Below are 70,015 nucleotides of genomic sequence, written 5' to 3'. Positions count from 1 at the left end.
TCAATATTTATTGGTTAGTGCATATTTATTTGCCAAGGAATTTTATTCACTAACCAAAGTGCACATGCATCTCCTATATTCACCTCCTCAATGTAGTGAATAAATCGAAGGTCATGCTTGTGATTATACGTCAATTATACTATATTTAGTAGATATCAAATGCTTTTAATATCTTACAAATGAAATTCCTCAAGTCTCACTTTATTCCAATGTGCTGTTTTACCACGTTATGTATTTTATTATCGGACATTTGTACTTCATGATAGGCTTAACTGTACCTAATTTTCAGAAATATGTACGCTCGTTAGTTATTTCAATATTTATTGGTTAGTGCATATTTATTTGCCAAGGAATTTTATTCACTAACCAAAGTGCACATGCATCTCCTATATTCACATCCTCAATGTAGTGAATAAATCGAAGGTCATGCTTGTGATTATACGTCAATTATACTATATTTAGTAGATACCAAATGCTTTTAATATCTTACAAATGAAATTTCTCAAGTCCCACATTATTCCAATGTGCTTGTTTTACCACGTTTTGTACTTTATTATCGGTCATTCGTACTTCATGTTAGGCTTGGCTGTACCTAAATTTCAGAAATATGTACTCACGTTAGTTATTTCAATATTTATTGGTTAGTGCATATTTATTTGCCAAGAAATTTTATTCACTAACCAAAGTGCACATGCATCTCCTATATTCACATCCTCAATGTAGTGAATAAATCGAAGGCCATGCTTGTGATTATACGTCATTTATACTATATTTAGTAGATACCAAATGCTTTTAATATCTTAGACATGAAATTCCTCAAGTCTCACTTTATTCCATTGTGCTTGTTTTACCACGTTATGTACTTTATTATCGGATATTTGTACTTCATGGTAGGCTTGGCTGTACCTAATTTTTTGAAATATGTACTCTCGTTAGTTATTTCAATATTTAAGCGCAAATTTAATTGTTCTTTATTTTCTGGTACAAAATTCCGCAGAAGCGGCCATCTTCACTTTTAAAATCCCTAACTCCACCTTTACGCCCCCAATATCCTCAAAAGCGTGATCTACTCTTGCCAAGCTCACGGTCCGGCCAGTGCTCAAGAATTATTCCGGAATCCAAATTTGACAATTGCAATACTTCACTCTCTCCGATCGAAGCCATCGTGTGAAAACTCTACACAAAAGTCTCCGAATTGCCTCTGCTTTTGCCCGAGTGTACTACATCGAAGTAGGTACTAGGCTATCCCTCTTAGGTTGCTTGAATTGTTATTGAGTAATTGTGAAGGAAAATATAGTTAGCCTTACGTACACAAGGTGTTTGATAAATTGTGTAAGAGAGTGTGAAGGGGCTGAGTTGTTGAAATATTTATTGTGCACTTGTTGCTTGTGATTAGTGGGTTATTTTGTGATAATTGGTTGAATTGAGTGTAAGGATGCCACCAAAAACAAAAGGAAAAGGATCGGCCTCGTCGTCTTTGGGACAACCATCTTTTGATAAAAATAGGTTTTGGAATGCTGCCGCGACGGCAAATTTTGTTGAATTGTCGCTCAAAAGTATGCATAAGGAGCGGGGAATGGATATGAGGGACTTAAACGCTAAAACTTTGATTGAAGCACGGCAACGTAATTGGCAAGCATTCGTCAAACAACCTTCCGAGGATGTCATGTCTATTGTTCGGGAGTTCTATGCCAATCTAATGGTGAAACATGATGAATACAAAGTGAAAGTGCGAGGGAAAATGGTGGCGTTTGATGATCAAACTATCAACGTCATGTATCAAATGTCGAACGTTGCATTTGACGATTATCAGCTTTTCACTGAGAATGAGTTTCCAGCCGCTGCCGTGCTACAGACACTTTGTATTGAGGGTGCCAAATGGAAATTGAATAAGAAAGGTGTCCTTATTACATTGTACTCCAGATTTATTAACCGGGAAGCCAATAATTGGCATGAGTTTGTCGCCGCACGCATGTTGCCATCGGGTTTGAAATTACGGTGGAAAGGGCTAGTTTGGTGTACTGCATAGTCACAGGAAGTACCGTTAATGCGGGTAAAGTGCTTCAGCAATCCATTTACGCTGCTAGTAAAAAATCTCATCTTAGCAGCTTAGTCCATGTTTCATTGATTACGGATCTTTGTCGTTATGCTGGAGTGACTTGGGATGCCATTGAGCAACTTCATCCTAATCGTGCTCCTATTGTTCTTGTCGGGCCATTGAAAAAGGATAAACATAAGCAGACACAGCAGGCAGATATTGCACAGCCCCCACCACAGCCGTCTGAGCCTGCCCCTCCACTGATTCATCCGTCAACAGCACTTCCTTCACATGCTGCTCAAGGGAGTGACTATTCTGGCCGCTTCGATGCTTTGGAAAGGCAAATGCATAAGAAATGGAAGAGAATGCGAGAGCACATGGCATATGTGCATGATTTTAATGCGGTACTCGCTCAGAATTTCCCTCCTACCAATGTGCCATATCCACCGCCACCACCATGGTCTTCAAATGACGAGTCTGACGATGATGGTACCGAGTCCTAATGCTTGGTACCGAGAGGTACATGTCCCTTGTTCTGTTTACTGATTTAAATCATTCGGGACAATTATTTGGTTTAAGTTTGGGGGGTGATTTAGATTTTATGAAAGTGAGTATGTTTGAGTTGAGTTCAGTTCGTGTGGAGTTTTAAGTTTGTATTTTTGTTTTGTTTGTCGAGTGAAGTTGTTGTTAGTTGTAAATACAAAGTCATGGAAAGAAATGGAATGAACGAACAATGATGAAATATATTTTTATGAATTACATGAGTACCGACTATTTGACAAATTGTGAACTGGAAAAGATAAAACAACTGAAAAGATGAACAAGGAACGCATATGCGATAAAAGAAAGTGCGTAAATGGCAGAGAATTGAAGATACAAATTACCGCATATGCATTAAAATATGGTGCAGAAGCAGAAACAGGCAGAGAATTGAAGAAGCTAGGGGCGCATATGCATGAGAAATCTGTGCAGAAGCGGCAAAGGGCAGAGATCTTGGTAAACAAGGAACGCATATGCGGTAAAAGAAAGTGCAGATGCGGTAAATGGCAGAGAATTGAAGATACAAATGACCGCATATGCATGAAAATATGGTGCATAAGCGGAAGCAGGCAGAGAATTGAAGAAGCTAGGGGCGCATCTGCGGGAAAAACACACGCATCTGCGTTAGGTTGCAGAGAATAAAACGAATGAATCACCGCATATGCGGCTTGTTTTAGAGAATCTGCTGAACCTGGAGTTCGCATCTTAAATTATGAATACTGGGGTCTAAACTCATAAACATGAGTTTTTTTTTGTTTAGTTCGCATCTTCAATTAAGTTTTTGCTTATAGCGGCTGATGTAACAAGTCAGGATACTTCTAAAATGTATTTATTATTTAGCTAGTTATGTACCTTATTATGATATAATTGTACTGAAATTACTCAATTTTGTACTTTGATTAACTTGTCAATTGTCGTTACATAACTCTATCGTGTAACTACATAAATGTCACAAATGTACGACATAAATAGGAAAATGACTTGGAATTACCATTTCAAAAAAGAACTTCGCATCAAAACATAATCATTAACCACAATTACAAGGATTTGTCTTTCAAAATGTGTGTAAGTTTTCAACCAACAAAATTATCCAAACTTAATCACCACCAACATAACAAACAAGTTAAATGGTTTTCAACAATCCTTTCTTATCGGATAAAATGGTAGCTGCAACACGAGCTCGATAAGCATTCATATTCACATCCCTTTGATACGCCCAGATTTCCTCTGTGTCTTTAGCCAAGCATTCGGTCCACATAAGTGCATAGACACCACACTCAAGTGTTGGACCTTGATCGCGACACTTTTCTGTCATCACTTCCTCATTGGCTAAGACAAAACCAGATTGGAACCGCATGTATCCAGAAAAAAATGATACCTATCAAAATTTAAAAGTTACAAGATTTTATTCTTAATATTATATTTAAACATTAAAATAGGGTCGTACTAATGCTCACAAAAACATTTGTGGTGCCAGATGCGTATGGATCATGCAAGGAATTCCATATACTGAACACACCTTCTGCAATTTTATACACAAGCAGAAACCAATGTCACCTATCATTCAATGGAAAAATGATGTACTTGCATCTTGTAAATAGCTCCTCGTTTAAGTGCTTCAATCTTTCCCTAGTCGCAGATGTCAAGCTTGCAATAAAATCTCCGTAATCACCGCTCCGCAACTTACGTCTACTCTCATATTCTTTCAGTCTATTAAAAATTTCTCTCTGCAGAACAAAGATTGCAAAAATATCATACTTCTTATTTAGTCAAAAAAGACAATAAAACGTACATAATCGGGGTGCAAAGACGAACCTGAACCGTTGTGTCCACACAATATATTTCAGATCCATATTCCTTACTTTTTGCTTGCATAATTCGCATATAAACATTTATGATTTCGAAATCAACGGGTTGTCCAAAGACAAAGTGGCAAAATTTTCGACCATCTAACATAATACTTTCGTCTTTCCAAATTACGACACTACATAAAAAACAAAAAGTTAATGTTTTCTGAATCTATAAATTCAACAATAGTTATGAAAAAAAATCATTAAATATAAGCGTACTCCAATTCCTCCATCGAAAGATATTGTGTCAAAATTTGTTTCTCTTCATCACTTGCTTCCTCATGTCCACAGTAATCGGTCCTACCTTTGAATTCATGTAGATCATATTTCATTGGACTCTTAGCATTCTCATCAACATCTACAATGTACTTTTTCTTCAAACGAATACACTATGAACCACAATAGAAAAGAACAAAAAATTGTCAGTGTGTGGAAATACATAAAACCAAAATATAAAGGATGAAGAGAATTTCAAACCCGTTTTGTACCCTTTTTCTTAGGTCTTGGCGATGAACTGGGCGGCGTCACAAAGATCGAAGCTTTCCTTTTCTTCTTGCGGTCAACCCTTGTTCTTACTGTATCCACGATTGACGATTGAAAGCTGGTCATGATCTCTGCTTTACTGGTACCAACACAACTCACACTTTTCCTTTCCTCAACTGTTCCATCATTTTTATCAAATCCCACATCATTCTTAATTTCGTTTATAACATTTTGCACCACCAAATTAAGATCACTGTAATTGTCATGGCCATTAGACGATCCAATCTCAGATGAATGTCCAACAGCTTCAATCATTTCTTTCTCATTTTTTTCAATATTCTCTTCATCCTCGTTTCTGAAAATATGCACATTACCTTGACTGTTCTCTATATTATCATCCTCAACATTTCTCTCAAAATTCTCATCTCTCTTCATATTCTCATTCTCCTCATTTGTCTCAGTATTCTCATGCCCATCATTTCTCTCAATAGGATCATCTTCTTTGGTCACAAATCCAACCTCATTTTTGCTCTGCAATTTAAATTCTGCTCCAACATCCATCATTTCTTTTTCAATCACAATCTTTGTCTTCCTACGACGCCTAACACTACCACATCCTAATTCAAAACACATTCGATTATTACTCACAACAACTTTTTTCTCACAACTTCTGATCTTACTACATCGGTAGTACCGTCAGCCACTTTCAACACCTATGGTTGAGTAAACTATTAATTAATGGTTTGAACTTTTCAGTCAATTATCCATATTCCAAAAAAAGTATTTGGCAAAAGGTCAAACTACTTACGTCCAATTTCTTCTCCTCGGGAAAAGGATATATCGGCAAGACCTGTAAAATTATAAAATCACAAAAAATGTTGTCAGTGAAACCATGAAATTGAATGAGCAATTCAATTCATTATATCAAACAATTACCTTCGTTGAATCTATGGATTTCAGCAATAATTCAGCTTTTTCCTTGTTCAATGGGATTTTGCTGTCCATCCACCGAAACAAGCGAGGGAACATTTCTAAACTACATCGTACACCTAGAGAAGGCATTCTCTCGTACACCCAAGCCTAAACCAAATTAAATAATAGTCAATTAATCGATAAAACAATACAATAATAACTAAAGTAACAAAATACGCACCATTAATCCAACAGTGCATCCATCGAAATAAGTTTTACTTCCAGTTTTGCGTATTTCTCTCTGAATAAATCGAAACGCGGCATCTCCCCAAGCATATTCAAAGAATGTGGTAAGATTGTCCAGGTAAGGAAATATAAAACTCGGGGTAAAATAATTTCCGGTGGAAAATATTATGGAGTTGAAGATGAACAAAATGTAAAGCCGAACAAAATCATCAACTTCTAAGTCATCATCACTGCCTGCAAGAGAAATAAGTTTTTTATATATTGTCGCTCGCTTTGCTTTTCCAACTTGACCTCCAAATTGACGAGCCACAAATATAGAATCCATTCTTAGATCCAAGTCTATAGGCTGCCCAATATGATGCAATCCAAGAATAATAGAAAACTCTTCTGGAGCAAAGGGAATCATAATACCATCACCCACAGTCAAAGAACATGATTCAATCTGAAATCTATTCAATATGAAATCAACTCTACGACTACTAACAGCGAGTTCGGGAATGTCAACCCAATTAGCAAAAGGAGTCTCATTTATCCTAATCCATTGTTTTTGTCCTAGAATTGGTTTTAGTTCTGTCATCGCATCTTTAAAACAAGTGGGTGAGCATCGACTACAGTACAGTTTCGTACTTCCCTTGTTTTATCCTTCATCAACAACGTTCTCTTCCACTGTCGTTCCTGAACTCATATATATATATATATATATACAAAATTATCAATAAACCATAATATGATCAAGAACTGCGATAAAAAAAATTTTGCCATATAAATCACAAACAAACAAAAAATAACTTACATATAAATCACAAACACACAAAATATAGATATGATCATCACATTTTCATTACCAAATGTAAAACCATTTAATTAAGTGATAAAAATCTCTATTTCAATCCTTGTTACATTGATTTTAAAATCCATCTTATAATTATATAAGCATTTCGAATACTCAATTCAATCTAAATAAATAAATATACAAGTTTCATTTCAATACACCGATGTCTAAAGTTAACATTCAAAATTAGGTAACCGACGTAGAGAATTTAAGATACTACCCGCCATAATTCTTCCTAACAGGAAACAGGGGTGTGGTTTTTGCCCCACATAAAAATATTTTCTCCACTATAACATAATTTTTATATTTCATCAGGAAGAATAAACACTCAGTTTAATATTAAAACAAATTAACTGTAACCGGATGAACAAGAAAAAAACCCTATAATTCAAATGATCTGTAAGCGAATGAACAACAAAAAACCAAGAATTTAGGGATTAAGATTTAGCATATGAAAAAAAAAAAAAGTAATATCAACAACAACCAATAATAACAAAATAGAATAGAAAAGAATTACTGAAATGGATTCCAAAAAACATTACGTTGTGAAGCTCTTTTCGATTTCAAATCTGGAGGATCAATGCTCGACTTCTTCTGCTTTGCCCTTTTTATGTTCTTCGACTTCTTGGGTTTAGGCAACTTTTTCATCATCTTCCACGCCAAATTTGTTGACTAAATCTCGGATGCGCAGAAGACCATACGCAGATTAGGCCCGGTGAAGAAGAAAGGGAGAAAGGATGGATCGACTTCTTCTGCTTTGCCCTTTTATCTTTTGTTATTATTTAACATATATAAAATATATTTTTTTTAAAAAAGGTAAATGGGTAATTTCGGGGAAAATGGGGAGCTGAAACAAAACATGAACATGGGTCAGGTACTGAAAATAGAAATCTACTGGCATGGGGACTGGAAAGCAAAATACCTTTGTGTTTGGGGATTTACCCCTAATTTACCGTTACTATATTCACTATCATTTCTTATTTATTTTTTATTACATTACGTTACTTATCTATATATTATTTATCCTATCATCCAAACCAAACTGAGTTTTAATAGTTAATACCTTGTCATAGTTTTAATTTTTAATATTTTTGGATTAAAATGATTTTATGATATTATGATATGTTAAAAACTATATATCATTATAATTTTTCTTGTTTTATTAATTATTACTTGAATATAAGTTCATAGCTTTAACTTTTGATAATATTTTTTGTCCTAAATATTATTAATTTAAAGTTGAAAAATAAATTTAATGATTTGTTATTTTTTTAAAAAAAATTACTGAATAAATCCATAATTTTATATATTTTGGCGGGTTTAACATGTCTATCCCATATTAGACCCGTCGCATTCACGAGGCGAGGCGAAATTTTAGCCAAACCCGTCCCGCTATCATCCCTAAACTACACTAGGGCAATGTCTTCTTTTCCGGAAACACTACATCCTTCAAATTATTTACTATGATGATATAAATTTTGTTAAAATATGTTCTTATCATTGTTTTTTCTCAAAAAATAATTATATAATTATATTATAAATGTATCCATATAAAAATCACGATTCGATTGATCTATCCAAGAATATAATTATTTACACTCTGACAATCTTCCTTCCCATATAAAAAGATATCTTGCCTCAACAATCTTTATCTCAATAATTGTCTCATTGCAATTGATGAGAATCGAAATCATTATCTTGACTCTAATATTGATTATAAGACAAATGGTTGTTTTTTTACCAAAAAATTATAGTCGGTGGTAACGTATCTTTTAAACCATATAGCATATTAAACGTCACATTTTGATTGATCTATCCAACAAGAATTGTTATTGCATCTCAAGAATAATGTAACTAAATATATCTATGTTGGAATGGTTCATGTGATAATTATTAAGATTTATTTATGTGCAACTATACCTTATCTACTGATCATAGATTTGTAGAGATTTAGATGGTTATCACATTTTGAACAGCAAAATATCACATCATGATAAGCCACAGTCAATTCAAACTGACTCAATAATGGTTACAAGTTGTTTACAAATAGAGACATTTAGGGTCCTTAAACACACACCAAAAATTTAATCACACCAGTGAGGTTTGGAGTGTTTAGGAGACTCTAGACATAGGAATAACGTTGAATTGCTGCTCAAGGCATTCAAATGCATTCTTCGAAAGGTTCAATGACTGATGGTATCCTGATCTATTATTTTTTGCATTCAGATTCATGCAATTTTGTCATGCATGATATTTAATTTCTTACAGTTTGTATCCGAGCGATTTTACCTCCGCCTTGATATTAAATATTATTTTTATGCAATTTTTGGAGTTGTTCAAAAATATTTGCAAAAAAAAAACCCATAATTTGTTATTTTAAGCTATTTTCGAAAATCACCCAAACCAGCCGCTATACAGATGTCATATCCGGTGATTGAGATCACCGACCGACAGCCGATGTCAGGGCGACTATTACACGCCACTGGTCGGAGAGTAATGTCGTAAAACAGGCTGGTGTCATGCTTTAAGTCTGCACATATTTCAATCCCTATTTCGCATAATAAGCTTCGATCTCCAGCCATTCAGAAGACGATGGGTTACGACGAAGGGGCGGTGGTGGTCGACAGTCTATGGGCTGCAATCGACAACCACCAATTTGGCCGGAAGAGGTTGCGGCGCTAGGGTTTTGGGTTTGGCCTAAGGTTCAATTTTGAAAATGGGGTTAAATTCGTGTGCTAGAGGCGCAATAAGATCATGATCCAAATCTTCCAGCAAATTTTAGTTCAAGAAGAACATTTCTGAACATTTTCAAAAAAATCCATTCCAAGTAGCGATATTCTACTCCTAATTTCTCTCTTTTGAACGTATTTCACTTCGATCATAGTTGTTCAAAGTATTTTATAATTTAAATATGTGCCAGCCAATCGTCCTCTTGATAGTCGGAAAAATTGTTTTTGACGACCGAAACAAGTTGGATCACCATGTTGATTTTTAAAAATTTGGTACTTAATCCATCGTGAATATCAAAATATGTTCAACGTAAAAGTGTTAGAAAATCACAAAACACACCATTGGATCACCATGTTGATTTTTAAAATTTTGGTACTTATCCATCGTGAATATCAAAAGACGTTCAACGTAAAAGTGTTAGAAAATCACAAAACACACCATTCTAGAAAATTTAAGTCATGTGTGGCCACCGTAGCGGCCACACGTGGTGGCCATAAAAGGATTTTTAATATTTCTAATCAAATTCTGACAAGATTTAGTCATATATTGTGATTGTGTGTTTCTTTCTTGTATTTTAAGTGTTATAAAATTTTAAAGTTTTTACCAAAACCACTTGGTACAAATTGTGTATAAACATGTTTTTTAAAATGCTCCAACACCCACTCTCGATCCTAAATAGTGTAAAATTACTCATATAATGAGATTTTTTTTGGCTTGGGCTCATCGATTGGGATGATATGATCGGGTGATTGGTTTAGAATGGGGGTTGAATAAATAATCACATGCAATAAAATCTTCAAACAATCTTTGTAAGTCGATTATCAATTGGCTAATCAGATAAACTGTACGGAAGATAGCCTGGCTGATAGATATAGCACGAAAAAAATAAACTAACTCATAAGTGAAATATATAAAGGCTGACTGAAATGTAAATAACATAAGATTGTTTATGGATGTTTGGAGATTTGAATAACTACTATGTCACTCATTCTTTCATTCGGGACGGATTTTCACTAGAAGACTTTGGAGATTACAACACATAGAAAAATATCAATTTAGTTAGGACTTAAACACAACCTAAACTAAAACTCCAAGTTCTCGTCTTTACAACATGATCAGTTTTTTTACAACAAATTATTGGCACAAAATTGATCCTCAATTAACTGAATAAACTTTGAAGTTATTGTGTTTAATTGCTTTTATCAGTTAGTATCTTGAATACTTGAATATTTAAGAGTCCACAAAGATATGAGTGGAATTCAAAGCAGGTGCGTGACTGATTTTCCTTTTATATGTCGCTATCTTGAAGTAACAATCATCTAAATTAAAAATAAACCAGTTCTAAAAATAATATCCTTTAAATTTGTATTTGTCCAGGTCACTTGTCCTTCCTGACAATGGTACAATAAGTAGTTGTTGCGGATTCCTCAGAGTTGGTCAGGTATGGAAAACTCTATTCAAATACAGATGTGAATCTGATGTAGATCGATATCCTTAAAATAGTCCAGTTAAGTTCATCCAACTCCGTTCAGTTGTCCAGTCATGGTCTAAGTTTTTCCAGTTAGGTAGCAATCTAGTAGACTTAGTCACTTAGTTCAGCTGAGTAAATGTCTGTTTGAGTTTATCTTATTTTGCCTTAATATTATTAATACATCAAAACTTAATTGATCCAACGTAAGATGTAATGGTAAGTTATTGAGGTGAGAATTATTACTCAATTATAGCCCCTTTGCCATTTGTCTTATAATTTACATTAAACTTTCATAAATTACCGACGTATTCCTTTATATTGCATCATATTGTGTATATTGCATTTTATTGATCATATTATTGTATTTGATTTCTGAAATATAATTGGTTTGTAGCTGATTATCGATTGGTTAGCTATTGAACGAATGATTAAATGAATGAATGGCTGGATGATGGAAGCCCTGGACCATGATTTCAAGTCCACTAGAAAACGCGGTAACAGGACCTCTTTTGTCTAAGATGATGTCCTCTTTTGCTAATTCAATATTTCATTTTCCATGATTTAGGTGCTATACGAGGTCCTGTTACCCTGTATCTTGAATTTACAATAACGAAAAAATAAGCTGGATAGTGTATAACGAGTCAAATAGTAAGATATCAATGCAATATTTCAATATGAGATGACATGTATCAATGATAACGTGGTTTCGGCCCGAAGAGTGAGTCAAATGAATAACGGTTTTAAACTTGTGTAAATGGTTCATCTAAACCACGTAACTTCGTTCCAAAAACGTGAGTTCACAATGGCTTGTAAATGATCAATTGTGTGAATTCTACTTGAGTACATGGGAAAAGTGTTGCACCATTTTTTTTTTGTCAAAATTGCCCTTATATGGTATATATATTAATTTTTTTTATTTATTTAAACATTTCAAATTGCAGTTTAGTCTCTTGGTAATTTTTGTAACCACGATATTACTCCTCTTTAAATATAAATCAAATTGATTAAAAAAAATTATACAAGTATGCAACACGTACGTCGATACACTCATAATTAATAAAAGTCGTCAAAGATTATACACGCTTTTACTATTATAATCAAGATATAATAATTATTTTATAAGTCAGAGGCCATTACGCATATCCAATGAGTTAAGTTATACGTTTTTTGAAACTAGTAAGTACGACGTGCGTTGCACGTGTTATACGATCTAAAAAGATAAAATTTATAAAAAGTTAAGGAAAATTAAATATTTATAAAGATTTATTTGGAAAAGTAAAATTTTCATTGTCCATTGAAGCTTGAATAAAAAACATGGTGTTCATTCTAAATGCTCGATATTAAAAAGCATTATTAATTCTTCTGCCTCTTAATTTTAACGTTTTGGTTATGAATATCTTGTTTTTTGGTTTGAGTTCTTCATTCTTCTATTAAATCACCAATCTTCTCATTATCTTTAATCTTTGTGATAACTTTTCAGGAGATGACTGACTTTGATTCTCTTCATGAGGTTTTGTCGTTTTGTTTGCGCTTGTTCATCTCTTATCACCAATTTGTATTTTATTGATGATATGAGTATTTCGTTTCTTATTATCTGTAACATTTCTCTTTAATTGTTCTGATTTCTCGAAATCATCCCCAATTATATATAGTGCCGCATTCTTATATGAGAAGGAATTGTCAAATTTGAAAAGAAACTTGTGATATTATTTTTTTGGGTGATAAAATATGTTTTTTTGGCTCTAGTGTACATGGTTGCTACAATATAAAATACATAATTATTTGAAATACTAAAAGATAAATATAAAAATAATAGAATGTATATTTTAAATTAACTTACAAATGTGTGTGTCGATGTATTCCTCAATAGAACAACCAATAAATGGCACTGCAACGTCTCTTCAAACAATGTCATTTAGTTTGGACGTTTCACTTTGATCTTGGACGATTAATATTTTTATTCGGTACTTGAAAAATCAATTGTGAGAATGTATACATATATTAAATTTGTTTGATTAAGAATCTATATATAGTTTAGCATGAGTGAGTACCTTACGACACCTTTTATATTGATCTTAACACAATTTTTGTAATTAAATCCACCAGAAGTTTTGATAACATATTTGTAACAATTACTGCAAGTCTTGTACCACGACAATGTTTTATTTTCAGTTTAATTTATTTTTTCTTTGATTTAATTATACTTGTCCTATATAAGGTTATCTTATCATTGTGAACAGGTCGAATTATTTTAATTAAATATAAGAAATTTAATTAATTTTAATTACTTTTGTAGATTTTAAAAATTCACGGAAATTCAATAAAAACTTTTGTATTCTCTATAAAAGTCTAGTAATATTCAAAATAGACTTTCCTATAGTTTTAAAAAGTCAATTGGTATTCGACATTGACTTTTAAAAATTTTACAAAAGTCTACATACCGGTAGTATTCAAAATTTCAATAAACTTGTAACAAATTCATTGAATTCATTAACATAAAACATTAAAGCATAAAATAAAACTATGAATTATCAATACTTTTCTTTGATCCAACCAAAAAATTGGGATGAATTTTTAAAACTCATAATTCACGTACAAATTTTCTCTTTCTCTCTCCTACTTCTCCTCTCTATCTCATTATTCTCTCCTATCTTCAAAATGTATTATTATATTAGAACTATTTAATTATCGGTTTTATCTTTAAAATTTTTTCGTTTTTTGACCGAACAAGGTACGAATACTTTCTTAAGTCACTAATTTACAACAGTTTGAAATCAAAACCAAATTAAAATTATGAATCTTTTTAATAAAATTATTACGCAAATCATAAAATTTTTTTGGCCCATAGAATTGAAAGATGTTAAAATTTTCAATAAGTAAAATCTAAATTTTTGTTGTTAACTCTTTGAATCAATTTATTTTTTTTTTTGTATTTTCAATTATTAAGTAAACTAACATATTTTTATTCAAAAATTATATTTACACAATTGTAAATAATATTTTTACATATTTTTTGACATGAAGATATATATTATAAATTCAAACATAAGGTTCCTGATTTAATAAAATGACATATTTTTTTAAAAAAAATTAATTCTATACGAAGAAACCAACATATACATGCATATACATATATGTAAGGATTAAAATGATTTAAATTTTAAATAAGTAAAATCTATGTATATTAATAAATAAGAAAAGTTATTTCAAACTGATATACATGTTAAATAATTATTAGTTCAAATAGATCAATGAAAAATAATAAGGTATAACAAACTTAGAAATACATATCGCAATTAGACAATTCAATTATATATGAAAGATGCGGCGTAATATTTAAAATCATGGGTACTAATATAGACAATTATATTATATATATTGAAGTTTTTTTTAAAAAAAAAGGAAAAAAAAATTAATAATTTCATCGCATCAAATCTTACAATGACCCCGTTTGGTTTCAAAAGCCAGACCAAAAAAGCACTTTTTTAAGTATTTTTCAGTTAACAAGTTGTTTGGTTGACCAAAAAAGTGCTTAAATAAGCACTTTTTAAAGTCAAAATTAGAGCTTTTTTAAAAGCAAAAAATTGTAGCTTTTAAAAGCACTTATTTTAAAAAAATCACTACAAAATCCAAACGGACTCAATGTTACATCGACAACAAAAGAGGGATGGGGAAAAACTCTCCCTTCACAATCAGGCATAGAACGCGTCGTCCTTGAAAGGTTATGAGCTAGGCAATTAATAAAACAATTATCCTGACACACGATACACCCCATGATTAAAAAAAAATGCATTCTTATAATATCGACTACCGAAATAAGTGAATGAAGATATATTATTACACAACCAGATACTTTGACGGAACAAAAGAACAGGGACACCACATATTTGAACAAATCTTGAAAAATTGTTGGAGTAACCGATAAGTCCAACGTCCTAATTAATTTTGCCAGAAGCCCAACAAAGCGACAACACGATGAGATCGATATATGCAAGTACATGTAAGCGATCCAAGTCCACCTCGTTGATTGTCAAGAAAAAATAATTAATCAACAATATAAAAATGATATAATTAATTCATATACATATTTCACATTTGAAATCAATTTTAAAGTCCCTAACTTTTTAATTTACTTTCATATTGTTATCATCCATGTTTTTGGTTAAAAATTTCACAAAGTAGTTGTCCTTTAACTCATTTTTAATTTTTTTATTTAACTATATAAATTTTATGTTTTACTTGAACGATGTAAATTTAAAAAATATATTATTATTATTATTATTATCTATCGTGTTATTTAAAATTTTTACTGTTCACCACTAAGTGTTTTTTAATTAATTATAAAAATATTATAACATTAATCATTATAGTATTAACTAATTTTACATAAATATTATTTTATGAATTTTCATATGAATATTGCAAAAATTATATTACACCATATTTTGTTGAATATAAGTTGATAATAAATTTAGAGGAAAACAATTAAGAGGCGCTTACCTTCTTTAATGTTCATAAGGACAAAATGAGCATGACACAATTAAACTCTCACTATCTTTAATATTGCCAAAAGGATAAAGTTGATATTACACAATTAAACTCACACTTTTTATAATAATAATAATAATAATAATAATAATAATAATAATAATAATAATAATAATAATAATAATAGATTAGATTATTATGCGACCAATATTCTAAATTCATTTACACAACTCGTGGCACATTAATTTTAACAAAATTAAAGAAAACTAGAAGTTATGTCACCAATGAAATCCATGAAACAAAACGAAGCTTACAAATATTTATGTATTTCAATCCATTAGTCAAATCAACAAAACATTTCACGCGTTAATAATTATACTAAATTATTATGATAACAACTAACAAGATCTATAATTTGGTACAAAAATAAATCAATGCACCACTCGGTTTCAAATATGATTAGGCATAACTCTGTTCTATACATGTCCCTAAGTCGTCTCTTGTTCATTTGGGGCCACACGTACACAGCACAACCAGTGGTTTATTATAATGCCAGAATAGTGGTGTGTTTTAAGGTACTAGATGGAAAAATAGATTTGAACGATGATATGATATGAAACGTGTCGTTCATGTATATCAGATTTATCACAACTATCGTTATATTACATAGTGAACCTTACAATTACGTTTGGATGGGAGAATTTGGTTTGAAGAGATGTAATTTGAGAGCGATATTTGAATAATCTTATTATAGTAGATATTTTTTAATCAACGATTTTTCAATTAATTAATGAAGTTTGTAATGAGTTTACGATTAAATTCTAACTTAATTATCTTCAAAACTTATAAATTATTAGGCAAATTAGTTCTTATAAGACATTCTCTTTTTTTTTTAATCCATTATATGTTTTCTTATTTACCAAAATGACACTCATTTTGTGCAATTTGTTGTTTTTTTAATTTACAAAAATGTCACACACATTTGTAAACTTGATATATTTATTGCGCTTTTGTGACTATTTGTTTACTAAAACACTATTTTAATTTTGCATTTTTTTCCTTTTTTTTTTGGTTAAAAAATGGACTATATAAATATAAAACACATACATCGGAATACTAGTGTATATGAAATCACATCCATTTTTTTTGGTGCATTTCAATTAATTACAGTTAAGTTGTTCATCCAACAATTTATTTGAAATCAGTTATTTCGAATCCCTTGATCCAACATAGATATAAATCCGTTAAAATTTTAACTAAATTTAAATGAGATACTATCCTCAAAACATTGTTTCAAGAGTGTTAGAATCGAAATACGTGCGTAAAGGGATGTGAATACACACTTAAAAATATTTTAGAGCTACAATAATTCGTTCTTGAAATGTTCAAAACTGAATTGAGTACCGATGAATTAAATCGAGTTTGGTTTTCAAACCAAGCAAAAAACACTCAAAATAATCCTTCGTAGAAACCGATTAAACATTTCGAAATCGTTTGAAAAGAATGCAAGTTGAAATGATAAAAAAGAGTTTGGTTGAAGCATTTTATCAAACACTTTGTAATAGCCCGATTTTATTTTACAAGAAGGAATAAATAACCAAGCTAAGTATAGTTACACTTTATATAAAAGTTATCGTGCACAAAAACACAAATTAATGGATTCATATGTATAATACAAATAAATACAGATGTTTGGATATACACTTAAGTATTAAATACTAGTACTTCGATACATAAGTTACGTTCTTATATAGGTTTTTTTTTTTTACAAAAACAAAAAAAAATTGTAAAAATAAAAATTGGAGAAAATGTTGAGTTTTCGTAAACAAATAGTCACCAAAACAAAATAGATACATCAATCTACCAAGGTGCATGATGTCATTTTAGTTTTAAAAATAAAACACAAATGATACCAAATGAATGTAATTTTGATAAATAAGAAAACATATAACATTTTAAAAAAGACGAGGTCATATAAAATGATTGATTTACCTAATAATTTTGGTTTTGTTGTGAATTAAATTAAGATATAAATTCACCAATTAATTGAAAAGCAGATAATAATGGTCTCTACTATAGTAATATATGTAATTTAAATGTATATAAATTGTTATCTATTTAATATTTATTATAGATTCGACCTTTCGAAACGATTTTAGATTATTTTCGGATGGAAATATTTAATTTATTGAATTAATTGATCTAATGTAAACTGTAGTATGTATATCAGTTTCGAATCTGAATAATTAAATTAAATTTATTCAAATACTCAAAATATTATTTATTTTAAATAAACAATTATATACACTCGTGGTCCAAATTTTTTTCTAAAATTATATAATTTTAACCGAGTAAAAATGCACTGGCCAGTACTAAAATAAAGTGCAAAGGGGGTGAGGAGGACTCTTGGCGCAGGTTATCCAGCCACCAGTTTTGCGCCACGTGGCGACCTTCTTCTTGCCCTAGCCACATTTTGGCCTCAATTTTGTTATTATTTAAAAATTTAAAGCCATACTTGTGGCTCACATTTTTCCTCTGCAAAATTCCAGAAAAATAAATTAGAAATCCTTCAATCCATTGCTGTTTCTCGGCAATTCTCACGCTTTTGCTGCTCATGCTCGCTCCCGTTATCGCATCTACTCTGGTCGCTCCGGCGGGTTTCTGAGGATTCCGATCCGCCATTGATGGTTCCACGGCTAGGTCTTGTCCATGCATGGTCGGGTAAGGATCGGAGGTTACGAAGCTGTGTCGCGCTGTGTTTAGCGTCGCAGGTATATTAGTACCTTCTTGAGAGCTTGTTATTGATGTTTTTGCGATCTGAAGATGGCGACTATTGTGACAGTTGTTGCTCACTGATTGAATTGGTCTTTTTTTTTGTTCCTTTCCTTTTTATGTTTCTGTGCTCTTTCATGGCCTTGTGGATTGGAAGCAAGGTTTAAGGCATCGCGTGGTTCGTTTTGGTGAGGATTCTGGTTAAGGAATTAAATACAGTTCTACTTTTACTATTTGCTTTGGATTCTGACAAGTGTCTCCTCCCCCATCCTCTTTTTCACCTCTCTGTCCTCCGCTTGTTTCTGATTCTTACACGTGCCGATTTTTCATTGTTTCTGAAGATAGTAACAGTACTTTTGGTATCGGAGGATTCATGGGATTTTACCAGATTAATTCCTGTATACCCCATTTTTTCGAGTGTGCAATTGAAAGGAGATTTAATCGAAAGAAAAGTCTAATGTTAAATGTGTATGCAGCAGAAAATGGTACCCGGGGTTTTAATTTATATGGAAGAATAGATGGTGTTTACAGTTTTTTCATATGATTTTAAAGTATATTTGATATCGTCGTAACTTATCAAATTCTCAATTTGTAAAGCTGTCAATCTATGCTCTGCTCTATGTCAAATCCAAATACAACTCCTTGGAAAATAATCATTGTGAAAATCGATTATCAGAAATAGATCTTAGATATCCATTGAATTCTTTGTAAGTTTCTCTTTTGCAGTACTAGTGTTGCTTTAGCAGGTCGATTGCAATAAAACTATCGTCACAGCCCTAGCTATCATGAGTTATTGTTACCAGTGATGAAGGAAAGCCTCTTTATCTGAAGCAGCTCCCTGGTCCTTATAATGGATCCTTATTCTTCTGGAGAAGATATTCTAGTCAAGGTATCTTTCGACGCTGCTCAGTTTCATTTAAATATATGAATCCACATTTCAACAACTCATGACAATGAAATTTGTGTGATTGACAGACCAGGAAACCTTATACAATAACAAAGCAACGTGAGCGATGGACTGAGGAGGAGCATAATAAGTTTCTAGAAGCTCTCAAGCTGTATGGGCGAGCTTGGCAGCGTATAGAAGGTCACTGTTCTAGTATTAATTAATAGATTTATAGATGGCACAGTAGTTGATTGAGACTGGTCATTATTCCTATGTTGTTAAGACCCTTTTTTTTCCTTAATCAAGTGTCTTGATCATGGATTAATCATCATTCAAAATGATTGGTTATTGTTTTGTCACCTCCTTTTAAGAAATGTTTTTTTAATGCATTTCCTCTTTATGAAAGACCTCTTGGTGGTGGTGCAGAACATATTGGAACCAAGACTGCTGTGCAGATCAGAAGTCATGCACAGAAATTTTTCACAAAGGTTAATCATCGATTATACTTCTACCATGAATTGATGATTTCAGAAAACTCACCTCTAGGTTTTATCTAACACACATCTTTATGAAGTTCTCACCTGGAAATTTTTTTATCTAACTTTATATTTATACTGTTTTTCCATAATAAGAAAATTCATTTGTAGTCACTTTACCGGACACAAGTCTGTTGCCTGGTTCCTCAAAGGACATCTTTATTCAATGCGGTGTATGCCACTGTAAGAGAGCTCGTTAGGAAACACATCTTGTCATGAATTTTGCTAGGTGTATTGGTATGTATAATAAATCCTTGTGAGAATAGTACCTTTCCAAGGGTTGCATCATGCATGCGCTTTCTATGCTCGAGAGTGCACATGAGCCAATCTAATAGAGTTATTGTCAACCAGAACCTGCAAATTTTTTGGCATAGTGCCTTATCCTATATAAATAGCATCTCACCATGTGGCAACTGGCAGGTAGGTTGTTACAGGCTCAAATAAGTTGGGCCGCCTAGAAAGCCCATATCATCTTAATTGTGCCCAATATTTTAGAAGGGGCAACTTGGAGAAGGGAAAGGGACGGCAAGATGGAAATTATTTATCATGGTAGAGTTTGTTAGAGGGGATTCACCTATTATTTTCTGTTTGGGTCTAGCTTGTTGCTAGGGCAAGGAGAGGAAGTGTCTCTCTTATTTTTAAAGGATTTAATCCTTGGAGACTGTTTCACCTAGATTAGGTCTAATAGTTGATCGACTTAATTTCAGTCTCTTCTTCTTCTCTCTCTCCGTGTGTGTTTTTTTCTGAGTGAATCATCACTGTTTTGGAAATTTGGATTGCACCATAGGTATCCTCATCATCAGATCAATAGCAATCTTGTGCCTTGTTTCGAGTGTCACAAGTTGATATCCTGAAATTTTAGTAATCAAAATCTAGTTCCATCAAGGGGACATCGGCTTGTACCAGTTTTATGCCTCATAGTCATCATGGTCAAATTGAAGAGTGCTATGAACTCATCAATTGCCACGTTTAAACCCCAAGCTAGTTGGATGACTGAATTGCATCAAGACCCTTTTACTACTAGCTTTAATTTATCTATGAAACTCTCCCTAGTTAAGATATCCAATGGTTCCTTGGGTTCCAGAGCTTGTGAATTGGGAGGATTATTGACTCATTATTTTGTTCATTAATAATGTACAATATTTGTAACCCAAAAGTGTTACGAGTTTATAAATAATTCTGGTGACAAAGTCTAATGATATTTATGACTGCAAGACAGTTGAATCCTCCTATCTGAGGAAGACAAGATCTTATTTTGTACTCTTCTTTGTGTGCTTGCATTCTTTTCCATAGACCCCTTATTCGTTTTTGAATTTATATTTCTTTATTTGTCGGATCATTTTTCTGTTATCTATAAGGGTCCGTTTGTTTTGACATATTAGTAATCTAAGTATAAATTATCTTATCTAGTCTCACGTTTTTTTTGCCATATTATTTATCCATCTTTCAATTATTTATCTCACATCAATCAAATCATTAATTATTTATCTTACATCAATCAAATAATTTAATTTAAATTACTATATTATCCTTTATAAATAATATTATTCATATTTTAATAATTATTAAAAGGATAAAATAGTAATTTACTATTTTTATATAAAATATAATCAATCAAATCAAACAAAATATAATCTATCAATCAAATCAAATCTTATATTAACTATCATTTCTTATTTATTTTTTATTATAATATATTATTTATCTCTATATTATTTATCTTATCACTCACTTTAAACGGACCCTAATTCTCAAAGCAATCTTTTGTCTTCATAAGACTGAAGTACAGATCCAAACAAAGACATTATTGGCCAGTGAGTATAGTTTCTTTTTTTCTCTGTTCTTCTCTGCAGGCTGAAAACAAAGTTCAAAATGTATTTTTTTCCTCGGGCCTACTTGGCTTCTTTTTTTTTTGTTTTTTTTTGTTTTTTTTGCTTAATATGATGTATTCTCATTGTTGCTGTCACTGCAACACAAAGTTTGTAGCACATGGTGGCGCTAGACTTTGGAGGGAAGTGTATCTTAGTGGTAATTCTTAATAGAGAAGCTAATTTTTACGTGATACTTGTGGATATAAACAAAAGTGTGGTGATTTAGGAGTATGACCTTAGATTATTGGAACGTATTAAGAGTGGGCATTTCTCTGAAACTCTTCGAAGAAATTGTGTTAATGATGGTCTCTCATTAATTTTTGGCACATTGTGAGCACCATTTGGTTAATTCTATTATATTTCGTATTGGGTAATCAAAACTTTCTTTAGTCGTCTAAAGTAGGTCACTAATAATGCTCCTATGTTATATTTTATGTTAATCCATTTCTTGTATTTGCATTATTCAGTTGGAAAAGGAGTCCTTTGTCAAAGGAGTTCCAATTGGACATACTCTAAACATTAATATTCCTCCACCACGGCCTAAGAGGAAACCCAGTAATCCTTATCCTCGAAAGACGAGCGCGGGAGTGAAGGATGGGAAACTATCAGCTCCACTTTCTTTTTTGTACCAGGGTCAAACGACACTGGACTTAGAGCAAGAGCCATTGTCTGAGGTATTGCTTTAGTATTTACGTTGGATTTTTTTTTATTGCAGTGCACACGACATTTTATTTTATTTTATAGGATCGTCTCTTTCTTGTGCTTCCGTTCATCGTTCTTCCTTTCTCGAAGTATGCAATTTGATATTTGTTCTGTTGTATTTTTTGTCACTCGAATTGACATGGTTTCTTCGAATCCTTCCAGAAATCTAGTGATGATGGGAATAACAGAAAACATGTTGATAGAAACATTGAAAATGACTCCCCGGTTTTCTCTCTTCACGAGACAGGTGCTTGTGCGAACTCATCTTCAGTGAACAAACACTCGTCAGCGCCAGTTGCGCCAATACATTTATGCACCTTTAGGGAATATGTTCCACTCTCAACGGAAAGAAGTAATCAGGATGAAACAACTCAAGCCTTTGATTCCAAACAACTTCGGACAAATCAGACTTGTAACAAGCAACCGCATCATCATGATGGCTCATTCAACACCTCCAATATCGAAAATTCATGCCTGTCCCATGAAAAATATTCTCATGGCAACAGAATAGATGAGTTGAAGCAATCCAAAAATATTGACTACTTGCCAACCACAAATGATGATGTCTCACAAAACTGTCTGCCTCATATTCCTGTTAACAGTCTTGAGGGGAGCTTTGGAATGAATACACAAAATGTTGTCTTAGACACCGCACACACAGACTCTGGATACCAAAAAATGGGAGTTCTTGGACCTACATGTCTTTTCATGAATCCGAGTGGGTCTACTACTCCTGAGCATCATAGCAATGCATCAAGTTCTTCCATTCATCAACCCTTTCCAGGTTTTCACCCATTATCTGCCGCATTCCAACACCAAGATGATTACCAATCATTTTTGCACATATCATCCACATTTTCAAGTCTTCTTGTATCTGCTTTATTACAAAATCCAGCAGCCTATGCTGCAGCTAGCTTTGCAGCAACTTTATGGCCATGTGTAACCATGGATACTTCAGGGGAATCGTCTACAGGCACACCCAGAGGACTTCAACCAAAGCAGATGAATACAGTTCCTAGTATGGCGACAATTGCTGCAGCTACAGTGGCAGCTGCAACTGCTTGGTGGGCGGCACATGGTCTGCTTCCATTATGTCCACCACTTCATCCTGGATTTGCCTCTAACGCTCCATCAACATCTGCAACTCCAATAGATGGCAATACGAGATCAGCAAATGGTGATAAAAAAGAAGACAGTCCTGATCTTACATTAGAAGATCAACCTGAGTGTGTGGAGGAATTTCAAGAACAGCATTCAACTTTATCTTCATCATGCTCTGAGGGAAGCGAAGGGGGGAAACCAAATCCTGGATCGGTAGTGGCTGAAACAGCACCGATGGCAAACGCAGTGGAGCCGCTGGACTCGAATAAGTCCAAGAGTAGAAAGAAGGTAGACCGTTCTTCATGTGGATCAAATACACCTTCCAGCAGTGAAGTAGAGGCAGACGGAAAAGAGGAAAAGGACGTTGAAGATGAGGAATTGAAAGAAGACGAAGAAAACCATCCATCAAGTGACCCCATTAGCCGACGTTGTAGAAGCCTTAGCTGCATAAATGACCCTTGGAAGGAAGTATCCGAAGAGGTGACTAAGAATTATGATTTGTTTTCCATGAAGGCAAGTTTGTGCATTGCACTTATTTGTTTTCAATGATTGCAGGGGAGATTGGCCTTTCAGGCGCTTTTCTCAAGAGAAATCCTGCCTCAGAGTTTTTCTCATGATTTAAATTTTAAGCGAAAGAAGAATAGTGACATGGAAAATACAGAAGGACGGTTGCAGTTCAACCTTAACGACCAGTTCCGGTTGGCCGATAAGGAAGAAGAGTCAACCACCAAAGCTTGCCGGATCGGATTCAAACCTTACAAGAGATGCTCAGTGGAGGCAAAAGACACAAGGATGTCAGCCAACTGCAAGGATGAAGAGAAATGTCCCAAGAGATTTCGGGTGGGAGGTATTGATAAGGATTCCACTTAATTAATGTTTCATTATATCACGTGTTTGGTGTGTAAGACATAACATATTTTCATTGTTGTCGCTTAATTTTAAAACCTTCTTGGTTAGACCTGGATATTCATAAATGTTCATGAAATGCAATGGACTTTGAGCTCTTCATCCTCATTCTTTTTTTGACATAACATCCTTCCTTTTGGTTAGCAAAAGTTTTGGAGCAAATACGCATTTTTTTTTTCAAGAAAGGTGTGGAAATATTAAAATCATGATTATGTTGGAAATGTAAATGCAGGAAAAATATATTTGAAAATAGAAAGAAGTGGGATGTGTTTGTCTTTTTAAAATTTAAAAAAAAATTGAAAAATAAAGAAGGAAACAGCCAGGTAAATGAATCCTAACCTATATATGTCGCAAAAACTGCAGCTACTATATTCGTTTCCCCCAATTAGGGGTGCAAACGAACTGAACTTGTTCGTGAGCTTTACGAGCCTGCTCGATAAATATTTGATTCGTATTCGAGCTTATCGAACTCGAGCCGAATTCGAACATGTTCGAATTTTTTTTCAAGCCGAGCTCGAGCCGAAATTATTTTGTTCGATAGTTCGCGAATAGTTCGCGAACTTTAATATTTAATTAATATAATATAATTATATAATAAATATATATACATTTCGAACTTTTTCGAACATTTCAAGTTTTTCGAACCATAATATCCGAATAGTTCACGAATAGGTTCGAATATTTCGAGCCGAGCTCGAGCCAAAATATTTGAAATTATCGAACTTCGAATCGAGCTCGAACTTGAATATATTCTTATCGAGCCGAATTCGAGCCTTAAAATTTTACCATTATTCGGCTCGATCCCAACCATGCCATTCTCAACTACTACCATACCCTACTTATTCTTTGGCCTTTTACACAACATTGTTTAACAAATAAACGAAATATGGTTTCTACAACTTTTGAAGTTAAGTAAAACAGCAATGCATAAATATAACTATGGTTACACGGTATCACTCGTACAAACTCGACGTCCTTCTAAGAACATATTGGTGATATCGTTTTTTGCTTCATCAACTTATCAACAAATGAACATGAATGGAATGCTGAGAGTCTTGGACCGAAGACCGTGTAGAGATTGTAGGACAACAGCAGGTAGTATTAATAGCTTAAAACATACTGTATCCATCGTCATCGTTTGTCCCAAGGTAGCACAGAATGGTGAACACAATTATGAGGAAAGACGAAAGCTCCATAACCATTGCTCCCCAACCAATCACTCCAGCATGCTTTAGAATAACCGGTATGGCGACGCTGCCAATTGCTGAAGCACCCGTCAGAAACTTGGCCGCATCTATCCAACTGTATGCAGGTTGATGACAAATGCAAGTATAAAGAAGGTCCATCAGAAATTTAGCAGCACGATTGAGTTGATGCAAGTAAATCGCATCAGCAAATCTGTTTGTAAGAAAAACTTTACCCGCTGGTTGATTCCGAGTACATCAAAGAAGTATCTGATCCGGCAAAGAATATTAAAGGCATTGGCAAGAGAACATACATCAACACTGCAAAAGAAATTGACAAAGTACACAAAAATCAACTCTCCAAACACTAGTATGAAAATCTTAAGTTCCTCTCAACAGTAACTTTAAAGATTTTAATAAATGAAGAAAATTCAGATAAACAATAACAGGGAGACAGTAGACAACATATGTACAATATGCTCTCATGAACTTCAACACTTATTCTTTGTATCCTGAATTCATTAGAGTAAATCAGTAAAAGCGTATATTCTTTCAGATTCAGCATAAAAAACAAGAAGAATAAATTAAACAAGCAATCAACTTTCAACTTGCAAGAGATGAAAACTGGAGAAATTACCGAAAATTGGTAATTTTCTTTATAAAGTCGCTCTGTGGCATAGAAGTCACTTTTTTTGAAAATATATATATATATATATATATATATATATATATATATATATATTTGTGGCATAGTAGTATTGGTTTCATATTTATGGTTTAATATATTATCACTAGCTGTTTGATACATTTGGCTTCTCAAAGAGACACTGACTTGGATATGGTGTGCCGAATGTCCATTTTATCATTTTAACAGGTTGATTTTTTACGAAAATTGAAAACTCTAGCCTTACCTGATATTTCGAATCCATAAAAGAGAAGGCCAAATTTACAATTCTCACCGAACCAAATCATCAAGACTCAAGATTAGCATGTGCAAACGCATAACTTCGAAATATAATCACCTGTTAACATCGGCCACCAATTATGGTACAGAGCGCATGCCTGAAACTCATTGATAAAGTAAGGAATATAAATATTATAAACAAGATGAAATCGCAGGCAAACAAATCAAAGAGAAGAAACCTAGAACGTATACCAATATTTGCAGTACAATTCCCCCTGACACAAGAATTGCTAGCATAGCGAGTTTTCCAGTCTGTAAACAAGCTCTTATATAACCAGGAAGGTCAGCCATCCTAAACTTGCTCTCGTATAGCACTATAAAGATAGATTACATTTGCAAAGCAAAAGTATCAATCATAAAGATGAAAGGAAACAATGATAAAGAAACACATTCAGCTGTATGTCTACTCTGTACAGTCGTCACACAAACCATCTCTAGTAACAAAAAACAAGAAATCTCTCGCAGCCATTTAAAGCTCTTCTTTACTTTAAATTTCTAGGTGAGTTACAACTTGAACAGCCTGGTCACTACCGAGCTGAAAAACTGGGAACAACCCTTTGAAAATTGAAAATTAGGTTTAGTTGCCATAAAAAGGAAGAGGCAGCTATATACGCATAAACACGAACTTTCCCTAATAAAGTAGTTATAATGCATGATACTCGGTAAGATGGTAAAATGACTGTTTCAGTATCTGATAGAACTTTGTCGAATTTAATATTCCCAACAATCAACAACAAAGACTACCAGAATCAATACTATTTAAAAATGGAGTCTAATACAGTTGTAAGCGAAAAAACAATGACAAAGGATTCTAAAAGAGAAGCCTACAATTTGAACCTATATTCCTTCCACAAGATTGATCGAGGGGAACTTCATCTCTTCGATCATATTTGGGAGTTACCAAAAGCACTAACAGTTCCAATCGACTAAATACTGAGTTCCATACTTTCAGGACGGGAATTAAACAAGAAACTCCGTTATAAATTCTAAACACATGAACTTGTTTACACCACAAAGAACAGACAGCAACAGTGACAAATGGTGAGAATCTTCAATCTAGGAAGCCCCACATTCCAAATGATTTCTCAATAATGAATATAAAAAAAATTACGTGAAGAAAATAAGCCAAGTAGCATAATGAAACAATACTCGTCTCTCAAAATTTTGTGTAAAGCTACAATCTTGTAGATGTAGTTACTAAGCCACTGTTTTTTCCAGAAAATAAACTCAAAAGTATTGTCATATATGATACCAACAGGAATATAATTTTCTTTATTTTTAAAACTGTTCACAATCAGGTATTCAAACTTTTAGCTCAATCTCTGGGATCCAGCTTATAGCATGAATTCAAACTGCCTGAACAAATTATTCGAACATGGCCCAAGTCTTCAAAAACTTGAACTTTTAAAACCAACCAATAGGGTTCCAACATCATGTACAAGATGAAAAACAAAATCAAGTCTACGAAAGGAGATGACTCAAAAAACATCACGAAAAAAATAATAAATTTGAACCGATATTATTAAAAAAAAAGAAAATAATTCCATACATTGATCTTGAATTCAATAAACCCAGCAAGATGTGAAGTGCGAATATGCAGGCAAAGACAAAGAGCGGGCAAAAATAAACATACGCCTCGCTTGTTAAGGAGGATCAGGCTAAGGAAGAGCAGAGAGGCGGAGACGTCGAAGGCGGTGGAGCAGTCGCCGGGGGGGACGTGGCGGCCTCTCAGATCGACGGAATCGGAGTATGGAGAGTCTCAATAAACGGACACACCGGAAAACACCGGTGGCGGAGGACAGACGTGGCGGAGCGGACAGCGGTCGACGGGAATTTTATCTTTTAATAATTAAGATGCTTTGCAACAAAAAGTTGTAATATCTGTTTCTCCCGTCATCTTTAATTTATTAAATAAATTGCAATTACAATTGAAAGAATTACTTTAAATACATGAACCAAACTTAAATTTTTGTTTAGTCCCGGTAAAAAAAAAATAGGTGTTTAAACTCTCAAATCGACATGAAACTTTTTCTGTATTCCCAGGACCCACATATTTTTTATGTGATAAAATTCGGTACAAAATATTGAAAATATAGTACAAATATATAATATTTGAACATCAATTGATTCAAATATGATACAAATGAATGATTTTTTTTTGAGTACTCAAACATAGATGCAAGTATTGATATTAATGACATATTTGTATTATTTGGATGAAAATCGATACAAAATATTAGAAATATGGTATTAATATATGATATTTGAGTATCAAATGTGTTAAAACTAATACAAATATATGATTTTTGAGTTCTCAAACATATGTTGCAAATCTTGATATTAGTAAAGATGTTTATATCTTATACTCAATATGCTATATTTTGTACCAGATCAGCATCATTAAGTGCTCGAATATCATATATTAGTACCATATTTTTAATGTTTTGTACTGATTTTTACCCGTGAAAAGACATGTGGGCCCAAGCAAGGACGGAGGCAGGTAATGGGTTCCCCGTGCTTCAACCCGGGCAGCCCAAATTTTTTTTGGCCCAAAAAAATTAAAAATAAATTTTAAGTGTTATTTTTTAGGCTAATGTTATACTAGCCCAAATAGCCCAATTAAAAAAATGATGTAGTCCACTTTTTAGTTCTCATAATTAGTCAAAAAAAAAAAAACAAAATAAAACAAAAAATGGGTCTTTCTTAATGTCTGCCTTTGTCTTAGTGCAATATTATTCACTCTCAAACTTCTAAAGTTATTTGACAATATAATGCTCCCACTTTTAAGTTATATTTCGACCAAATAATGATGGAATTTGTATATACGTTGAAAAATATTTAATCTTTTTGTAATTAATTTTGAGGTGTTTTTTTTTTTTTTTTAATATCAATTTTACTAATTTTTCTGCAAAAATCGGTGTTTTCAGCTTCTATGATTTTTGAATTCATCGCTAAAAATTTTTAGTCCGGATGAAGCTGAAATCCTGATTCCACCATTGGGCGCAAGAAGTGCAGATTTTTTTATTTTTTTTTCATATTTGAAAGTTTAAACACAAATTTTTTCTAAAAGGACTGAACACATTGGATTTAGAGATTTAAAAGTCAACTTACCCTTTATGATTATACTGACATATTTAGTTATTTTATTTATTATTTATATTATATATATGTATGTATTTATAATTTTCTAATAAGACTCCACCATTTAAATTATATAATAAAATTCAATTGTGACATAATAATAACATCGAAAAGGATAAGTTTCTTGTAAAATGATAAAATCAATCGAATTCATATTATAGAGAAGATATATTTTTTACATGAAAAATATAGTTTTTTATTGAGTCAAATCAGATATCCATAGCATAAAATTAAAATGTAAGACGATCTCATATGAATTTTTGTGATATTGATATAATGGGTGAAAAATTTTGCACTATAAAATTGTCTTTATTTAAATTATTCAGAAAATAAACTATCCACTTCATGAAATTAAATATAGTTTATTATCACCAAGTCTTATTTTTCTTTAGGGACACGTAGGCCATAGCCAAACCAAATGGCCAAATTATCTCCATTAACAACATAGTTAAAAACGCTTTGGGATATTTAAGTTGGTAAAGTAGATGAACGTCTCACCAATATTTTATTGGACTAGCTTGTTGCATATAACTTGTTTAGTTCAGTTTACCGGACTAATGTAGTTTGCTGGCTATTACATTAGTCCAAACTCCAGAGATTTAATTAAAAAAATAACATCTGCAAATTCCCACGTAAAAAAAAAAAAAAAAGCTTTTAAAACAAAATAGATTACATGCTCCTCGAACAAAATAAATTATCCTACTATAACACTTCAATAAAACCAAGTGACCTTAATAAGCGTTGAGTGTTTATACCATTTTTAATAGTTAATGCGATTTGTATTTAAAAAATAATATCAAAATAATAAAAAACAGTGAAGAACTATACTGCAATTTAACATTATTACATTTAAATGGCATAATATTATAATTAGTAGAATTAATGAGACTAAACTATAATTTGAAATAATAGAATAAAAAATATAAAAGGACAAAAAGACTAAATTATAATCTGAAATGATGTATTAAAATTAAAAAGGAAAGAGAAAAAGGAAAAAACAAAAAAATAGACCAGGATGATGACGCAATTGGACATTACCTCTACTAAGTTACTAACCTTGTACAACAGTAGTAGACAACCCATACGCCATAACTAAAACAATTAAAAACTACTACAAACCATTCAAACAAAATAAATTATCCTAGAAACTATTTTCCGTTATACAAACACGCAACGCTTGTACACAACCGCTAAATGAAAAAAAAAAAAAAAAAAAAAAAAAAATCTCACAAGTTCTCGTTCACGAGACCGGAACTCACGCAATTTAAAGTTAATGGAAGCCAAATTTGAAGAAGTGATCAACAGAATGAGAAAGAGAGAGTGGTGGTGGTGGTAGTACTAGACTACAAGTAGATCAGCTAACGGATTCGACAATACAGCATAAGACACAAGCAAATAGCAAAAGCAACACCTTAAAAAACACGCATCAAAACAAAGTTCCCTATATAATACACAAAACAAGAGAGTCCTTTAATAACACAGTGAACGAAAAACCAGCAAATTAGTTCTCCCATGTTCATCCCAGCTCAGGTTTGCGTGGTGCTACTGCTGCTGCTTCCACCGATTCGATTTGGTTCGCCCATTCTAGATGCCATAGCAAAAACTTCAGGTGACATTTCCCAGTTTCCGCTCTTCCTACCCCAGCTCGAACGCCTAGGATGTATTCCCACGCGATCACCCTCGTCTACTGTAGTCCTGGTGATCTCTGGGGACATTTCACCATGTCCCACGTCCTTTGTGTTTAGGCCGTCACTATCGCTCAATTGGCAATCGTGATGATCTAGAACAGAGCCTACATCTCCCCAAACTGCTTTCCTTCCCATCTCAATGTCCTCAGCACCTTTCCCCATGTTTGGACTAACAAAACCACCACCCACAGACCGAGATGGTAAAGCATGTTCTTGTGGCACTTTTTTTCTAAAATTGTTCTTTGAGGGAGGCGTAGGACCACAAAATATCTCTTTAAAGTTCTGGACTAATCCTTTGTTGTAGGGATTGGCACGCCGATCATATCGATATCTAAAATTCTCATATGTTGTCTACAACAGCAAAATAAGCATTTTGTTTAAACTCGGGACGACAGGTTAAAAAACGACAAAACACAAAGCCCATCATAGAATTCAGATAGCAGTATACTGAGAAATTCTTACCTGATTTGTACTAATCAGATAAAGGTGGAATGCAGTAAGACCACCCACAAACCAAACTGATATAAAAGTGTAGACAATCAAAACAATGGAAGCAGGAGTCTTCATCATTGCTTTCCATATAGATATCACCTCAGAATCCATAATATTTTTAATATAAATCCAGCAGAAACTGAAAACATATAAACAGAGTAGAGTTGTCGAGAAGACAAACATGAAGAAGAATCGATAGTTTCTCTGCAAAAAAAAAAAAAAAGTAATCATGATATAAGCAGGCCGAACATGGTTTTGAACAATGCAAACAGAGTCAATTACCTAATCTGGTGGTATTGTGGAAGTTGATTTTACCAAGAAAAAGGACAATATGTAAAATATCTAAGTAGCATGAAACCTTCTTCGACCACCAACACAGAGCAAAGAGTACTACTAATCAATGCGACATGAATTTCAGGGAGATGAGAATACCAAAAGGCTATAAAGAAAGAAGCTTCAAAATGGTACTTAATGGAGAAAATGTTCAACGATGCATTAAAAAAAACTTGCAGTCCGTATTCTTTTGGCAAGGCATGTAAGAAGCATAAATGGAGAAATTGAAGCTGACATCTTTCTAATCCATCCATCCACGAGTTCAAGTAACCTGACTAAACTTACATGGTAAGGCGACATATTTATCTCGTATGAACTTAAAAATAAAATAGATTCAACGACAGATTTATCTTGTATGAATTCTTTTTTAGAGAAAACCATTTCAATTTTACAGGTATTTTCCTTCAACATTATTAAACTACAAGAAAAGGAATATACACACTCTAGAAGGTACGAAAGGGGGACTATATCATTATAATGATACAATGTATTAGCCTACATTGTCCAGGTCATAACATTAATTTTTAAGCCAAAAGAGCATGCTAATGACTTCTAGATATCACAGGAATTTATCAATTGTTTCTGTCCATCATTGTAAAACATGCTGCACACTCCACAATTAAGTTTTTTTACTCACTATGAATTCTTTTTCAATTTTTGTCAACATCTCAACTCTTAAGGTCACAAAACATTGGTCGGATGATTTCAGAATATTTTAGTCCTTTCCAATAGACAGTTCACGTACGGGTATCACTTTGCATAAGCAAAAAAATGTGTCTCAGAGAAAGCGGATCTTACCAGTCCAATGCACTGACCAACCCAAGGACAGTGATGATCAAACCGCTCAACACAATTATTACATATTGAACAGTGAGAGCAACGGGGGGGTCTATAAAGCATGCAGGTGTCACAGTACTTTATCTTCACAGTAACACCATTAACTTCAACTTCCTTAATACGAGGCAAACGTAGCTGTGGTGTTTGAGCCCCTTCAACACTCCCATCATAGCCTTCAGGTTCTGGTGGGTGCGCATTTCGAGGAATAATACCTGGATCTCTTCCAGAAGTAAGCAGTAGAAGAATTAAATCCTGCCATATGGACAAAAGGCGGATGAGAATCTGACCGAATAAGTAATCATCAAAATACTGCTTCAAAAGATGCTATTTAACCTATTGAATGATCAACAATGCATCATGGTTAAAAGAACCATACCGATCTTCCATACGAGATGCGCATATATTTGAGTTCAAATACAACACTGCCTAACTAACTTCAGAATCAGGGATGTACAAGTCTAGAAAAGGAATAAATCAAACGTGGCACAAACCGAGAATTTTATAATAAATTTTAATCATGAGTGTCTTCACTTCAGCAACAAGGAATTAAAACCGACACATCGGCAATAAAATAATGTGAAGATAATTAATAAATTATTTACAACCTCTACGCCAATCTTCATACTTAGCTAAGACAATCAACACCTCAGTCCTCAATCTATGTTTTTTCATTTAATACAAAAATCATTACACAATGCAAAAGCCTGATGGAAGTCTTTGAAATACAAGGAAATTGGTCCACTGATCTATCCAGAAGTACCAGAACGGTCATTTACTTTCAAAACCTTTACCTTAAAATGACCATATATGTCACCATTTACGAAATGTAAAACCATCATCACATCCAAGTTGACTGTTTTTACGCGAAAATAGCTCCAATTTACTCACTTCAACCACAAAATTGAACTCCACGAGAGCGCATATATGAGGGGAGCGTGTGTGTGTGTGTGTGTGAGAGAGAGAGAGAGCGAGAGAGAGAGAACGTACGTAAAATGTGAAACCGACGGCAATAACCATTATTGATACTCCCCAATGATCCGAAAAATCATTCATCAGCTTTCTAGCAACAAAGATACAAAACACAGTGACAGGAGCCACAATCAGGAATATTGTGAGTGCCAGTGATCTTACATCTGGTCCAAATATAAACCTTCCTTGAAGACAAAATTTCTGCAACAAGAAAAGAAAGCTAACAGTCATAGACATAACACAATATCCAGAAAGAGACCTCAAAGTTACAAGGTCCTACACAATCTGCATAACATAATTGAATGACTGGAAAGTTCAGACATATGACTTCTCATTAGTCATTCCTACGAAGTAGAGTAGTACAGTGGAGTAGAAAAACATTGCTGGCAGCAGATTTCCGTGAACCAGAGAGACATGAAATTGAGCCACATCCAAGTTCCCAACCCTTAAAACTTCATGCAAATTAAGGATATGCGTAACTAAAATCTCAAAGGATATCAGATTAGACAAGCAGCTTAAAAAGGACATACTAGCACATTGATGTTGAACAATGAGCTAAGCCAGCTGCGCTCAGAGATGCAAACAGTACATTGACTATTTTTACACATGCACAGGGGCAGAGTGAACTTATATTTTGCCCCACCCCTTCCGCCACTGCAGATGTGAATTTAACGTCATAATTTAAACTCCTCTCCTCGTCCCATTTTCACGTTACACAGGGTGTTATAACTGCTTCAGAATCCCACGTACATTGAACAAGACAACTACTTTCTTAGATATGAAGAACCCGGTGAATGCCAGACAGTAAAGAAACAGGTTACCCCAATTAAAAAAAAAAAGAACAAGTAAAAAGAAATATAGATCAAAAGAAGCAATAGCATTCAGAATCTATCAACTATTACACCATTTCCAATAATTCAAGAAGATTGAATCGCCATATACAAGCACTACAACCCAATGTTCCACTCCACAGCATCAAAAATAATTTTTACAAAACACTCACGAAACAAGGGGAAAAAAACCCAAAATACTCCCAATTTCAGCAAACACGAACTTCATACTCCAAGAAGCTGAGCAAAAAAGTAGACTTACATTGCTGCCTTTCCAAGTCTGATAAACCCGCTTGTCATTCGACTCATTGGTAGATCCGGATAACGGATCGGATCTCTTCGGAGGAGGAACCACATACATCTTCCTCTTTCCCTTCTGTCTGTGAGCCCCAAGTTCAAATCTTTACCGCGAATAACGGCAAAAAGAAGCACCACCCTTGGTAGTTACAACAGCTAAATGGTGCTCCGAAGCTACTAGATTCAGTGTCGGAGTCCCCTCCGGCAAGGAAATCGGAGACGAAATCGGTGGAATATTCCGGCGAGGTACGGGGGGTAGTGTTTGGGGGACAAACAGAGCGTGAGTGTTTTCTTTATTTGGTGCGGAGGGCACTGAGATTCGATGTGAGGGCTCACTGCGGCTGTCTATTTGACGTGGCTACCTTCTATTGCATGTCTTTTTTCTTTCTTACTCCTCATCGCCCGTCTCTATAGGTCAAAATGGTTATCCTCCTACTCCTAGTTGGTGTAACGATCGAGTGTTCTATCGATTAGTAGTTCGATTTCTCTTATCGATCATTTTTTTGTTCAAAAATAAGATTGTATGTTCGCATATTATAGAAAAAAGTCAATGAAACAAATTGTCACTCAATCATGCAAATTAGGAAATTATCAATCCAATTCATCTATCTTATACGGTTAGGTAAGCCGTGAGCTACACGTCCAATAAACCTAGCTAATTGACATGGCTACTCGTCCTATATGTTTTTTGTGTGATTTGTGTCTTTGCACAATAGAATTTTTCATATAATTTATTTTTTTTATATAAACAATAGATTTTCCATTTTTTTTTTATGATATCCTTATAAGACCTTTCATGGTATTTACTTTTTTTTTTAATTTTTTCATACGAATATTCATTGCAATTTTGTAGACAGTTAGAATCTAGGTATACCATCCGGCCAAAATATCGGTCTCATATATATGCTTGGCTAGATATAATATATGGAGATATACAATCGTCACAAGATTCATCATTTTACGTAATATTAAATAATCATAATTAATATATATCTATACTATTATATAAAATATGAGCACAATATAATAATTACTTTGAGGACATCAAATTTACTTATTTCAAAATTACTTTTTTCTATCAACTAACCACTAAATCCCTTCCACTCCTCCATGTTTTACTTTTAAAAAAATATAAATATAAAAAAATTCTCTTTTACACACGTAAAACGTGTGCATTTTTTGCTAGTATATATAATAATCTCTTACTATTTATTAAAGATAAGCACCCATATACCGAAAATACCCCTACACCACTTCCTTCTAATTCTTCACACGTTCTTATCTCTGCAAACACGTCAATTTCTCAATAATAAGATGCTTTTTCTTCCGCTTTCAAAATAAACAAACATAATAAATATTAATTTTTTTGTTACACACACAAGATTACTAGTAATAATAATGATGATAATAATAATAATGGTGATGATTGATTTAGCACAATTTGGGATTTTTATTTGAACCTGCACAGGTCCGAATTATACCATATATATGTGAACAAACAATATGATGTTACAATTAATGTTTCAAAAAAAAATAAAATTCATGCAGTTAAATTATTTAGTTTGAATAAAATTTTGGTACTCTAACTTATCCAAATTTAGTTTTAATCCAATAAACATGTTTTTTTTTTTTTTTTTTGCATTCTTCATATCTTCGTCCAAGTGTTTTCCGACACTAAAAAAAGTTAACAACGTCATGTATCGTATATCAACATTGTTTAGTGTTATATTAATACTTCGTAAAAAATAATTAAAAGTGGAAAAAAGGGGTTAAATCAGTTTGTTAATTACTTTAAAGACTAATTATCGTCGAATCGAATCTCTACCAACACACTTGAGTAATATTTATGATGGGATGGATGGGTGCATATTTCCTGCTTAGAAAGCCAAATTTAGTCGGTCATTCCTATAGGAAAGTAAGTAAGAAAGAATAAGATGGTTGAGTAGATACACGCAGGGTAGTGCTTGCGGATGACGTGGCGGCTCATGATTGGTTAAAATCAGTGGGCCTCACATGGGACCCACTATTTTTGATCAATCATGTGGTTACACATCACCCGCAGGGCACTACCCTATGAGTGACATGTACTAAACCGAGTAAGACATGGTGCCTGCAAGCTGCATGCCAGTCTTGTTCCTACAAATTCCTTCACAAAATATGCATCCATACACCATTTTTTTGTCTCCTTACTTCTATCATAATCATGCAAATATATTTCGAATGCGTACGAAAGAAACCAGCACTGCAATATCTGTTCAATGAAGTGCAACTTGATCAGCGGTTGAAATCATCCCGCGCGGCACATTCGCCCTTTTTCTCCCTCCAGGTCTCGCCCCACATCTTAGCCTCTGCAACGGCGAGCGCTCGATCCTGTTTTTCGCTCAGAAATCTTGTTTCCTGTCCCTTAATCGACTGATCGTTTCTTTGTCCTCCTCCTTCGTCGTTTTGATCGTGGTCTGTATTCGAATCATACTGCAAAGACTGGGATGTCAAAAAATTCATGGCATGCGCGATGTCGCTCATGCTAGGTCGAGATTGTGCATCTTCTTGGAGACACATTAGTGCCACTTCTATGGCCCTGCTTAAGATAGTCTCTGAGAATCGGTTTTTTAATAATGGATCTGCCAGATTCACGAACTTCTTGCGATCCTTCAACATAGGTCGTGCCTACAACGATAAATATCGACTATCACAACATGTATATCGCAAGAATAATGTATGACTAAAACCTCCCAACCCACCTATATTATATAGCAGCATAAATACGACTAATTAATTACTATTTGAAAATAATTACCCAATCTACAAGCGTGAGCATCGTGTCTCCTTCCGTCGCCTCCAACGCTCTACGTCCAGTGATCAACTCCAACAAGAAAACGCCAAAATTGTACACATCCGATTTCACTGTAAGTTTTCCAGTTTGAGCATATTCAGGCGCGCAGTATCCTCGAGTACCCATTACCCTAGTGGAAACATGCGACTTATCATCATCTGGACCAAACCTGGCAAGGCCGAAGTCGGATAGTTTCGGGTGGAACCCTTCACTTAATAATATGTTAGATGCTTTCAGGTCCCTGTAGATTACATGAGGCTTAGCTTGGTTATGCAGGAAATCCAATCCTTTGGCTGCACCAGCTGCTATTTTCATCCTCGTATTCCAATCAAGTGGCTGCATATCAGGTGTAAGATCTGCGATGATATTTTTTAATATGTGCACTGTATCAACACTCCACCAAAAAACAAAATGAATACAAGTGGAAAAAAAAATCAGCTTATTATAGGAAGACTAAATTTTGATTACTTCACATACCAAATATTATAATACGACTAACTTATACAATACAATATTGGTAATTTCCCTTGATGCAAATATGGTTTTCACAAATGCATGAGTCTGTCTATGCTGCATTATGTATGATTTTATACAAAAACATAATATAAAACCTTAATGAGTGCATTCTTTACAAACTTTTACTGTTCTAGAATACTTATTGTCTAAAATGTTATTCAAGAATTCTAGAATGCTTATTGTCTAGAATGTTATTCAAGAAACGAGTGTCACAATCTATAAATCAGAAAATCGAAGATGATTACAACATGACTATGTTACGCGATCACGTGAGAGTAATTAATAATTAATTAATTAATCAAGTCCAAACCATGGAGGTGACACTGCAAAGATCCCAAAGGCATGAATTCATACACAAGAAGACGCTGCTCCCCTTCAGCACAGAATCCAATCAAACTCACAAGGTTAGGGTGACGCAGATTGGAAAGCATGACAACTTCCACCATAAACTCCTTGTCACCTTGCAAACCAGAATGATTTAGCTGTTTCACAGCTACAATCTGCATGCTCGTGAGAAGCACCAAAATCAAATTTTAAAAACTCAGTGGACTAAAACCCAAAATAACGAATATATAATACCTGGCATAAGGTTTCTATTTTGCCTTTGTATACCGGGCCAAAACCGCCTTCTCCGAGAAGGGATTCTTGCCTGAAGTTGTTGGTTGCAGTGGCGAGTTCGCGGTAGCTGAATATGATCAAGCCATCACTTTTACCGTGATTATTTGAGTTTGCAGTATCAAGACTTTGCTCTAATTTTATATTCATGCTCCCTGATATATATATATATATATATATATAATGTTCGCAAAATTCAGATCTTTATATATACAAAAATTGCATACATTACCGAGAATTAAACAAAAAATTTAATTTACACGTGAAAAAGGAAACATCCATATTGATTATATGAATGAAGCCTATCTAGATCAACTTTTTGTTGTCTAGCTACTAAATAAATGAAATGATGAGAAATAGAAATCATTTAAACTCACGTATAGAAGAATCATTTATGTACGTAATGGATATGAAAAAAAGTAGAATGCATCTGGAAAAAAAATTAACTTTGAAAAACAAAGAATTTCAGGTCCAGATCATATGAATTCGTTATATTTATTTGGGTTCATATAATAATTTCCATGATTTTAATTCATTATTCGTCCTAAATTTCTCTGTGAATCGATCAACATTTGAGATTTATTCATCGAATCGAAACAAATTCAAAATGAAAAGAGGACAAATAGTTATAAAAAAGAAAAGGAAATAATGAAAGTACTGACCGGATGATTTGTCATCAAAATGTGGCTCGCTTTTCAACTTGATCTCCTTCTTTCTTCCAAAGCATGAACAATGGCCCGACCATTTCAACATGAAAAAATAATAGTTCTCTCTTTTTTAGTTTTTCTTTTTTCCCCTTTTTTAAATACTTTTATGTGGCTCCGTATAAATTAATTAGCAACCAAAAGTTGAGCACACAAGTTTCTAGAGGTTGGTTATATTTCTGGTTTTGAAAGCAAATCTACGTTGATGGGGAAATAATATTTTGGTCCTATTAACCAACACATACATTTTTTATTTTGTTATCGATCAATTCTCAATTTAATAACTTCTAATTTTGTTTCAATTTTAACCATTTTTTCATAAGTGTCATCGAAGATGAAATTATTGACGAATCTGATGTCACATAATCACTTTGATCATGAAAAAACACTAATATTTTGAATCAAATTAGTGAACTAAAAGCGTGAGTTGACCCACAACCAATTATATATATATATATATATAATGTTTTAATTAATGTCATACAATTAAGTCGTATTTGATCTTGTTTTCACCCGTACGTGCATGGTTTTGATCATGTGCATCTATTCCAGCCTAGCCTCTGGCGTAAATCCAACCACCATTTTATAAAAATCTAGACTAGAATGTGGTTAATTTGAATGGGCAAACTTTATTCATTTAATGGGAAACGTAACACCTCAAATTCTTGAATTCCTCCTAGCCGCACGTTCAAATTCGAACCTGATCTGCATGTATTAATCTCTCCTTAAGCCCTCCTTGCCTGTTTCTTGCAGGCGTTTGATGCCTGAAAATGGGTTCCATTGCCATGGAACCCGACGACATAGTTTCATATGCAGAGATATATCACATTCCGCATGAAAATCTATCATCAATTTGCATTCCAACCGGGATGTTTCAGTCGAGAGGCGTCTTCGCCAACACGAATCCTCTTGATTTCTCCGTTCCTCTCATTCTGCTGCAGCTCTCCCTCTCCTCCACCTTTATTCTCTTCACCTCTCGCGTCCTAAGCCCGCTTGGCCAACCCAGCATGGTCATCCACATATTGGTAATAATCTATTTGTCATGTTAATTGATAACGTACTCTAGGGGTTATGGGCCGGATTGAAAAATAATGTTATATGGATTGATGATGGTTTGTTCATGCAGGCAGGTTTAGCTTTGGGACCGTCGTTTTTGGGCAGGATTGCTGGCTTTACACAACTTGTGTATCCCTATCACAGTCTAATCATTCTTGATGCGTTTGCAGTGTTTGGTTGCATGCTCTACTTTTTCCTTATTGGAGTGCAGATGGATCCCTGGATATTGAGCAGGATTGAGAGGAAAGAGATTGCCATCGGGGTTTTCGCCGTCATGCTGCCGTTAGTGTTGAGCATCTCCGCCTCACTCGTGGTGATGCGACTCGGCTATAGTTCGACCATCCATTTTCTTGGTCCGGTGGCTTTGGCGTCGTCTGTGCTTAGTTTCCCGATCGTAGCTCGCTACCTCACGGAATTAAAAATGGCGAACACAGAGTTTGGGAGAGTGGCCTTGTCATCATCTTTGGTCAGCAATACATTTGCCTTCTGCATCGTAACGCTCACTGTCTTGATGCAGGAAGATGGTCCACATTCCAGGATCAAGATTGCGGGAACTGTTGCAGTAGGGATTGGCTTTGTGTTGTTAGTGGCTTTCGTGGTCCGACCCATTATTCTGTGGGCATTGGAAAGAAACCCAGAGGGAGAGCCCTTGAAGCAAAGCTTCATTTACTTTGTGTTTGTTGGTATTCCGATGTCTGGATTTTGCAGTAAAGCTGTTGGCCTCAACATTTTCTTCGGCCCTCTGGTTTATGGGATGGTGATACCCGCAGGCCCTCCATTAGGATCAGCCCTCACGCAGAAACTAGACTTCATTACTTCTTGGCTCTTCATGCCTCTCTACTTTGTCAAGAATGGGCTGGCCGTCGACGTATTTGATGTCACGATCAGAGACTATTTGACAGTGCAATCTGTCATACTTGTGGCCTATGTGGGTAAGTTTCTTGGAGCAATGTTCTTTTCCGTTTGTGGAGGAGTACCACTCAGGGAATCAATTCAAATTGGTCTTGTGATGAATGTACAAGGTGTTCTGGAACTAGGTCTATTCAAGATGTTGAAGAGAAACAAGGTTCGTGGGATTTTCTTATACACTACTTTTGCTTTACATATATCTTGAAACCTGATGCATGATCTTGTATTAGTTAATTTGATGGCACAGGCAATAGATGAGAAATCATTCGCGGTTTTATGCTCATCAATGTTATTTGTCACCGCTAGCGTCACCAATATACTTAGGTACTTGTATGATCCTTTGCGGAGGCACATATTTTACAAGAGGAGAACAATGATGGACTTGAGGCCGGATTCCGAACTCCGGGTGTTAGCTTGTGTGCATTGCCAAGAGAACGTCCCCGCCATAATCGAACTTCTAGAAAGCCTCAATCCGACGAAGCGTGCCCCCGTCGACGTGTGTTTGTTGCACCTTGTTGAGCTTGTTGGTCGTGCTTTCCCACTACTCATTCCCCACAAACTCTCGAAAATGAGCTCTGCCAAGGGCTACACGACGAGAAGTATCATCAATGCCTTCCAGCTCTTGCAGCAAAGATACCAAGGAGCCATCGTCGTGCATCCCTTCACCGCGATATCTCCTTATGCAATCATGCAAGATGAAGTGTGTGAAATGGCAGTGGAGAAGAGAGTTTCCCTCGTGATCCTTCCATTTCATAGGAGATTCAACACAACAGCCGAATCGTCGTCTTCGTCGCTAGACATCAGGGCCATGAATGACAGAGTCCTCCAACTGGCGCCTTGTGCCACAGCCATCGTGGTAGACAGAGCAACACCAGCCATTAAATCATCATCTTCCACCACAGGAGCATCACCAATATCATCACACGGAGACCTATTCAAAGTCGCGGTTTTTTTCATCGGTGGGCCGGACGACAGAGAGGCTGTTGCTGTAGGATCAAGGATGCTGGCACAAGCCAGCACCCGCTTGACCATATACCGGCTGATCCTCAAGGACGAGGCAATCAACATTGACATAGACGTGGATACAAACATCGAAAAGAAGCTGGACAACGAAGTTATGGATGAGATAATAGCGAAATCCCGGAACAACAACAGTAAGAGGTTGAGTTACGTAGAAGAAGTGGTGAGAGATGGCACCGGGACAGTGGCGCTGATTCGATACATAGAGAATGCACACGACGTTATAATCATCGGCAGACGACACGACACGAGATCCCCGCTATTGGGAGGCCTTTCAGATTGGAGTGAGGATGCAGAGCTGGGAACAATAGGAGACATGTTCGCCTTGGTAGATTCAAATGCTGCTTCAACCATACTTGTGATTAAAAACCACATCACACATTCATTATCTAACCGGTTTGAAATGGAAGAGATTGGAACAACAGATACTATGTAACTTTACTCGTTCATGATTCTTTGTGATATTCATACAGTTTTGTACTGTAAAACATGCACCATTAAACAAATTTTCAGAGCAAACTTGTTATTAATTGTTCCATTTAAAGATTGATTTATCCTGATAACATACAAACATAATAAGTTGGATTTCGGATTTTGGTTTTCTTCTAATAATTTAGATTTTTTTGGTTTTTTTTTCTCGGTTGAAATCACTAAATATAACAAAGTAAATCTACGTAAGGAAATTGAAAAAAAATTTATCCTTACATATTGAAATATTGAGTGTTGTTCTGTTTAGTTTTTCTTTTATTTTTATTAATTAAATAGATTTTAATGTGTGTAACATGAACTTTATTTGCATCATATGAGTCACGTAAGAGAAAATTGTTGTTAAATAATCAATATTCGATAGGTTTGGTGGTTTCGGCCTTTCGGGAGAAAAAAAGACCACAAATTTGTTTTCTTTTGCAAAAATTTTGTATCAATCTCAAAATTTTATAAAGACCGTTGTACAATTAACCCTGGTTAGAAATAACAAAAAAAATTTATACCATTTAAATAATATTTTAATTGCTGGAAAAATACCCTTGTTAGAAATAAAAAAATTATTTTAATTATTGATAAAAAAAAAAAGTAAGCCAGTATCTTGTGAGATGCTTTCACATGTCAATCATATCCATATTTATAATAAAAAAGAAATGTTTTTGACATAAAAAGTAATAATTTTTCTGAGTGACCCAATTAGAAGATCCGTCTCACTAAATTTACTCGCGAGACATGAGTTTTGTTGGGAAAAAAACCTTCTAAAACTAATCTTTATTTCCGAAAATTAATTAGCACCAATCGTGTTATATACAAAATAAGATGTGTAGGTAATTCGATTAGTACTCCAAACCGTGTTATATTTTGATAAAGCAAACTCTGCGGTAATTATTGAAGTATTATGTACCGATCATGTGTATTTTTTTGAATCAATGACAGGAAACTGGAACAAAGTCGAAAATTAGAAAAGAGACGAACGGGAAAAAAAAAATTATGTTCTTTTAACATCTTATAAACTCTATCTTACAATATCAAATATCACGTGCAACGCACGTTAAACTTACTAGTATATCTTAAAAAGGGAGAGTTTAATTGTGTATTGTCTATATTGTCCTTTGGTTTATTTATTACTTTAAATGAGTTTTCATTTATTGTGTGTTATATTGACAATGATGTCCTTTAATTGATTGTTTTTATTTTTTGCAAACTCATTGTTTCAATTTTAAATGATCTTAAAAATTAATTGTCCAAAAATATTTTTAAATTTGTTCATAAAATTTAAAAGGCACACACAAGAAATCTTTAATTTTTTTTGTCAATTTAGTTTTTATGTTTCAATTTTTTGAAATAGCTATGTTTTGCTTTGTATCTATTATGTTAATTTTGTCTTCTTAATTTCTTTTCTTCTTATTACTTAAAAAATTAAAATTATAAATTAATTATAATATATCTTATAACATAGATAACTGATAAAAAAAATTAATTTTAAAATATTGTTATCAAATCAAAGTTAGTTTGCCGTGTATTAATATTTCTAAAAAAAACAAATTAGATAAAATTAATTTTAATATTTATTATATTAAAAAATTATTTTATTAATCATTGGAGGATATATCATAAAATATAAAATTATAAAAATCTTTTTAATACTAAATTTTAAGAAATTTTTTCTTTCATTCCAAAATTTAATAAAATTTTGGTAATAAAATATTTTAAAATTCCAATATTATATATATATATATATATATATATTATATAGTAAAATATTGTGACGATATTTTAAAATATTAAAATTTTTGAAAAGTTTAGTTGTTTAAAATTGAAATATAAAACAAAATTTTTGTTAGTGAAATTTTTTAAAGGCAATATTTTATTATTTAAGAAATGATATTATAAAATCAATTTTGTCTAATATTAAGTTAAGTAAGAAATGTGAGTGTTATTGCTATTTTTTGGAGTATAATAACACACTCCTTTGATTTATTGTGTATATTAAATTTTTATTTATCTAATCTAATATGTCTTAAAAGAAAAGAGTTTAATTGTGTATTGTCTATATTGTTCTTGGGTTTATTTTATTGCTTTAAATTAATCTTCAATTTGCATTTGATTTATTGTGTGTGTTATATTTTTATTGAAGTGTTTAATTTGTTTTTTCCAAATGGTGAAAATGGATGACATCAACATATTTCGAGGTTCAAGAATGGAGAATTTGTTGGATAGTAAAACGTCGATGTATTTGTTATGACTAATCTTTTATTCTCAATATTATGTGTTATATATAATAATTTTCTAATATATCTTACAAAGAAAGAGTTTAATTGTGTATTTTTATATTGTCATTGGGTTTAATTTATTGACTTAAATTAGTGTTCTAATATATCTTAAAATGAGAGAGTTTAATTGTGTATTGTTACTATTGTCTATATTCTCCTTGGGTTTATTTTATTGCTTTAAATCAGTCTTCAATTTAAATTTAATTTATTGTGTGTGTTAAATTTTTATTTAAGTGTTTAATTTATTTTCTCCAAATGGCGAAAATGAATGACATCAACATATTTCGAGGTTCAAGAATGAAAAATTTTTTGGACAATAAAATGTCGACGTATTTGTTATAAATTATCTTTTATTTTCAATAAATGTGTTATATTTAATAATTTTCTAATATATATCTTAAAAATGTAGAGTTTAATTATGTATTGTCGATATTGTCCTTGGGTTTAATTTATTTCCTTAAGTTAGTCTTCAATTTTCATTTGATTTATTGTATATGTGTGTTAAATTTTTATTTAAGTGTTTAATTTATTTTCTCCAAATGGCAAAAATGGATGGCATCAACATATTTCGAGGTTCAAGAATGGAGATTTTGTTAGACAACGAAACGTCGACGTATTTGTTATTACTAATATTTTATTCTCAATATTATGTTTATATATAATAATTTTAGAATATATCTTAAAAAGGAAAAGTTTAATTGTGTATTGTTTATATTATCATTGAGTTTAATTTATTTCTTTAAATTAGTTTTCATTTTGCATTTGATTTATTGTGTATGTTAAATTTTTGTTTAAGTGTTTAATTTATTTCTCCAAATGACGAAAATGGATGACATCAACATATTTCGAGGTTCAAGAATGGAGAATTTGTTGGACAGTAAAACATCGACGTATTTGTTATGACTAATCTTTTATTTTTAATATTATGTGTTATATATAATAATTTTTAATTTGTGTTAAATTAAGTTTTTGTTTTGCTTTTCGTGTTTATGGTTGATATTCTCATTTATATTATATGTTTTTATACTTGTATTTTTTTTTTTGTCAACTTTTCAAATAGGTTACATCAAAATGCTCTATAAATCTGGGATCCTGGTACTTAGATTTTAATATTCAGATTTTTTAAAGGTAAAATATCTTTTGGTTTCCATATACATATATATATTTGAAAAAAAAATTATGTTCTCTAACTTTTTATAAACTCTATTTTACAATATGATATATTGCACGTTAAACTTACTAATTAACAAGAAAGCATGAGTTCGTCCTGACTTGGAATATGAAGCGACAGATTGTCATGAACTATGCAGTTCAAGAAATTATTGTTACTGAGATTGAAATTTTAATTTTTAATTTTGTTTTGTGTCAGATGTTTGATTGAATCAAACTTTTCTCATTTGAATTTATTTAATATTTTTATTTGATTGTTATATGAGTAAATTACAGAAATTTATATATATTTACTTATTTAATTTAGTTACACATATAAAAGAAAATTGCAATAAACGTCTAAACGAGAAATTTCATTGGATTATTTGATTTGTTTTTTCCATTTCCAAGGAAATCAAAACTTGTAAAGTATCTTTAAAAAAAAAAAAAACTTGTAAAGAAAGGTAAGGTCGATGCCACCTGTCGCAGACGTGGCGGATCATAATTGGGTAAAATAAATGACCTCACGTGAAACTCACTGATTTTAACAGTAGGAATTGCATGATTTGGAAGCGTGAAAGAAAATTTCGTCTGGATGATTTTTAAAATGGATATCATCCACCATTTTCGCCTCACCATTCCATTGCATTCTCCATGAATAGAAAGCATCCACCAAAAAATACTGAAGAACAACTCTTACCACCAAAATCCAAATCATATCAAATCAAATCAATCCAAAAATTCCATGAATCCTCCGTATTTTCTGGAGGTGAAGACCGGTCATCAAAAAACTATCATTGCATTTGCAGAAAACCACCTTAGGAAGAAACAATACAGAAGATTATATATAGATTCACCTACAGGTGGTTTTTTTTTTTCTCAAGGATTAATGATGGGTTTTGTGAATGATGGGATTTCTTCCTTTTTTAATAACAGATGGCTCGTTTTCGTGGCCGCAATGTGGATTCAATCTTGTGCGGGAATCGGATATTTGTTCGGCAGCATTTCACCCACCATCAAAAGTTGTTTAAACTATAACCAAAAGCAGGTTGCGTGGTTGGGCGTGGCAAAAGACTTGGGAGATAGTGTTGGATTCTTGGCTGGGAGTTTATCTGAGATTTTCCCATTGTGGGGTGCTCTTCTTGTTGGCGCTGTTCAGAATTTTGTTGGATATGGGCTGGTTTGGCTTGTAGTCACCGGCCGAGTTCCTGTTTTGCCATTATGGATTGTGAGTATATATTGATTGTTATTACATTGATTTTCTTCAAACTATTGCTCTTGATTTGACCAAAACAATTGTTTCTGATAAGATTGAGGCAGCATATGGGATGCCATTTGACTGTTTCTTGATGAATTTGTTGCAGATGTGCATTCTTATATTTGTGGGAACAAATGGGGAGACTTACTTTAACACGGCTGCACTAGTCTCTTGCGTGCAAAACTTCCCCAAAAGCCGTGGACCAATCGTGGGAATACTGAAGGGTTTTGCTGGGTTGGGAGGAGCAATCTTGACTCAGGTTTATGCAATGATGCATTCCCCAGATCATGCTTCACTCATATTTATGGTTGCGGTCGGGCCGACGATGGTGATCATTGGTTTAATGTTTGTGGTTAGGCCAGTCGAAGGTCACAAACAGATGAGGTCCTCGGATGGGTTCAGCTTCTCTGTTATCTACAGCATATGTCTGATCTTGGCTGCGTATCTGATGGGGGTCATGCTTGTTGAAGATCTAGTTGATTTGAGCCCAAATGTTGTCACATTCTTCACTCTGATCTTATTTGTCTTGTTGTTGATTCCCATTGCTATCCCCGTCACCTTGAGTTTCTCTCAGGACCCAAGGTCGCCAGCAGAGGAGCCATTATTGGTACCCCAAGAGGATGTCATATTCAGCGAAATGGAAGACGAAAAGCCGAGGGAAGTGGACTTGCTTCCAGCTTCAGAGAGACAAAAGAAAATGGCTCAGCTCCAGGCAAGATTAGCCCAAGCAGCTGCAGAAGGAGCTGTGAGAATCAAGAAACGAAGGCCACACCGTGGGGAGGACTTCACATTGACGGAAGCACTGACCAAGGCAGACTTTTGGCTCATATTCTTCTCCCTTCTCTTAGGTTCCGGCTCCGGCTTGACCGTGATCGACAACTTGGGCCAGATGAGCCAGTCCTTGGGGTACGACAATACCCATGTATTCGTTTCCATGATCAGCATTTGGAACTTCCTCGGGCGGGTCGGGGGCGGTTACTTCTCCGAGCGTGTTGTACAGGACTACGCCTATCCGCGGCCTGTCGCCATGGCCGTCGCCCAACTTATAATGGCGATGGGACATTTCTGTTTCGCTATGGGTTGGGCGGGGGCGATGTACGTGGGAACCCTTCTAGTGGGGCTCGGATACGGAGCACATTGGGCAATAGTGCCTGCTACTGCCTCCGAGTTGTTTGGGCTGAAGAAGTTTGGTGCATTATACAACTTTCTAACATTAGCCAACCCGGCCGGATCATTAGTATTCTCCGGCATCATCGCCAGCAGCATATACGACATTCAGGCGGAGAAACAAGCTAGGCACATGATCGGTTCAAGCACAGAAGAAGCACTAAAGTGCGACGGGGCTATCTGTTTCTTCTTGACTTCGCTGATCATGTCTGGACTATGCATTCTTGCAGTTGTTCTGAGCATGATTCTTGTACATCGAACGAGGCCAGTGTATACTCATCTTTATGGGAAGTCCATAACTCGAAGGTAGTTATTGTAGCTGCAATATTTTGTATTGTTTTTGGGTATTGAGCTGGTCTGGCACATTTTAGAGGTTCTAGTGTGTAATATATACTTGTATATCAATTTATATTATATGTAAATTAAGAAATATAATTTGGTATTGATCGTTTGATTTTTGAAACGATGTTGTTTTAAAGGACACCAAATAGAATAGGGGTGATGCTTGGCTCCACCGGGTGAATTTCATCCGGTGGATCTGGGCCGTTCAAAATTAAGAAATATAATTTGGTATTGATCTTCTTCTAACTTATCTCACTCTATTTTTTTCTAAACAATGTAACATACAGCTTTTATCGTTTGATTTTTGAAACGATGTTGTTTTAAAGGACACCAAATAGAATAGGGGTGATGCTTGGCTCCACCGGGTGAATTTCACCCGGTGGATCTGGGCCGTTCATGGCCCGGGCCCCACACATAAAATTGTGTGGGGCCCGAGCTCATGAACGGTGGATGCGCATGGAATGAGCCATAGGGGTGATGCTTGGCTCCACCGGGTGAAATGTATTGATTTTTTTGTAACTTGTCTCACTCTAGTGAATTTCACCCGGTGGATCTGGGCCGTTCATGGCCCGAGCCCCACACATAAAATTGTGTGGGGCCCGAGCTCATGAACGGTGGATGCGCATGGAATGAGCCATAGGGGTGATGCTTAGCTCCACCGGGTGAATTTCACCCGGTGGATCTGGGCCGTTCATGGCCCGGGCCAATAGAAAGGAACAACACAATCGGTTATGTAGATTACTGATTTTACAAATAGTTGAAACTTTAATAAAGTGAATGATGCATGTGTCCTTACAATAGAAAAAAAGTGATTACTTAATTGTCATAATCATGAGATCAAAGGTTCACTTGGAAAAAAATTTATTATAATTGACATTGAGGAACATGTCTCGAAGGTTTTGAAAAATAAGACCTCAAAATAGGCCAAGACGAGAAAATTAATAGCTTGATGGGTTAAAACCAATTAAATTTTTGTTAACGATTAAATGTTTAGAGATGGTTGTTTAGTTGTTTAAATTAAATACTTAAGTGGGGGTAGAGTGTTCAAATTTCGGTTAAAACAAACAAACAAATGAACCAAAAATTAGGGTTTCTCAGTTTGGTTTTTTCGTTTGTTTGAACGATTTGGGTTTTAGTATATAAAAGTTCGGTTTTAGAATAAAAATAGAAATACTTAGAGGTTTGCATAATATAAACTAAAAAATTGAAAAGTCAAATTGAATAACCGAAAATCAAACCAAAGCACAGTCTGAATTTCTTATTTTCGTTTTATAATTTAAACCGAAATTATTATGATTTAGTTACGGTTTCATATACTTCAAAACCAAACCGATCGTTTTAAACTGTACTTTAATAAAATAAATGTTCTATTCATATTTATTCTATTATTAAGTAAATATAATTTTAATAATTCAAATATAAATTATCGTATATTTATTTGCATATATTTTTATTCATTAAATTCGTATAAAAAATTATAATTTCACTAAAAAAATTATTTAAAATATTTTTATATTTTTAAAACATTTTAGGGTATGAATCGTAAATTAGAATTTACTAAAAAATTTAACACAATTCAAATATCAAATTTATAATTGTAAATTCGAAAAATCTAATGAAAAATTATATAAAATTAAATTTAAATTACCAATTTATATGTCATATAATAATATATAATCAATCAATTGAATTTGTTTTTCAAATCGCAAAAACCGAACGTATAAACCAAATTGTAGTAATATAAAATGAAACCATGTCATAATTAAATGGTTTGATTATCGGTTTATAAATTTTAAAAATCGTAAACCGAAAAATCGATCCATAATTATGTAAACCGAACTAGACCGGTCGTACCCCTAAAAATATTGGAAAAACATGTACTATCTTTTTGAACATTTTTATTCTATTTTTCCTAGTTCTCTCAAGTCTCAATGGCGAGAATATAATTAACTAGTATCTTAACTAGATTTGTGATACGGGTAGGATGGTCCGATACTGTCGGATCCGACCCGCATCACCTATTATACATACATACATGCAGATTCCCTTATCCAATGATACCATCCACTTATGGCTACCTCTTTCCTCCCCAACCTCTTCTCTTTCTTCACCCCCTCGAAACAACCACCACCACCGTCGTCTCTCCCCGTGCCTCCGCCGTCGCAGATCTCTATCTCCTCCACCAACCGCGGATTCTCTTCCGATGAGCTCCGCTCGAATACATCGCCGCTTTCTTCCACCTCAGATGTCACGTCGGTGATTTGCCCCTCTCTCGCATATGCCAACACTCTCTTCTTCCGATCGGCTTACAATGTTCAGGTCATCGTCGATGATAACGAACCGGAGGAGAAGCTTCTCGGCCGCTTCAGAAGAGAGGTCATGAGAGCTGGAGTCATTCAAGAATGCAAACGCCGCCGGTTTTTCGAGAATAAGCAGGATGAGAAGAAGCGCAAAACACGCGAGGCTGCGAAGCGCAATCGGCGCAGGTTTCTATTTTACTAGCAGACTAGCTGTTGTTATTTTCCTTTAATTTATTATAATCACTTTGTTACGGCTGGAAATCCAGGGAATCATGTTATAGCGATTAAGGGTGTGTTTGCAATCGCTAAAAACAGTGATCGTTAGATTTTGGTTTAAAAAAATCACTTTTGTGTGTATCTTGTGCCTAGATTATACCTAGATTACGTGTTAGCTGCTTAACTTAATTGATTGAAATCCAAAAGCTATGGAGATTATGTCTCCAAAAGGATTCTAGAAAATCAAGGTTAAAATCACTCTAATTTGTCAAAAACTACCCAACTTTGGTTTTTAGATTTACGCTTTTGTTTTCAAACACTACCAACTTTTGATTTCTCATCACTTTTTTACGATCTATAAATTTAATCACTTCTACAAAAACATATTCTATTGCAAACACTACCTAAAAATTGAATGTTGTTTAGTATTCTAGCCCTGTTTTTTCATGTCATTTTTTATGCTTCTGTTTACTGCTTGAATGTGTGTGGCACTTGACAGTCCACCAAAGCTATGCTTAACCTCTAGGTATCAAGAATTTTACAAAACTAGCCATGTGGACTACAAGAGATAACCAATGCTTAGTGTGACATCATAATGTTTGAGGTTCACTCAATGGGAAAGGACTAAAGAGGGAGGCCTCGTTGCTAGTTTTCTTGCAACTGTTTTTGAAACCATTAGAATAGTTGATGGCTCATAGCATGCTGCCACACAACGCATATTAGTTTTTCATCACTCTTTGGATTTTCAGAATTCTGGATATTAATTATGGGGAGGTTAGAACTCTATTCAACAGTTGTTTAAATTTGCATTTGGCATGATTGCACACTTAGTCTTTCTTTTGCTTTTGCTTTTTCTATCGATTTCGGTTCCTTCTCTCAAAGGTTCTTACTTTAGTATATAATTGGTTTCTTGTTATGTGTTTTGTTATTTTCTGGGAAAGATGGTTGTGATATCTCTGCTGTATATATATTTTTGAATTGTTAGTGGCCCTGAATTTATTATCATTATGTTACATTATCAGTCTGTACTATGTTCCAAGAAAAGTCCAGTAGTCCACTATCTTCTCCAACAAATTTTGAAATTTAACGGCCAACTGGGTTTAATTTTTCGGAGCACTTAATGGTTTTCATTATTCTGGATCGAGTGATTTTTGTTAAAATCTCAGCAGGCGCCCTCAGTGGAGAAACGGCACACAAGATAAAGAAGAGCCATCTAAGACCAAGAAGAGAGATGACGATGGAGATAACTGGGATGTTCCTGCAGGAGCCCTTACCTAATTATCTCTTATTGTAGTTCCTGTTCTATGTGATAGAATTCTGCTGCTCTCCCATCCTTTCCGGAGTGTTGTCAGTACGTTTAACTTGTCATGATATTTTACTTTATGTTTTCCCAAACTTTACCTTCTGCGTTCTTGGTCATGAGAAGTTTTTCAAGTTGGTTCTGTATTGCTTTCGTTGATTAACGAGAAAATGACTTGCCGGCTGTTTATATAAACACGACGTTTTTTTGGCATAGTTTGATCTGCTTGTATGCACACTCTCTGCACAAGGACTGTGAGTTATCTATCACCACGTTTCCGATATAAAGATTATTGTCCGAATCCAATTTCAGTGGATAATTTTCCGGAAGTTTCATACTGAAGTCAAATGTTGTTCTTCATTTTACAGAGCAAGATAATTATAATGGTTTTAGAAGTCTCTCTGCGTGACATCTCCTCTTTTGATATAAATACTCCAAACCTGAAAGATTTCCAAAATTTCGAGGAATCCTACCATCCCAAGATGCACCAGATAGATTGAGATACCTCAATCTTGTAAAGGACCCGAAAAGGTTGGGAATTTCACCCCCTAGGAAATTGTTCATGCTCTCAAGTCTAAATGACTCAAGTATTTTAGTTCAAGCATAGAAGTTCATCACCATGACCACCACTGCCGGAGTACCTGTTTCCTAGGTCGAGCCGGATGATGTTTCTGGTTCTGTTACTACAGGTTATACCACTCCATCGGCAGCAATCTTTTCCTTCCCAAGAAGAGAGCCTTTCCCACAGATCGGTGAGATTTTCTTTGAACTTCAGCAGCACATTCTTCTCATTATCTTTGCACCTAGAAAAGTGATTTCGAGTGCAGAACGAGAAATGAAAACCAATGAAACTATACATTTGAGCATGGAGCTTCCTTTTCCACAATATTTCCAGCATAATTTGACATATTCACAATTGAGACTTCTCTTCTCTATTTTCTAAAAGAATGCATGCAACACGTGAAAGAAGGAATGACTTTTCCAAAAGAACTGACGATGGCTCCAACTTCCATCCTAGGTTTAGTCAATGAACCGGGAGTGTCTATGCTGGTAGCCCAGATCAACGGTCTAATTTGATCTGCAGATCAAATTAGATAACGAAGTTGGATTTAATATAATCAATTTATACAATTTCTCTTTTGGCATTACTTGAACGACTTCAATTGAAGAAATTCTTTTTTCAGAGGTATCCTGATATTGGTCTGAAATCTAATCATATTTATGGAGTGTTTTTTAGAGTTTTTAGGACGCGCTTTCTAGGGGTTTGTTTATGCTAGCACATGGGCATTGCACATGTGCTGCATCCAACGGCCCAATTTTTTTGGCATTTGAGATGTTCGCGTGAACATCTCAAATGCAAAAAAAATTATGCCGTTGGATCCCCATTCGGGCACTGCCCAAATGGATTAACATAGACAAAACCGCTTCCTAGATTCTAGCTTGCATGAGAGTGTTTTAGAATGTTTGTGAATGTCAGCTTCAGTTTTTATAACTTTTAGTCAAAAGCTAGAAACAAAAATGTGGTGTTTTTTCCTGCTTCTGCTCCTAGAGATAGTTTGAAAAATGACCTAGGTCAAACAATTTTTTCTATTTATAACCTTTTTTCAAATTTTTTTTTGCAAAATAACCTTCAAACACAAAGGAAATACAAATACTAAACAAAGCGAAAAAATTGAAAAATTATATTTCAAAATCATAGTCAAACAAAGATTATTTAGTTAAATAATTTTAACTATCTATATCTAACTAGAACCTTCTCACAAACTTCAAAGTAATTTTAGAAGAATGGCTATTAAACAAGCAAAGACTTTCCAAAACACCCCTTTAATATCGGGACATGAGGTTCGGGCATATTAAATGCATAAATTGTAAAGGTAAGTTCCAAGATCATAGATACTTCTCACAAGAAACTCAAATCACTATTATATGATGATGCTTCTGTTCGACAATGGAACACAATTCCTTCTCCAACATATCGATACTTCACTTGTTTTCTCCCTACAATCTCGTGTTACGTAGATACCGAGTCCCTCTCGTCTGTAACTTCATGGATCCTCTATGTATATATATTTACACAATGACAAATACAGAAGAGGACAGCTAGTTATCTGAACTGAAACTATGGCTATATCACACTATCTGATTTCTGATCAGCATCAGCAGTAGCTTGGACTTGAGCAGCATACTGCAGATTCCACAGAACGTCCTCAAACGATGGCCTGTTCGCGGATTCGGGTGATATGCATTTGTTGGTGATGGATATCACAATGGACAAGGATTCTTGCGAGCTGGTGTTCAGCACGATCGGATCTACTATTTTTCTTCTACCATCTTGGCTGCTGAAGGATGACTGTCACATGTAAGCAACAAGAGATGAGATATTTGCTTGGAACTACCAAAGGGATGTACTGATACTACATTAAGATACCATTTCATTTAGCATAAATGCTTCTTTGTTTTCACTTGCATCAGGACCTACAAGCGTTTCGAGCAATATGAGCCCAAAGTTGTAAACATCGTCGTCCTGCTTTTCCACATGCCTGAAACAAACATCTCTAGAAAATCAATCTCAAACTAGCAGAGGAGTTTTGATAAATGAATCTTGAAAAAGTATGGTCTTCAATAGGAAGCACAGTTATTTTCTCAACCACACCAGCTACTAAATTTTGAGATGCAAGAGGCTAGACTAGTTATTTGTTCTCAATGAGAATGTTTGTTGAAGTGCAATGTTCCTTACTCTGATTTCTCAGCATGTTTCTTCGCCTACAAAACAGAGATTGCAGGAGTTAGTCATAGCTCACACGACCTTAACATGGTCTGAATTTTGAAGGTACCATACCTCAGGTTTTTGAGTTTCATCACCAATTATGGCCATTCCATAATCGCTGAGCTTCGCTATCTGATGCTCGTCAAGCAGTACATTATTCGTCTTCAGTCGATTGCTGAATGAAGGGGGAATCACCCCGGTATGCAAAAAATGGACAGCCTTGGCTACATCAATTAGCACAGCCAATCTGTTCGGCCATTTCAGAACCTTCTCCGGGCAGGTTTCTTGCAGGCAAGCAATTCAACTCAGGAATCCAACATATAAAATTACCATTACTAGTTTTAAAACAAGAAAGATAAATGGTCCAAATATATTCGGAAATGATCACATGATGAAGCATAATCAGATTATGCATATATAATACTTGTGCTATATGGCTTCATTTAGATCACACTCTGATTGTAAGAAGATCGAAATTCATTGTAGTGAGGTGTTGTATTTTTGTTTCACCAAAAGAAAATGAAAATGGACAATCACATATTTCAGTCAGCAACAATCCCATCGACTCTAGTCAATAACCAAAAGAAATGACTATTGTTGTGTGTTCAACCAGCATTGAGTTCCCATTATACAAATTAGGCGATGATTTCATCCTCCAAATTGAGATGAGGATAGTGCCTAAAATAAAAGTACCTGAAAGATGAGAACGCAAGTTCCTGTTTGGAATGAATTCGTACACAAGGAACAATCTGTTAACGGTTCCGTTTTCCTGGAGTTCTACTTCAACACAATGACCCAAAAGTTTAACCAGGTTGGGATGACGAAGTTTTGATAGCAAGTCCAGCCTCAACTTGAGGTTCCGAACCGAGTATTTTCTAAATAAAGTCAAAGATCGTATGGCAACCAAGGCACCATTTTCTAACTTTCCTTTAAAAACCTGCAGATATGAAGGTGGAATATGAAGGTGTAACCAAGAGGTAGTCAAGAACTAAACTTTAATTCCCAACATAGCTGAACAAGGCACAAGGGTACCTTTCCCATAGTGCTTTCACCCATATAAGATGATTGCTCGAACTTCCTTGTGGCGTCTTCCAGTTCTTTTATGGAGAACACCCTATATGCTGAAGCAGCAGGGTTGCGCATTTTCACTGCCGGTGAAATTACTCCTGAAGTACAAAAAAAAAAACAACCCATAAAAAGACAATATAAAGATTGTTATACTAGAAGGATTACAGATGAAATTCTCCAATATAGAACAAAGACAGAACACACATTACGGAGGGGATGCCTCCATGATGTTTGTGATCAGTTCCACGTCTAGTATATGTAAGAACATGAGACAACATAAAATTGAATGTCACCAAGCTTGCTGGCATTTGCAAGAGTTGACCTGATAAAGTGCAAAAGTAAATATGACTTAACTTACTAGCATTTTCAAAACCTTCAGTTGAAATCCCTGACCGCGCACCCTCTTGAACGACCTTCGGTGCAATATGCTGAACCACCGTCTCCTTCACAACGTGTCTTTTACAGAATGTGACATATCCAAAACCCAAGAGGATGGCTAGAATAATGGCAGTTCCACTGATAACACTAACCACTACGGCTATTACCTTTCTTGTAAATACCCTTTTGCCACTATCAAGGTCTTTGCAGTATTGTGCTGGATGCTGGTTAGTAGCATTGGTGGAAAAGCAATTCCCTCCAATTTTCACAATTCTAACATCAGCACCAGAGTCCAAGCAACTCGGAAGTGGACCTATGAATCTGTTACCAGAAAGATCAACAAGACTTAGTGTGTCCCCACACCTGAGATGTTCGTCAAGTGATCCACTGAGAATGTTGGATGATAAATTCAAGTAACTGATGTTGGGCAAAGAGAACAATGCAGGAGGTGGAGTTCCACTCAGATAATTGTCTGACAAGTCAAGATGCTGAAGTTGCTTCAATTGCCCAAATTGTTCTGGAATGCTTCCAGAAAACGAGTTGTTACTCAGGAAAACATTAGCCAGCTCGTTAGGCAATGGAGAAAGCTTCGATTCCAAATTATTGTCTCTCAAATCTATCAGCCTTAAGCTAACTAAATCACCCAAATAAGGTAATTTCCCAGAGAGCAAATTGTGGGACATCACAACTTCAGTCAGTGTTGCCATTGTCGACAATGCCGAAGGAATCTGACCCTTCAACCTGTTCTTCCTCAGGCTCAAAATGGTCAAATTTGTCAAAGAATCCAACCACTCAGGAACTGTCTCATTGAAAAAGTTTCCATCCAATGTCAAAGTTTGAAGCTTCACCAACCTAGACACCTCAGATGGGATTGAACCATAAAAGAAATTTGAACTCAAATCCAAAGCTTCAAGCAAAGATAGCCGATGAATTTTATCAGGAAGTGGCCCCCAAATCCCCAAAGACACTAAGCTAAGGACCCTTAAGCTGGACAACCTTGTCAATGTAGTAAATAAAGAATCAACGGAGAAACTCTGAGATAAGGTTTGATTAGGTACTGCAAATCCACTGAACTCAGTGGTCTTTGCAGGCTTAGCTCCAATAATACTGAGTTCGGTGACCGAATCATTCTCACACTTAATTCTCATTTGTGGTGGGGAGGACAAGCTACACAAATCACCATTGCCATTTTCCCAAACAGTTAATGCCACTGGGTGCTCTAAATGCTTCATCAGCTGGAGAAGAATCTCCGTGTCATAGCTTCGCAGCTGATGAGTGGACCTTGATGCAAAGAGAACCCACGAAACAAACACCAGAATAAAAGAAGTTGAACACCCCATTTGCAAATTTCACCAACTCAAGTCAGGTCAGGGTTAACAAGAAACAAGGGGAAAGAAAAAAGACCCATTGATAAGAATCTTTCCAAGAAGAACTGAAATGACAAATTCAAAGACTGCCTTTAAAGTTTAAAGTGGTTAATGACTTCAAAAGAAGACACAACAAGCACTACATTCAAGGTCGCACTTTAATATAGAATACTTAATTTGTCAACTTTAAATGACTGAATCTGAGCACAAATTCAAAGGATAAACTGAAACTGCAAATGGGAGTTCCGAGATTGATGGTTGGTGAATAGCTTATGAAGGAAAGCCCGTAAAAGAAAGCAGGAAGAATCAAAGAAACAAGCTTCAGCCACACTCAGGCACCAGCAGAATGCTTGATATTTCGGGAGACTGGTTGGGGTAAAGAAAGGAAATATTCACACTGATATGATAATAATGGAGGCTGGTGAGAATGAAGAATCACTACATTAAATGCTTTTGCTGCTGCATGCATTCAATAAACAAAAAGAAATGGATATTTTTCGTCATTTTGGTTTATTTTTTGCAGATTTTGGGGTAAATTTTGAGAAATAACTTGAGTAAATAGTAATTGAATAGGCAATAGGAGAATGAAACTTATATTTTCAAGAAAACAAACAATGTTTTTCGTTTAATAAAGAATTGAGTAAAATTCTAATTTGAAATGAAAATAACATGAATATGATAAAGTATAAGTACAAGAGCGCGCAAATTGGACAGGACCATGAATAGCCAGCCAGCCTTTTGAGATTGGAATTATTACAAATACAATTATTAGAGGTGATAAACGAAAAGTATATTAAAAAAAATTAAATTTTTGACAGGATAATACAAATTTGTCATGTAATAAAATTTTTAATGATTGAGTGAAAAAGGTAGGGATTTCATTATTGGAGTAGGGCTTTTATCCAAAAATAGGGTAAGGATGAAATAATAATGACATGATGATAAATACTCTACGGTAATTAGTCCCGACAAAGGCTTCCATCTTGCATTTAAAGTTGGGAGCTGATGATGATTGGATTGGTTATTCGCCGCAAAAAGATGTGCTATGAGCGAGCATCGGCGCCATTCCCTATGATTCGATGATTTCTTTAAATTATATTAAGGTCTTGTTGGTTCCAACCATGAGATTATTAAATGATTATGAAATAAACGGTTCAAAAAATGTTAGACAAGAAAATGCAATATATGATGATAAAATAGTACTTCATTCGTTCTAATTATATTGTCCACGTTTTTTTTTTGTTTGTCCCAAATAATATAGTCATATATCATATTTAGAAATATTTTTTTACGCTTCTTTACTAATATATCCCTATTAACTACACATTGAAAATTGTGCAATCATTTTTTAATACATTGAATAGGAATAAAATAGAAAGTTTATATAAAATTTGTTTTCCCTGTCTCTTAATCTGTTTTCCTCTGGTCTTGAATCGGTCCTTTCGACCACTATTGCAACTACCTCCTTCATATCGGCTCTGTTGCTGGAATTGTGGTTGAGGGGGTGGATGTGACTGTCTCAAGGACTGAAGCATGAATATAGTCCCTCTCTGTCTCAAGATGCTTGGTTCTGCTCCCTTGGCTTTATTAAGGGCATCCGCAAAATTTACTCGGTCGCCCAGCATTGACAAAGGTAAAGATATCAGGATTAAGGACATTTATGAATTGATCAACTTTAGCATCCTCATTCTCAGCAATATGGGGAGAAATTCTCAGTAAGCTTGAGAATATAGAAACATAGTCCTCGATGTTCAGTTCATCCTTTCTCAGACTGGGAAATTTTGCCCCTTTGTCCTTTCTGCAAGAAGTAGGAAAGAACCTTTGGTAAAATTCAGTTTTAAACACATTCCGAGTGATTACAGTACTTTGATTCTCCAAGTTTTTTTTAGTTGTCACCCACCAACTCTTGGCTACATCAAGCAATTGGTGTAAAATCAGTCAGACTCTATGTTCGTCAGAATAGTCCAATGACTCAAATAACTGCTCGATATCTTCGATCCAACTTTCACATTCCATAGGATTTTTGGTTCCTTTCAGATTCGGTGGCTTAAAGGATTGAAACCTTTTCAATAACACCTCAATCGGCGTCGGATTAGTATCCATAGGGTCGGATGCAGCACTGCCCTGTTCAGTTTGAGGTATTTCTATTGCTCGTGGCACTTCCCCAGTCTGAGTTGCTTCCTCTGTACTAGGATTGTTTCATGTCCTACGGAGAGCCATTCTTTGATAATAGAAGATCAATGCATAAACAGTTAAGATATCAAAAAATCATTTTAATATCATTCATTTTCTGCTCTTTCAATTCAACAATACTCAATTTCTTATCAAGAATCATTTTGATTCGTTCTCGCAATTCTCAAAGGGAATCGTTATGATTCTCTGTTAAATCATGACATGCTTTAAACTAAATTCAAAGAATCAATTAGTCATATAATATTAAGGCAGTAAAGCATGCTAACATGGAATTCAATTAATCATTCAAGGAAAGCAATCTCATGCGGAAAAAATATAAAATCAAGCGGACTCGATCTACCCCGCTCTCTATCTTCTAATGTCGACTCAAGGCATCTTATCGCTCTGATACCACCTAATGTGGAGACCCAGTAGCAAATACATAAAAATAATCAATATGACATTTGGCGACGCATGCCTTACATTTGGCGACGAGTTTTCAAATGAAAATATTTTTTAATTTTTTTTAGGGTGGAGTGGCGGGCGCGCGGGCGAGCCTCGAATGCGCAACGGCTGTGCGGCCGCAAAGCCCACCGAGGCTTTGTAAAACCATGATTCTTCTTATTTTCTTGCTCCAAAACCCGGAATGGTGATATCTCAAAGTCTTGATCAAATTACACAATAAAAAGATGTATGAAAATCATTCAAACGAGTATAAAATGCAACAAGTTTGAAAACTCAAATATTCAACATGTATTTAAAATAATTCGACTGCTAGACCCGAGCTCCACTTTTACTCTGAATTCAAATCCTCAAGGCCCGCTAAATCTTGACCCCAAACCACCTGTTGCATTGCACACACACACAAGACAATGCAACAACCGTATAAAAACCCAGTATGAATGACAGAACAAATAATCAGTTATGCATTTCAATGATATAAATATAAATCCATAAGTAATCTCAAATGGATAATGCATGGATGAAATGCATGCTCAAGAATTTGGAGTTATCAATTCTCTGATTCAGTCTGAATCTCGGTCAAAGGGATCCTAAAGTAAAAGAAAACACAACGTCACCACCTACTCTTCCAATCGGGCTGGGCATTGAGCTTCATTGAGTTTTAGTGGACTGCGACAGTCTGGTTCGGTTTAGAGTTCAGGATACTCAAGTGCGTACTATAGCAAGTGTGGGGGAAGGCATTCTAGTGATCAGTGCAAAGGAGTTTCAGGTAGTTGTAATATATGCCACCAAGTGGGACACTTCGCTATGGTGTGCCCTAAACGTTGTTTTGAGATGTCCCAAAGTATAGTTTCTTCCAAACCAGTCCAAAACTTTGATGGACAAGTTCCTTTAGTACGTTCTTTCCAACCTCATAATAGGTCAGATCAGAACAATCAGGGAGGAAGACAGAGTGTGTGTCAGCTTCCTAGACAACAAGCGAGGATTTATGCACTCACTGAGGATCAAGCTCAGGCTGCACTAGATGATATGATAGCAGGTAACTGTTTTATTTCTGGTTATCCTGCTTATGTATTGATAGATACAGGTGCATCTCATACATTCATAGCCGATAAATTTATTGAGTTTCATTCTTTACCCTATGAACCTTTGCATTATGAAGTTGCTATTTCTTTACCCTTGGGTAGAGGAAATGTATCTGTGAAATTGACTAGAGGTTTTGAACTTTAGTTTGAAGGGAATGTGCTAGAGTTTGATGGTATAGTACTTAATATATCTGATTTTGACTGCATTGTTGGCATCGAAGTACTGACCAAGTATAGGGGTACAATGGATTGTTTCCATAAAGTTGTCAGATTTAGACCAGAGATGGTAGACGATTGAAAATTCTATGGTAAGGGTTCTAAAGCTAAGATCCCTTTGATTTCAGTATTGTCTATGACACGTTTACTGTAGAGAGGTGCCGAGGAATTTTTGTTCTATGTAGTAGATGTGCGGAAATCTAGCCCAAAATTAGCAAACATTTTTCTTAATCTGTGTGAAAATCCAAAGAGGACAATATATATGAGACGGATGGAGTATTATGTTTCGTATGATTTGTGTAAATTGAATAGATTAAAAATTATTCCACTTTATACTGAAAATATAAATTGTCACTCTTAAAATTGCAAAACTTTGACCAGAATAGAAATTGTTTTTGGGCGGAGCAAATGACATTTATCTATTACCTATATAAAAGAGTCAATAAAAGGGCAAAGTTTTACTATTGTGAATTTACAATTTTGCCCTTTTATTCACTCTTATATATTCTCCAACAACATATGTACAAGGGTATGCATACACACTTCATCTATAACATAGAATTATATCAGTAAACATATGTTAGTCATTAATTAATTAATATAATAATATATTGTTATTAATATTTTCGTTGGCTATTAAGACAACATTAAATACATGAAATTATATGACCACCGTTTCAAAAGGTTTGCAAATTCTTTTTATCTAACTAATAATATATTATTATTATTTGACTATTAAGACAAAATTAAATACATTAAATTATATGGGCCACCGTTTCATCACCCCTCCAACGTTTCAAAAAAAAAACACCCACTAAAATTAGAAAAAACCAAGGAAAAGAGAAGGTCAACTCCACTAAATCTATTTTGAGACCACTAATCCCCTCCAACGTTCCCAAAAAAAAAAAAAAAAAAACCCGCCACTCAAATCCCGTCCAACGTTCCCAAAAAAAAAACAAAGGAGAAGAAACAAAGGGAAAAAATAGAAGAAACAAAGGAAAGGAAAGGAAAAGAGAAGAGACCGTGGTTGCACCGCTTGTATTTGTCAATGGGTCGAAAACCATCGATTTTTTCTCTTCAAAAAGGTTTGCATATCGTTTTTGTTCCAAAACACAGGCCCATATGCTCTTGGGATTCACTACATTCTTTATGCTCTTGGTGTTTGGTGTCATTCTCGATTTAGCATCTAATTAAATACATTCACTTCATTCTTTATGCTCTTGGTGTTTGGTATCATTCTCGATTTAGTATCTAATTAAATACAATTATCTTGGATTATTGATTCATTCTTTATTGTTATCTTACCTATGTGTTTTAATTTTAATTTGTTAACATTTGATTGGGTTGTAAATGACTGCCTCTGGTCTCTGGTGTAGAATTGCCAGTATGCTCTCGAGGATTGTGGCTTCATTCTTCATTTCAACATTTAATTAAGTGAATTCAGTGTGCCTTTGGGGAATGAATTCATTTGTCGATCTTCTCAACTATATAAATATAATTTTTAGGAGAATCTGCAGGAAATACCCCAGAATCCAGCAAATTTGTTTCAAACTATTCTAATCTGGAGATTGAAAAATGTCGTCAACAAATTCAGAATGAATCGGAGTCAAGGAAGAAAAAGAAACGGTGAACTTTGTTTTCATAGAAGTGTTCTTTTTATGTGATAAATAAACAAATAATAATAGTATTTAAATTAGCACACACCACTGTTTTTTTTCTTTTTGTATGGGAATTGTTAACATTTATTTCGTTTCATTGTAATTTTTTTCGGTCATTATATAATATTATATGTTCATAGCTTACATTTTAAGCTCATGTTATTAACTTTACCAGCAGTGTTTTATTCAATGGAGATAGTTCGTCACATATTGATTGTACAAACAAAAATTCAACCTCCCAAGATATCATATAAAAATCAGTTGCATCGTCGTCTAACTTTCTTGTCTCAATTATATTAATTGTATGCATCGTAGAAAATACTCTAGAGGCAGCCAACTTGATATCAAGTTCTTCACCCTTTCTTGATCAAACAAGTCCTCAACGGATGAAAAGAAATTAAGGAATACAAAGAGATTTTCCTACCTTCCTTAAAGTTGTTAAACATCGAGATAAAAAATAAAATCAATAGCCGTACACATCCAATCCAATATATTTATAGATTTGTTTATACTTTCTGAATTCTAGAATAACATATTTATAATTTTCCCATGTTAATGTTTTGAAGAAACGATAGAGTTACGTGTGATCAATTCAATGGATGTTTGTCGTCACTGTGGGTAAAAAGTTTGAATTTGAAAGCCCCACCTTTTGCTTTGATAATGGTAAAATTAGATTAGCTAACACAATTATGCCGCATGAATTGATTGAACTATTTACTAACACACAATCTCCAAAAGCAGATAATTTCCGAAAGAGGATCATAGTATATAACCGTTTATTTTATTTCACTTCTTTTGGTGTTAAGGTGGATAATAATCTTGCTTCTTCGAATTGTGGAATCTATACATTTAGAGTGTTAGGACAAGTGTTTCATACGCTCCCGCCCTTGACTACTAATAAGGGGAAACCGTCTCATGTTCAATTGTATTTTTGGGATAACGACAACGAAATGACAAATAGGATGAGCATATTTGACAATGCTGATATTTATTAAGATACTATGAAGTTATTAATGCCGATGATCTACATTTATCTTATCTGATAAAATTCTGTGGTTTGTTGCAAAAAATAAATTTTTATTTCAGATTTAGATGAAGATAAACTTATGAATGTATTGAAATTTATATAGTATCACAATATACAATTAATTAGGTTTTTACAGGAATGTTCAACTCATCATCATGATAATCATCATGATTATATCTCAGAATTAGATTAATTCTATTAAAATAATTTTATAAAAAATAATAATTAAATATTAATTATTAGTGTTATTATTATTATTATTATTGATTTTGTTAACTTATTTGGTTTATTCAATATTTAAAAATTTAATTTAATTATAATTAAATTTTTTAATGCAAAAATTAAATTGGGTTTAGTTTTAGATCTAGATGAACTTAGAAATGTATTGAAATTATATTTATTTACTATCACAATATACAATTAATTATAGTGTTTAAAGGCAAATTTTTTTCTCATTTTCTCATTATATTATATATAAGATCTCAGGATTAAATTAATTTTAAAAAAATAAATATATAACTAATAATAAAAATAATAAATTATTATTTTTTGTTTTAACTTATTTGGTTGATTAAATATTTTAAAAGCTACAATTAAGTATAATTCTAAGTTTGTGTTCTATGTTTTAATTTAAATAAAAATAAATAAACTTATGTACTTTTGTACATGTTTTCCGAAAATTGTTGAAAATTTTCTTGGTTGCAAAGAGACGATTGAATATTAATAAATTAAAAATTTATGTAGAAGATCTTACTGTTGCTTTGTATTATAATTTAAATGGTCAATTTATGAATTTGATCGTGTTAATTGCACTTTGAATCTTTAAAAAAATAATTTAAACATTTTTTTACTGTATTTGCAGCAGTTAGAAGAGATAGCAACAAGATGGTTTCTTGTTGTGAATATTATTGTTATAAAATTCAGATGAGAAACAATAGTCCATCAGTTCTTTTATACTCAGGCATATTGTTTCAACAATATGCAATTGACATGTACATCAAACTTGAGACGAACCGATTAGATTATTACAGAAGCAATCAAGCTGAATTGAGATCGGAGTATTATCCAGGCATTGTGGATATCATAAATTGTGGAGAAAATAGAGGAAGTGAAATCGGTAAAAGAATTGTACGGCCTGCATCGTTCATTGGAGGTTCAAGAGACACGCGCATAAGATATATAGATGCAATGGCATTGGTACGGAGGTTTGGAAAACCATAACTCTTTATAACAATGACTTGTAATCCGGAGTGAAAAGAAATAAAAGATAACTTGAAAGGCAATCAACGAGCTTAGCATCGACCGGATTTGACATCTAGATTTTTCAGAGTAAAAGTACAAGATCTGAAAAAAAAAAAAAAAAAATAACTCATAAAACAGTGTTAGGGAAAGTTTGTGCTTATGTTTATGTTGTTGAATTCCAAAAGCGCGGACTACCTCATATTCACATGTTGGTCATATTGAAGAAAGAACATAAAATAAACAACACAGATCAATTTGATGAGTATGCTTCAGCTGAATTACCCAAAAAAGAGAAAAACTCAAGGTTGTCTAACCTTGTTACATAAAATAGGCATATTAAAATTTGGATTGTTTGTCCAAGGGGTTAAGTGGGTTTAATTGACCATGTATAATATCACTTAGTCATTGATTTGTTTGCTACAATGTAATTTACTAAAAACATAAAATAGGCATATTAAAATTTGGATTGTTAGTCCAAGGGTGTAAGTGGGTTTAATTGACCATTATAATACCACTTAGTCATTGATTTGTTTGCTACAATCTAATTTACTAAAAAAAAAAAACAAAAAACAAACGAAAGTCTAAATTGAGGAAGCACATTGCTTTAAATACAAAGCAAGATCATCTTCTTATCACTTTATCCATGTACCTAAAGATGAAATGCTACCTTAGAAATATTGTCATAAGAATGCATTTAAAAATTGATATTTATCAATACAAGTGAGATCCATGTGTTTTAGTAAATGTTGCATGTGAGAAGATATCCCTTGGATATTTACCCAAGAGAGTAGTATATGAAATTGCCCCTACCATAACAGTGAAAATGAAACATAAATATATTAATATATTTATAAAGTGAGATTCGATTAAACAAAAACAAAGGAGTATTCGGAAAAGTTTGAAACAAATACGATGGGTATGGAATGTGGTTGAGTAAAAATTATAATATTTTGATGTAAAACATACACCACTGTAATAGAGAAATGAGACGGAAATGACATTATTGCAAATGGGCCTAATTCCTAAAATCTAATTCTCATGCTGAGCCTCCTCTTACGAAGCAAAAGGTTCTCAAAACTTTCAGTCACTTTATCTCTAATAATCACATTATCATACCTGACTACAATCATATACAGTCAGGCAGAGCCGCTACACGCCGCAGCAAGTTTCAACTAAGCACTTGGAGAAGCCTCCAGATACGAAATCACGAGATCAGCAGCATGGCACCCACTCGATATTGCTTTCCCGACGGATAGTCCTCCCTTGTTGTTGCCTGTCAATGATCATATGCGTTTCAGCACAAACTCAAGGATCAAGCTAAAGCAGAACGTTTCCACACCGCCCCAAATGATGTTTACCCCTTGGTTGCCTTATTCTTATAACCTATTATTCCCCCTTCGGCAGATGATGTTATGTGTTTTCATTCTTCAGAAATGGCAAGCAGTGTGATGGAATAAATAACAATTTGAAGAATTATTTTAGCCAAACCACGAATGAAAATGTTTTCCGGTAATAGAACCAGAGTAGTTAAATGAATTTATGGAACCAACGAGAGCAGACATAAACAGGAGACTTGCCAGCATAAAAAAATCCTGGAAGGTCTTTCTCCATCTTCCCAATAGCTTTGATGACCGAGTTATAATCATGCCCATATAAAGGAAATCCTCTGCTCCAGTAATAGTGACTGCAATCAATCACATAACCTTTAAGAAAACATAACTGGAAGCACAATTTTCAGGAAAACACTTTCTTCCTAGTCCAAACACGATGCACAATTGCATACTTCAGAAACGCGGGTTCTCCCTCAGCACCCAACAATTGTTTGAGATCAGAAGTCACTATTTGCTTCAGTTCATCCCTGTTAAAACACAACTATGAGAAAGCTGTTTGTACTCGAGACATGCACAAAAAAATCAATAATATTTCCTATACTTTGACGCCTTTGCAAGTTCTCTGTTTCGGCTCCCCCCAATAAATGTGGTGTAGAGATGAACATCACTGGGTGCACGATCTGGAAACATCATAGAAGAGAAAAGGGTGCCTGCAAGCACAAAGGATTTTAGCAAAAATAAATGGATAACAACAATATTTACACAACCTGAGGGCCAGTGTGTCACCAAGTGTCTTCAAACCATTTTCCTGCTCTTTGGAAGGTACTAGAACTCCAAAACCTTCAAGGGGCTGCTTGACATTCTCTCTCTTAAATGTTGTGATTATAACAGATATTGGTATATAACTGACCTGCACGTATTACATCTAGAATGAAAGACAATCAAGTAGAAAATCAAACGAGTACTTTTCTATTAAATGCAACAAATGTTGTGCACAAACTTATCCCATTATAAACTGCTAATCATTGTAAGGATGTTAGCACTAGGATAAGGGTAACTCAAGACCCATCAAATGTAAAAAACTGAGTGAATATATCAAACACAATAGTATGATGTTGGAAGTGTTCATTGAAAAGGTTAAAATGCGCATACCTCGGGAACAAAATCTAATGGAAAAGGGCTTCCTCTTATGTTAATTTTCATGTGCTTAACAACGGAGAGGGGGGCCTGTCAGAAAATTGAAAATCATTTCAATATCTCAGACGTTCTGGACATTGTAACATCATAAGCACTGGAAGTTGCACTAAAAAAGGATTGTCCAGGGTATTTCCATATTTATTTTCACAAGAAGCTAGAAGTGAAGTCTCTCTTACAGTAGACAAGGCAGTCTATCAATTGTGACAACTGACATGAACTTAGAAGAGAGAGAATTGCTTTTGTAAAAATTCATTATGAAACTACCTCTACAAATATTTACTTACAGTAACCACCAATGCGTCAAAAGACTTCTCATCATTAAGCTTCTTGCCATCTGACTCGTAAGAAACCGACCAGTTATCTAGTGGAGAGTTCTCATTGAAGCTACTGGATAATTCCAGCACCTTAGATTGGAGTTTCAGTTCCTCTTTATCAAGTGCATCGCACAGTGAGTCAGTGAGTGTCTGCAAACACACATAAACAACAAATCACCATGGCAGGGCCATCAGTGTATCCAGAAAGTTTATGTTAGCATGATGATATAAGACAAACGGCACGTGCATAACAACCACAGAGAGCCTGACTCTCCCAAATCCCTTACAGAAGGTTTTTAATGAAGCCAATAAAACAATTACAACTTTTATATATGCAACGCAATTGAGGATTAAAATCTTGATTATATGTTAAACATACATATAGGATACAAAAAAAAAGTGAATTCCAGAGCTTAAGCTTTAGCCTCTATCTGGATGGTCTCGTAGCAGGGTTAAAAAAACAAGAGATACCTGCATCCCACCCAGAAATG

General features: G+C 34.3%; 9 protein-coding genes across 20 annotated transcripts in view; 4 read left to right on the top strand and 5 right to left on the bottom strand.

Annotated features, from left to right (window-relative positions):
* The first annotated feature begins 18,113 nt into the window (after positions 1-18,113).
* Positions 18,114-24,470, top strand: LOC140881506 (protein LATE ELONGATED HYPOCOTYL). Of its 6 annotated transcripts, none has more exons than XM_073286874.1 (8): positions 18,114-18,361; positions 18,524-18,550; positions 19,109-19,251; positions 19,338-19,449; positions 19,675-19,736; positions 22,123-22,329; positions 22,520-23,938; positions 24,014-24,470. In XM_073286874.1, exons 3-8 carry the CDS (start codon positions 19,213-19,215, stop codon positions 24,326-24,328), a joined length of 2,154 nt encoding a protein of 717 aa, XP_073142975.1. In that variant the 5' UTR covers positions 18,114-18,361; positions 18,524-18,550; positions 19,109-19,212; the 3' UTR covers positions 24,329-24,470. The 6 variants fall into 6 exon arrangements, with proteins under 6 accessions (XP_073142975.1, XP_073142971.1, XP_073142976.1 ...); XM_073286870.1 differs by having other exon boundaries at positions 19,089-19,251; XM_073286875.1 differs by having other exon boundaries at positions 18,520-18,550.
* A 726-nt stretch (positions 24,471-25,196) lies between these two features.
* LOC140881600 (vacuolar protein sorting-associated protein 55 homolog) lies at positions 25,197-28,394 on the bottom strand. 2 transcript variants are annotated; one of them, XM_073287033.1, is made up of 5 exons: positions 28,062-28,394; positions 26,705-26,826; positions 26,571-26,610; positions 25,785-25,869; positions 25,197-25,666 (listed from the first exon to the last, which is right to left on the bottom strand). In XM_073287033.1, exons 2-5 carry the CDS (start codon positions 26,801-26,803, stop codon positions 25,474-25,476), a joined length of 417 nt encoding a protein of 138 aa, XP_073143134.1. In that variant the 5' UTR covers positions 26,804-26,826; positions 28,062-28,394; the 3' UTR covers positions 25,197-25,473. The 2 variants fall into 2 exon arrangements, with proteins under 2 accessions (XP_073143134.1, XP_073143133.1); XM_073287032.1 differs by having other exon boundaries at positions 25,198-25,666; positions 28,146-28,394.
* Positions 28,395-30,986: 2,592 nt separating this feature from the next.
* Positions 30,987-35,507, bottom strand: LOC140881830 (probable protein S-acyltransferase 7). The gene is made up of 5 exons (XM_073287436.1): positions 35,065-35,507; positions 33,991-34,173; positions 32,965-33,255; positions 31,804-32,037; positions 30,987-31,692 (listed from the first exon to the last, which is right to left on the bottom strand). Exons 1-5 carry the CDS (start codon positions 35,161-35,163, stop codon positions 31,180-31,182), a joined length of 1,320 nt encoding a protein of 439 aa, XP_073143537.1. The 5' UTR covers positions 35,164-35,507; the 3' UTR covers positions 30,987-31,179.
* Positions 35,508-37,255: 1,748 nt separating this feature from the next.
* Positions 37,256-39,818, bottom strand: LOC140880935 (serine/threonine-protein kinase PBS1-like). Its single transcript, XM_073285826.1, has 5 exons — positions 39,726-39,818; positions 39,028-39,218; positions 38,759-38,948; positions 37,897-38,288; positions 37,256-37,766 (listed from the first exon to the last, which is right to left on the bottom strand). The coding sequence occupies exons 1-5, from the start codon at positions 39,814-39,816 to the stop codon at positions 37,374-37,376; spliced, it is 1,257 nt and encodes a 418-aa protein (XP_073141927.1). The 5' UTR covers positions 39,817-39,818; the 3' UTR covers positions 37,256-37,373.
* Positions 39,819-40,528: 710 nt separating this feature from the next.
* Positions 40,529-43,290, top strand: LOC140881829 (cation/H(+) antiporter 15-like). Of its 3 annotated transcripts, XM_073287433.1 has the most exons (4): positions 40,529-40,792; positions 40,894-41,755; positions 41,846-41,889; positions 41,980-43,290. In XM_073287433.1, the coding sequence occupies exons 1-4, from the start codon at positions 40,538-40,540 to the stop codon at positions 43,186-43,188; spliced, it is 2,370 nt and encodes a 789-aa protein (XP_073143534.1). In that variant the 5' UTR covers positions 40,529-40,537; the 3' UTR covers positions 43,189-43,290. The 3 variants fall into 3 exon arrangements, with proteins under 3 accessions (XP_073143534.1, XP_073143533.1, XP_073143536.1); XM_073287432.1 differs by having other exon boundaries at positions 40,894-41,889; XM_073287435.1 differs by having other exon boundaries at positions 40,662-40,792; positions 40,898-41,889.
* A 4,057-nt stretch (positions 43,291-47,347) lies between these two features.
* On the top strand, positions 47,348-49,524 carry LOC140884169 (protein NUCLEAR FUSION DEFECTIVE 4). Of its 2 annotated transcripts, XM_073290839.1 has the most exons (3): positions 47,348-47,520; positions 47,594-47,885; positions 48,022-49,524. In XM_073290839.1, the coding sequence occupies exons 2-3, from the start codon at positions 47,616-47,618 to the stop codon at positions 49,390-49,392; spliced, it is 1,641 nt and encodes a 546-aa protein (XP_073146940.1). In that variant the 5' UTR covers positions 47,348-47,520; positions 47,594-47,615; the 3' UTR covers positions 49,393-49,524. The 2 variants fall into 2 exon arrangements, with proteins under 2 accessions (XP_073146940.1, XP_073146939.1); XM_073290838.1 differs by lacking the exon at positions 47,348-47,520 and having other exon boundaries at positions 47,572-47,885.
* A 1,965-nt stretch (positions 49,525-51,489) lies between these two features.
* On the top strand, positions 51,490-53,455 carry LOC140882906 (small ribosomal subunit protein bS21c). 2 transcript variants are annotated; one of them, XM_073289153.1, is made up of 2 exons: positions 51,490-51,910; positions 53,110-53,455. In XM_073289153.1, exons 1-2 carry the CDS (start codon positions 51,495-51,497, stop codon positions 53,216-53,218), a joined length of 525 nt encoding a protein of 174 aa, XP_073145254.1. In that variant the 5' UTR covers positions 51,490-51,494; the 3' UTR covers positions 53,219-53,455. The 2 variants fall into 2 exon arrangements, with proteins under 2 accessions (XP_073145254.1, XP_073145253.1); XM_073289152.1 differs by having other exon boundaries at positions 53,107-53,455.
* Positions 53,456-55,140: 1,685 nt separating this feature from the next.
* On the bottom strand, positions 55,141-59,344 carry LOC140882574 (probable inactive leucine-rich repeat receptor-like protein kinase At3g03770). 2 transcript variants are annotated; one of them, XM_073288650.1, is made up of 7 exons: positions 57,434-59,344; positions 57,040-57,173; positions 56,701-56,944; positions 56,080-56,291; positions 55,978-56,003; positions 55,669-55,780; positions 55,141-55,590 (listed from the first exon to the last, which is right to left on the bottom strand). In XM_073288650.1, the coding sequence occupies exons 1-7, from the start codon at positions 58,791-58,793 to the stop codon at positions 55,366-55,368; spliced, it is 2,313 nt and encodes a 770-aa protein (XP_073144751.1). In that variant the 5' UTR covers positions 58,794-59,344; the 3' UTR covers positions 55,141-55,365. The 2 variants fall into 2 exon arrangements, with proteins under 2 accessions (XP_073144751.1, XP_073144752.1); XM_073288651.1 differs by having other exon boundaries at positions 55,425-55,579.
* Positions 59,345-67,611: 8,267 nt separating this feature from the next.
* Positions 67,612-70,015, bottom strand: part of LOC140881532 (protoporphyrinogen oxidase, mitochondrial) — a 5,078-nt gene continuing 2,674 nt past the window's right edge. The window contains exons 11-18 of the mRNA XM_073286916.1: positions 69,996-70,015; positions 69,495-69,674; positions 69,166-69,240; positions 68,800-68,923; positions 68,615-68,723; positions 68,466-68,540; positions 68,260-68,366; positions 67,612-67,955 (exon numbers count right to left, since the gene is read on the bottom strand). The exon at positions 69,996-70,015 is cut by the window's right edge and continues 110 nt beyond it. Of these exons, the coding sequence (XP_073143017.1) occupies positions 67,855-67,955; positions 68,260-68,366; positions 68,466-68,540; positions 68,615-68,723; positions 68,800-68,923; positions 69,166-69,240; positions 69,495-69,674; positions 69,996-70,015 (791 nt within the window). The 3' untranslated portion in view covers positions 67,612-67,854. The remainder of the gene's footprint in view (positions 67,956-68,259; positions 68,367-68,465; positions 68,541-68,614; positions 68,724-68,799; positions 68,924-69,165; positions 69,241-69,494; positions 69,675-69,995) is intronic.

The sequence above is a fragment of the Henckelia pumila genome, chromosome 2, assembly GCF_033568475.1.
Source record: "Henckelia pumila isolate YLH828 chromosome 2, ASM3356847v2, whole genome shotgun sequence".
Lineage (NCBI taxonomy): Eukaryota > Viridiplantae > Streptophyta > Magnoliopsida > Lamiales > Gesneriaceae > Henckelia > Henckelia pumila.
Note: the sequence above shows the minus strand (reverse complement) of the source record. Positions and strands in the feature narration are given on the sequence as shown.

Coding starts and splice junctions, on each gene's coding strand:
- LOC140881506 (XM_073286876.1), top strand. CDS start 19,213: ATGGATCCTTATTCTTCTGGAGAAGATATTCTAGTCAAG. Junction 19,737..22,122: donor CACAGAAATTTTTCACAAAG/GTTAATCATCGA, acceptor TGCATTATTCAG/TTGGAAAAGGAGTCCTTTGT. Junction 22,330..22,519: donor AGCAAGAGCCATTGTCTGAG/GTATTGCTTTAG, acceptor GAATCCTTCCAG/AAATCTAGTGATGATGGGAA.
- LOC140881600 (XM_073287033.1), bottom strand. CDS start 26,803: ATGGCTGACCTTCCTGGTTATATAAGAGCTTGTTTACAGACTGGAAAA. Junction 25,870..26,570: donor TTGGTGGCCGATGTTAACAG/GTGATTATATTT, acceptor TTTCTTTTGCAG/TGTTGATGTATGTTCTCTTG. Junction 25,667..25,784: donor TACTCGGAATCAACCAGCGG/GTAAAGTTTTTC, acceptor ACCTGCATACAG/TTGGATAGATGCGGCCAAGT.
- LOC140884169 (XM_073290839.1), top strand. CDS start 47,616: ATGTGGATTCAATCTTGTGCGGGAATCGGATATTTGTTCGGCAGCATT. Junction 47,886..48,021: donor CTGTTTTGCCATTATGGATT/GTGAGTATATAT, acceptor AATTTGTTGCAG/ATGTGCATTCTTATATTTGT.
- LOC140882574 (XM_073288650.1), bottom strand. CDS start 58,793: ATGGGGTGTTCAACTTCTTTTATTCTGGTGTTTGTTTCGTGGGTTCTC. Junction 56,292..56,700: donor CTTGCGTTCTCATCTTTCAG/GTACTTTTATTT, acceptor CTTGCCTGCAAG/AAACCTGCCCGGAGAAGGTT. Junction 56,004..56,079: donor ATGAAACTCAAAAACCTGAG/GTATGGTACCTT, acceptor TCTGTTTTGTAG/GCGAAGAAACATGCTGAGAA.
- LOC140880935 (XM_073285826.1), bottom strand. CDS start 39,816: ATGTTGAAATGGTCGGGCCATTGTTCATGCTTTGGAAGAAAGAAGGAG. Junction 38,289..38,758: donor TTTGCAGTGTCACCTCCATG/GTTTGGACTTGA, acceptor ATATCATCGCAG/ATCTTACACCTGATATGCAG. Junction 37,767..37,896: donor TGCTCACGCTTGTAGATTGG/GTAATTATTTTC, acceptor TTATCGTTGTAG/GCACGACCTATGTTGAAGGA.
- LOC140882906 (XM_073289152.1), top strand. CDS start 51,495: ATGGCTACCTCTTTCCTCCCCAACCTCTTCTCTTTCTTCACCCCCTCG. Junction 51,911..53,106: donor GCGAAGCGCAATCGGCGCAG/GTTTCTATTTTA, acceptor TTAAAATCTCAG/CAGGCGCCCTCAGTGGAGAA.
- LOC140881829 (XM_073287432.1), top strand. CDS start 40,538: ATGGGTTCCATTGCCATGGAACCCGACGACATAGTTTCATATGCAGAG. Junction 40,793..40,893: donor GCATGGTCATCCACATATTG/GTAATAATCTAT, acceptor TTGTTCATGCAG/GCAGGTTTAGCTTTGGGACC. Junction 41,890..41,979: donor AGATGTTGAAGAGAAACAAG/GTTCGTGGGATT, acceptor TTGATGGCACAG/GCAATAGATGAGAAATCATT.
- LOC140881830 (XM_073287436.1), bottom strand. CDS start 35,163: ATGTATGTGGTTCCTCCTCCGAAGAGATCCGATCCGTTATCCGGATCT. Junction 33,256..33,990: donor CCGTCGGTTTCACATTTTAC/GTACGTTCTCTC, acceptor TCCATATGGCAG/GATTTAATTCTTCTACTGCT. Junction 31,693..31,803: donor ATCTGATTAGTACAAATCAG/GTAAGAATTTCT, acceptor TTGCTGTTGTAG/ACAACATATGAGAATTTTAG.